The sequence below is a fragment of the Apium graveolens genome, chromosome 11 (assembly GCF_009905375.1).
Source record: "Apium graveolens cultivar Ventura chromosome 11, ASM990537v1, whole genome shotgun sequence".
NCBI lineage: Eukaryota > Viridiplantae > Streptophyta > Magnoliopsida > Apiales > Apiaceae > Apium > Apium graveolens.
The window spans coordinates 174344035-174416123 of record NC_133657.1 but is presented as its reverse complement, the minus strand read 5'-3'; the positions used below and the strand labels follow the sequence as shown (position 1 = coordinate 174416123).

Below are 72089 nucleotides of genomic sequence, written 5' to 3'. Positions count from 1 at the left end.
TATCAATTCAAATGCTTATAAGTTGCATAATACCTATGCTAGAGATAAGCAGTAGTTGCGTATACCCTTAGTATAGGGGACCCAAGGGTGAACATTTTTCTAAATAGGGAGTCGATGTTCCCGAGTATGGTATATATATATATTTATATATTATATAGTTTTCTATAACTACTAATCGGATAAGGTATATTCGATAGTTTTGAATAATAATCAAACTTATTTTCGATTATTCAAATAAAGATCGTACTTTCGTATAAGTATATCTTTTTTTATTTACTATTCATTTCAAGTATGAGTTTTAAAACTTCTACTTCAAATATTTTTTATAAAGATTATCCTTATGGGAATATTATTTAAATAATAATATTCAGATATTTCCTGATATATCGGGATTGATTTATTTTATTAAATCATCATTACTCTAAACATTCTTTAAAATGTTTTTGAGTCTTCAAAATGATATTAAAAGTTACAGCGGATCCCAAAACTCGTTTTCAAATTTAAGATCTTCCTTTCGAAGGGGATTTAAATACTCGCTTAAAAATCTAAGGGATCCGGCTCTGTGGTGTATTTTATATTCGCAACGAGGTTGCTGTTTTGATAAAAGAATTTGATTACTTTCTTAACGTTCGGGAAGTAAGTCCATCTAATTGAGTCGGCATAAGCGACAGGCCGGGGTACGGTCTATCAAAGTGTAAGTGGCTGGGTGGCAGTCCATCAACGCGTAAGAGGCCGGGTGGCGGTCCAGCACAAGGTCCTAATGCGGCCAGGGTGATGACCGGTGGGGGATTCATCCATCTACTGGTAGAAAAGGTTACATATTGGTATCTTTTCCTGATCAGCAAGATATCAGGTTTATGCCAAAATTCTCTTCTTTCCAAATTCATTGGATATGATAACTCTTTTTATACTTTTCGTGGTAGAGGTTTTCAGGGAATGTATGAGCGATGTATATAGGTATATATATATCGGGACTTAATGAAGTATCTCGTAACTTCATTTCTTTTTAATTAAATAATTCAAGGATTGTAATCTATTCAGGTCTTAAGTTGAGGTCCCATCTATGTGATGAACCTTTGAAAACTTATTATACTTTGAACAGTAATATTTCAAGTAGTTTTCTAAAATGATATTAGTATAGTGAAGTAATTGGTAACTTCATCTCCCTTTAAGATTATATCCAGTAAGTAACTATCTTAATAAGAATTTCCAGTAAGTTATCTAGTTAGATACATGCATTATTGATTACACTATATATTATCTTGCGAGCTATAATGCTCACTCTTGCTTCATTTTTTCATCACACAACAACAGTTAGGAAGGATGGTCAGACTCAAGCAGACCCAGCGCAAGAGCGTGGGAAGCGTCCCGCGTCTTCCCGTTGATATCGTAGCTGCTATAGCTGCAGAGGTAGATCTATTTGTAGATCAGGCATTCTACTTTTGGGAATCAATTATGTATAATTATAACTTGTGACAGATAATGGAAATTAACTGTAAACTTATCAAGTAATCATTTGGGTTGTAATAACTTTTAAATTGTGGATTCAAGGACTTGTACTTATTTCAATTTCATCTCTGAGACTATAACGTGTTGTGGTGTGTGTTAGTGTGGGGTCACAGCATGAGGTTATTTATTATTAATTAAGTTAAGTGATATTATGGAAAGAAAGACCGTGACGACCCGGATCTGGGGGTGTTACACTACACATCCAAGAAGATTAAGCACAACCATACTAGGAAATCAATAATTCTATCACACACTGAAAACTTTAGGCAATCAACTACTAAACTCCATAAATAAATCCGTTAGAATCCCACGATAACGATTAGTTCATAATCGAACGGCTCGTCATCATGGGTACCAATGAAAACATGATAGTAAAAAGGTTCTGAATACTACAAGATAATATTAAAGTATTAAGGTTTAAAAAACAAATCTGAAATGAGCATCCAAAGTATCGCCTAATTAGAAGAATACAAAAATAAGATGTAGAACTAGATCTTCTTCATCTTAGCCATCTTGTGCTCTCCACTTGTTGTTCTCCTTTCTTCCTTTTCTCCTCTTTTGATTCATATCTTCTAGTATTTATACTTCCGAATTACTTTGACCGCACGAAACTTCCAATCAGAATCAAAAAAGGAATTCTGTTTGCACAACCTAGCGCGGGCACGCCAGGATGGGGCGCGGGCACGCTTGCCTTCTGCCAAAAATTCTGTTTTTCTTTATTTTTCGTTCTGCTCCTATGGCAAACTTTCACCCTTTATTTCCTGATCTTATTCCATCATAGAAGGATAGAAAAGTCCATTCCTGCCTCTAGTTATAGCTCTGCAAAGACTCAACAAAAATGCATCAAAAATACCACATACTTGAGATCAAGTCATCAACTTAAGCCGATATGAAGCGTTCTAAATGGATATAAAATCTACTTATCACACCCCCAAACTTAAATCAATGCTTGTCTTCAAGCATAAACAGACTCGACAATACATGAATGAATGCAACTTAATGAATATGCAAAGATCCCCTCGGAATAACCATAATCAAATTAATAAGCCAATATCTCTAAGAATGCAATAACTCAAAACAGAGCTCAACTAAATCCCATGTACTAACTTACAAACACAGAAGCGTGAGTGTGTGCTTTGCTTATCAAATATACTCCCAACACTAGATCAAAACCATATCCTATTCTTCGCCAAAACAATCACAAGCTTATAAGTAGAATGAACGCTAAACACGTCATGACTCAAAACACCTCCATCATCACTGGAGTTAGACAAGGATTCATGCTACAACACTGAACACATCAACAAAAATGCTTATTTGACCATGGAATGAATGAGGATCCGAAAGACTTATGCAATAATACCCATGTAGCGAGCAGTTATGTTAGCGGATCCCAGACTTAACAAGCTTTAAATCACTAGGCACAAAGTCCCCTAGAACTTAATTGCTCAAGTATTAAAGAGCTCACCCGTGGTCAATTCTGCATAATCAAATACTAACACAATTTTTTTCTTTCTTTCTTTTTCTTTTCTCTTTTTCTTTTTTTTTTTTCTTTTTTTTTCTTTTTTTTGGAATATGAGCGCTACTAGTCTTTTGACGTCTAACTTTATTAACAACTAGCAACGAAATCCCTGGTTTTCCCCCAATTTATATTTTAGTGCTCCTTCGTCATCAAGGGAATAACAAACATTCTAAATGTAAACAAATGATTGAATTTCAACAACCAAACCAATATGGCCCTGATCTAGCCCAAAAGCAACTGTTGAGACTTGTGAAAAAACTTTGCTTCTAGACATGCAAGTCAATTCATAAGAACTTAATCATCCCTCTATTCATCATCACTACACTCAAATCAACACCGACCTACCAACCGGAAATAGCTCATCCTATGGGATCATGCTATATGCTATGCAAATGCAACTAAATGAACTCACTTAATATACATAAACAATTATGCAAACAATTATGGTCTATATGAATAACAATACAAGATTATGAATGAACTACCACTACACATGCAATATGATTCCTATACGAACACGACTCTACTACTACTAATCCTTAAATTACCACCCCCAAACTTAAAATATTCAATGACCCCATTCAAGGCAATAATAAGGATAACAAGAGCATACCTAACTGTCGGCAGGATCACCCTCTTCGGGTGGAGAATCAGGCGACAGATACACTGTGTTAGCACCAAAACCTGGCCACTCAACCTCTACACCAGTGGCTCGAAAAGCACTATCTAGAACCTGTGTCAAGTCCTCCGCATAACAGCGGTGGATGTCATGCATGGCATCAATATGCCGAGTCAACCGTCTATACTTAGCATCACCAAAACCAGACCTATCAACTGCCTGCTGTGCACGAGAAGGGTCCCTCTATAGGCACGAAAGGATCCGGGCAGCCACCCTCTGTATCATCATAAATATACCCTAACCCATTATCATAGGGCACATCGTCGTCCCATTCCTCCATCCTAGAAATCGTAGAGTGATCAATAGGGGTACTCGGCATCTGCAACTGCTTATCCTCGGACCACCTAACACCCACAGCTGTGCACAATTTAGTAACAATAGAGCCATGAGGAATCGCTCCTGTCGTCCCACCTCGCAGAAATCGAAGCATGCTCTGATGAATGACATAACCAAGATCAATGTACTCCTCATTCAGAATCCCCCATAAGAGTATGGCTCGGTCCACAATGACCTCATGCGAATGCGAAGAAGGCAGATTATTAGCACACAAAAACAAATTCCAGGCCCTCACATACCTGTTCATGACAGAAGTAGGAAAGGTGAGCGGCTCAGTTATTCCTGCCTTAAATTTCCATGTCGTACCCGGAACACATACCTCCCCTAAGATATAATCCAAATCCAAATCAGCCCGGGTCTTGCGTGCCCAATCTTCAGCACCCTTAGGCTTTGCAGGCTGATATAGAACACGGAGAATAGCAACATGCCAAGTAATCCACAGTTAATCCCCAAACCATAGAAAATCCATTCTTCTCAGCCTTAACATTGGCATAGAACTCCCGCACAATGCTTAATGGAACCGCGGATGGTGCCTCACAAAAGCTCTCCCAACCCATATTCGCAATCATCTCCACTAACTGCCCATCCAGAGCCGTAGGCAAGAATCCCCTCTCCTTAGCCACCGGTTTAGACATCAATCGAACAAATTCCGCTTGTGCCTCCGGTGAAGTGAATTTGTTATCACCATCACCCATACTAGAGTCCTCTTCAGAAGAGGGATGAGTGCAACTACTACCAGTAAATATTGCTCTCTTGGGTGTCATAATCAAGCAATTGGTTGTGAATTTGGTGCAAAGAGTGTATGTAGAGCAAGGGATTGTGTGTATATAAAGATGGGTGGGTATATAAGAAAGGTATATGTAGTAGAGATATGCAGGGAGGCTGTTGTAAAATATTAGGTAGAGCTAGGGTAAAAAATTCGGGTAAATATGTATAACAATTATTTTGTTTTTTTTTTGGTTTTCTGTTTTTTTTTAACAGCGGGCAGGCGTGGGCACGCAGGAAAGGGGCACGGGAGCGCCGAGCTTCTGTCAAACAGGCGCGGGCGCGCTGAAGAAGAGCGTGGGCGTGCTAAGCTACTGCCAGTTGTTTTTATAGCTACAATACTACAGAATCACGTGGGTTGCCTTCCACGAAGCGCATGTTTTATGTCCTTAGCTTGACGTGAAGCTTCTAAAATTAAGTCGTAGCAAGAACGGCGATCACCGCATCACGGTTCACCGTATCACCAAAGTAATGCTTCAACCTCTGACCATTAACCTTAAATGCTTGGTTCAGAAGCTTATCAAAAATTTCCACTGCACCATGCGGAAACATAATTTTGACTACGAATGGCCCTGACCACCTTGACTTAAGCTTTCCTGGAAAAAGTCTGAGTCGAGAATTGAAAAGTAGGACTTGTTGACCAGACACAAAGGACTTGTGTGCCAACCTCCTCTCATGCCATCTCTTAACCTTCTCCTTGTATAACTTGTTGTTCTTGTAAGCTTGTAGACGAAACTCATCGAGCTCATTAATTTGGAGCATTTTCCTTTCTCCAGCAGCCGACATGTTAAGATTCAGTTTCTTCAAAGCCTAGTACGCCTTATATTCTAACTCAGCAGGCAGATGACACGCCTTACCATACACCAACTGGAAATGAGACATCCCTAAATGTGTCTTGTATGATTGTTATGTAGGCCCAAACAGCTTCATCTAGCTTCAATGACCAATCCTTCCATGACAAACTCACCACCTTCTCCAAGATTCGCTTGATTTCTAGATTAGACACTTCAGCTTGCCCATTAGTCTGAGGATGATAGGTTGTGGCCACACGATGATTCACACTGATACCTTTCCATTAATGCAGTAAACTTGTGATTGCATAAATGCGTTCCCTTGTCACTAATTATTACTCGTGGAGTACCGAAACGTGTGAATATGTTCTTATGAAGAAAATTTATTACCACTTTAGCATCGTTGGTTGGAAAAGCCTTAACCTCAACCCATTTAGACACATAATCTACTGCCAGGAGAATATATTGATTATTACACGATGATATAAATGGTCTCATGAAGTATATTCCCCACACATCGAAAGTCTCAACTTCAAGAAGCACGTTAAGAGGCATCTCGTCCCACTTGGACATATTCCCAACCCGTTGACAGCGATCACATCTCAACACAAACTGATGAACATCTTTAAACAAGGTTGGCCATAAAAATCCCGCCTGAAGGATACGGGAAGAAGTCTTCTCTCCACCATAATGACCACCATACGCAGTGGCATGACAATCTCGCAAAATACCCTCTGTTTCACTATACGGAATGCACCTCCTGATTATCTGATCTGCCCCCTGTTTGAACAAGAATGGCTCATCCCATCGATACCACTTCACTTCATGTAAAAACTTCTTCCTTTGAGCATAAAAAAATTCCTAGGGAATCACATTACTCACAAGATAGTTCACAATATCTGCAAACCATGATTCTTCTTCTTGCACCCCTAAAAGTTGCTCATCGGGAAAAGATTTGTTGATTAATGTGTTATCTTGTGAAGCTTTACCATGATCTTCCAAACGTGATAGATGATCCGCTACCTGGTTTTCCGTACCTTTCTAGTCTTTGATTTCTAACTCAAATTCCTAAAGCAAGAGAATCCATCTAATCAATCGCGGTTTTGAGTCTTTCTTCGAGACCAAATATTTAATAGTTGCATGATCAGTGTAAACCGTCACTTTTATCCCAAGCAAGTAAAATATGAATTTCTCGAACCCGTAAACAACAACCAAAAGCTCCTTCTCCCTAGTCGTGTAATTCAGCTGAGCATCATTAAGGGTTTTACTAGCATAGTAAATCACATAGGAAAATATTATTCTTTCTCTGACTGAGAACAGCTCCAACTACAAAATCGTTAGCATCACACATCATCTCAAAAGGCTCACCCCAATCAGGTGCAGTAATAACATGTGCTGTAGTCTACTTATTTTTCAGAATCTCGAAAGCAGCTAAACATTCTTCATCAAATTTGAAGGGAACATCCGTCTCCAACAAATAGCACAAGGGTTTAGAAATTTTGGAGAAGTCTTTAATGAATCACCGATAAAAATCCGCATGACTAAAAAAAACTGTGGATTCCTTTAACAGAGATTGGTGGGGGAAGATTTTTGTTGGTCTCCTACTTTCACCTTATCCACTTCCAGCCCCTTTCAAGATACCTTGTGCCCAAGAATGATACCTTGTTGCACCATGAAGTGACATTTTTCCCAATTAAGCACCGGATTGGTCTCAACGCATCCTTTTCAGCACCAATTCTAGATTATGCAAGCACTCATCATACGAAGATCTAAAAACGGAAAAATCATCCATGAACACCTTCACATTTGAACCAATCATGTCAGAGAGTATGGCCATCATGCATCTCTAAAAAGTAGCAGCTGCACCACAGAGCCCGAAAGAAACTCGGCGGAAAGCGGAAAGTTCCAAAAGGACTAAGTAAAAGTGGTCTTCTCCTGATCTTCAGAGGTAATACAAATCTGATTATAACCTGAGTACCCATCTAGAAGGCAATAATACTCATGACCATCCAACCTATCAAGCATTTGATCGATGAATGGAAGCGGAAAATGATCTTTTCTGGTGGCTTTATTCAACTTCCAATAATCCATGCATACTTTCCACCCTGTTACTATCCGAGTATGGATAAGTTCATTCTTCGCATTAGCTACAACTGTAATGCCTACTTTCTTGGGCACACACTGCACTAGGCTCACCCACGAACTATCTGTAATAGGATAAATGATCCCTGCATCCAGCCATTTAAGAATTTCTTTCTTCACCACCTCTTTCATGATAGGATTGAGTCTGCTCTGATGTTCAACGGTAGGTTTACTTCCTTTCTCAAGCAGAATTTTATGCATACAATAAGAATGGTTGATTCCCTTGATATCTGCTATAATCCATCTGATTGCTAATTTGAACTCTCTCAGAGTTCATAAAAGCTTATCTTCATCACTACCTGATAGGTTAGACGCAATAATAACAGGTAATGTAGATGCATCACCTAAAAATGCATACCTCAAGTGATCCGGCAGTGGTTTGAGCTCAAGTGTGAGAGCTTCTTCGATAGATGGTTTAAGACGTTCCTGAGAATTTTTTAGCTCTGCTATTCCAAGAGATTCGAATGGCATATCCAACTTCCTCTTCCACGGATATGCATTCAACAATTGAAGTTGCGCTGCTCCTTCTTCGTCTTCAATCTCAGATTCCCCTGTTAAGGCTCTCTCTAAGGTATCTGACTGTTGCAGTTGCTCCATCTCTGAATTCACTATCGAATCAACCAGTTCTACTTAATAGCACTCATCTTCATTTGTTGGGAATTTTATTGCATTGAACATATTAAAAGTGACATCCTGATCTTGAACTCTCATTGTAAGCTCTTCTTTTTGCACATCGATCAAAGTTCGGGCTGTAGCTAAGAAAGGTCTTCCCAAGATAATAGGAATCTTCTTATCCTCCTCAAAGTCTAGAATGACAAAATCAGCAGGAAAGATGAGTTTATCCACCTTAACCAAGACATCTTCCACTATACCTCTCAGATAAGTGATGGACCGATCAGCCAGTTGTAAGGAAATATTTGTAGGTTTTGGATCAGGCAGCCCAAGTTGCATGAAGATAGATAATGGCATCAAATTGATACTAGCTCCCAAGTCGCACAAGCACTTGTCGAAAGACAACTTGCCAATAGTGCATGGTATCGTGAAACTTCCCAGATATTTGAGTTTAGGAGGCAAATTCTGTTACAACACCGCACTGCACTCTTCCGTTAGAGCAACGATTTCCAACTCCTCAAGTTTCAACTTCCGAGATATAATACCCTTCATGAACTTAGCATAGCTCGACATTTGTTCTAGAGCTTCTGCAAAAGGTATGTTAATATGCACTTTCTTGAAAACCTCCAGAAACTTGGCAAACTGCTTGTCGATCTTCTGAAGTCTTTCTGGATATGGAGGAGGTGGATAGACCTATTTGTTTCCTGTATTCTGCTCAGGAGTAGATTATTCAGCAGAATTTTTGTTCATTTCCGCTTTGCCTTCCTTTTGACCAGCTTTATCAAGACTTCCATTTTCTGGTTCAGGGGAGAGCGCGAGCCCGCTGAGAGGTAGCGCGGGTGCGCTGACCTTCTGCCCGTGCACTTCTTCATTTTGCTCAGCTACTGATTTTGATGGTTTACAACTTTTCCAGATCTCAAAGTAATTGCTTTCAATTGTTCTTTGACTTCCCTCTTGCCTAGGTTAGCCTCTATATCACTAGGAAGAGTTACTTATGGTCTATTCAGCAACGCATTAACAATTTTCCCTATTTGATTCTCCAAAGTTTTGATTGAAACTGCTTGGCATTTCACACATTACCCTCAATTCTTCCAATTCAGATTTTTCATTAACAGAATGACCAGCACTTCCATGAGCTTGTTGTTGCATTCCCCGTGGTTGAAATTGTTGCCTTGGTGCATATTGTTGTTGAAAACCAGGAGGGTTGAATGGCTTGGCTCCAAACTGCTGGTAAGGTTGTTGTGGATGTTGCATACCACTCTGATTATTGCTCTAGCTGAAATTAGGATGGTTTCGGTTATTAGGATGATAAGTGGCAGGAACTGGTTGATGTGGTCTCGGAAAATTGCTCACAAACTGTGCTGACTCACTAGTTATAGCACATTGATCCGTCGCTATGTGCACCTGCACACAGCTCACAAATACTTGTTATCTGATGAACTCCATAGTTGGCCGGAGAATCCACTTTCATAGTTAACGCCTTTAGCTGAGCCGCTATAACCGTAGTTATATCCACCTCTAGAATTTCTGTTACCTTGCCTTGTGGTAGTCTCTGAGTTGGGTTCTAATATTCATTAGTAGCCATCATTTCAATTAGCTCATAAGCTTCCTCATAGCTCTTAGGCCATAAGGCTCCACCTGATGCAACATCTAGCATGGGTCTCGACTGTGCTCCCAACCCATTGTAGAAGCAATTGATTACAATCCAATCATGCATTCCATGATGAGGACACTTCCTAAGCATCTCCTTGTAGTGCTCCCAAGCTTCACATAAAGATTCTCCCAATTACTGTGCAAATTGAGTAAGAGCATTCCAGATTGCAGCTGTTTTTGCCATAGGGAATAATTTAGTAAGAAATTTATGTGCAAGATCTTCCCATGTCGCAATAGAACCTGATGGTAGAGAGTGCAACCAGCTCTTTGCTTTATCCCTCAGAGAAAATGGGAAAAGTCTCGGTTTTACAGCATCTTCCGAAACACCGTTGAACTTGAAGGTGTCGCAAATCTCGATGAAATCCCTAATGTGCATATTGGGATCTACTGTTGGAGCACCCCCAAACTGGACTGAATTTTTTACCATTTGAATCGTGTCATGCTTGATTTCAAAGATATTAGTTGCAATGGCTGGTCTAAAAATGCTAGACTGAATGTCATTGATTTTCGGTTGAGAATAATCCTTCAATGCTTCCGCTTCTGCTGCTGGTTCTCCCATCGCAATGATCACTTCCGTTTCTACTTCTTCTGTTTTTGTGTTATTCCATTTCAGGCATCGGTTAAATGAAGAAAGGATATTTTCAAGGAAAATATGCTAAAAAAGAGTTAATAATTGGAAGCCTAGGCCATTCTCAAGTTGTAGAGAATCTCGTTAGCTTTGCGTGGGCAGTTGAATCGCCTAATTCTGACAAGTAGAACTCAAGATACGGCCAAAAGAAGAATCAACAGAAAAATTCAGAAGTCAGGCGCGGCCGCCCCCAAAACCGGCGCAGCTGCCCGAAAACCAGCGCAGCCGCCCCACCTTTCTGCCAAAAAAACAGCGTGCCCGCGCTGATTTGAGCGCGGCCGCCCCGCCCTTTTTGCCCCAGAATCCTGATTTTCGTAGAATTTGATGATTTTGAGGGTCCGGGTCCACTAGGGGCTTATATATAGTGATAAAAAGATGTTTTTAACAATAAGGAGACCAGAGAGAGCAATACGAAGACCTAGAGAGCACAAGACGGCTACGAAGAAGAAGACTTTCATATTCTTCAATATAGTTGATACTTTGGATGCTTGTTTTCGATTTGTCTTGAACCCTAGTACTCTCATATTGTTTATTATCAAGCTTTCATTGGAACCCATGGTGACGATGAGTTCGGTTATGAACTAATCGTTGTCGTGGGGCTCTAACGGATTTACTTATGGATTTATAAGTTAATTTTTTTCAATATCTTGGTGTGTGGTGATTGATTGATATCCTAGTATAGGTTGTGCTTATTCGTCTTATGGGCGTAGCTAATATATAAGATAGCGTGTTAATCTCTATTAAAGCGAAAGTGAATATAGAGGTTCAGAACTTGCCATGCTAGCATAGGTTCATGTATAATTGTTATGCATGATTCATAGGTAATTTTAACCATCTTACTTGCCATATGTAATCACGATAGATAACTTGTGCATTAAACCTTTATGTTTTCAAATTCTATAGAAATATAGGGTCTCAACATAATTGGTGTCTATTCAGCTTCTATCTCTTTTATGGATGTCTGGTAGTAGGGTATTTGTACAACGAAAGTTGGCGTTTACTAGATTCGTGTTATCTGATTAGTTGTCATCACCATTACATGCTAAGGTTAAGAACAATGACTTTGAATGAAGTATTTAATGAAGTTAAAATCCCATATTTGTCTCATATAGTTAATTCAATCACTTTTATTCTTAGTCAATTCCATTTTAGTTTAATCTTAGTTATAAACATCTCAACTTGTTATTGTCTTAGCATTGAGCGATATTCATACCATTATTGCATATGTGCATATTCTTAAGTTAACTAAAAGATTCTATGTGGTTACGAATCTGATTTATATCTTATACTACTTGCGAACGCTTATACTTGCGTGTAATTTTAGCGCGTGTTTTCGCCCTAACAATATCGACAAGTCAAATGAAGATGTAGAGAACTGGAGATATCGACAAGTCAATTCTGCATGTAGAGAACTCAGAGATGTTGACAAGTCAAAATGAAGATGTGAAGAATTGGAGATATCGACAAGTCAATTTCTCATTAGAGATCTCAGAGATATCGATAAGTCAATTCTAAATGTAGAGACTCCATTTACATTAGGATAAAATCCAATATTTATTTTATTTTTTATTCCTGTCAAAAAGGAACAATTTGAATAAATAGAAATACAAGGCCAAGCTCGGTTTTTTCTGAATCTTCGTGTTCTTAGAGAGTTCGAATAGAATAAGTAGTCATATGTAAGATAATTTCTAGAAATTTCCATCTCTTAGACATATCGACAAGTCAATTATACCTATGGAGAATCCAGAGATCTCAATAAGTTATTATACTTATCGAGATGTCACTTCTCTATAGAACAAATTGGAGATCTCGATATGCCTCTCAAATACAGAATGCAGACAAGTTAAATATTCAAGATTATTAATCAATAAACGATCTATTCACTAGATTGAAAAGTCTACAAAGTAGCTGAAAGAATACAAGATCAAGGGCCAAGATTAACTAGACGAAGGATGGTCACAGACTTGCAAGATTCTTCACAGATTTGCTAAGCTAGAAATGGTAAAAGTAACAGATTTCTTTAGAAGGTAGTTTAGTACATCTTAGTGCACATCGTGTAAACACGTGTTGCTAGTGTATAAAGCATGCACTGGTCCTTAGTCTAGTAGTAAGAAACATATTCATATTTTCTTTTATTCTCTCAAGGAAGAAGCCGAGTTCTTATATTTTTAAAACACAGAATTTGTAGCAAGAAAAACTTAATTAATACAAATTAAGTAAGTTTTGAAATATTGTTCTTGTTTTTTATTTCCGTGGAACATAATATATATGGAAATTAGAAACTGCTTTGTTCATCTAATATCCAACTGTTTCAAAAGGCTAAAATCCAAAGAAACACATTCACCCCCTCTGTGTTGTACTTAATATCTAACAAGGTTTAGCCATGAAACCCTCTTATTGAGACACTAGTATTCTCCTTTAGTTAGACCTTACTTCCTTTGTACCCTCACATAAAATCTCAATCTTCTTCCAAATTTGTTTGGCTGTGTCACAGTTGACAATATTATTGTACGTAACATTGTCAAGTGATTCTATCAGAATTAGTTACAGGCCACTATCCAGATAGACTTTTTGTTTTTCAGGTTCAGTTTATTTTGAGGGGTCTTTAGGGGCAAAGTGAGCTGGGATGACCATATCTCCATCAGTAGATTCATTAACCCTTTCCAAATCTGGATGTATATGGGATTGGCCATTCTTATAAACAACATCATCTTCTTTTTCCACAGTGTGTAGTTAGCTTTGTCAAAGGCTGGTATCTTGATGCTACTTAACCTTTGTGCACTCATACTTCCAAGATCTTGATAGACTAGTAGCACGGGTTTACAAGACTTGCACTAAAATATATTAAACTACTTTCTAAAGCAACCTTTTTTCTATTTCCATTTCTAGCTTAGTAAATTTGTGCTGAAAATCTTACAGGTCCGTGACCATCCTTTGTCCGGTTAATCTTGGCCCTTGATCTTGTATTCTTCCAGATACTTTGTAGACTTTTCAATCTAGTGAATAGATCGTTTGTGGAATGAAAATCTTGAATCTTGAACTTATATACATTCTTTAATTGAGAAGTATATCGGGATCTCCAGTTTGTTCTTATAGAGAAGTGACATCTCGATAAGTGTAATGACTTATCGAAATCTTTGAGTTCTCTATAGGTGTACTTGACTTATCGAGGTCTCTGAGTTCTCTACATGTGGAAATGAGTTGTCGATATGTTTAAGATCTCTACATGTAGAATTGACTTGTTGATATCTCAGAGTTCTCTACATACACATTTTTACTTATCGATATCTCCGAGATCTCTATATGAGAAATTGACTTGTCGATATCTCCAATCCTCCACATCTTCATTTGACTTATCGATATCTCTGAGTCTTCTACATGCAGAAATGACTTGTCGATATCTCCAGTTCTCTACATCTTCATTTGACCTGTCGATATCTCTGGTACTTCTTTATAAGCCATTTTGGACTTCTCGATAAGTCATTCTGAACTTCTCGAATGACTTCTCGATATAACTTGATATGTGACTTGTCGATATCTTGACTTAAAACATTTTTCCTGGAACAGTTTTTATTCAACTCCAAGCTTCTATACTTTTCTCTGAGGCATGATCATGGCTTGATCTTCTTCCAGAGTTTATTCCTTAGCTTGAATCTGTTCACAGAAAAATCCTCCAGTCTAATCTTCTAACTATTTTACAGACTCAAGTCATACAATACAGAATACAAAATTGATTATCAAACAACTAAATATTAGGGTTGTCAATGTGACTTAGTCTTGTTATTATGCATGCATGTCTTGCACCACAAACCATATTCGTAGTCCTATGAGCAAATAAGACTAACACTTTATCAAAGCATTTAATTAACTCAATACAATCCTCAATAATCAAATAAAAGTAAGTATTACCTCAATCACCATGAACATCATCCACTAAAAGCTTGGCGTCGCACTCAAATATGCACTTCATTCTCGTCCATCCTTTCATCAAAGTAAGTTCCTCCTTCAAGCTTATGGCCTCTGCTTCTCGCGGCTGAAAAAGCCCTTGTTTTATTTTACTTATAGCTCAAAGAAAAGTACCATTTTCATCTCAAATAACACAGCCAACTCCCACTTTATTTGATCTCGATATACATGATGCATTAGTATTAATTTTTATCCATCATGTATCTGGTTTGCACCACTTCCTCTCACTAATATTCTGTTGAACAGCTCTTGTGAGTTGCTCAGTCTTGAATTGGTTCCACCCTGCCAACATACTGCATGCATTAGAGTAAACTCCAAATGGTGACGAGTTCACATGGTTCCAAACCCATGTATTTTTTCTCTGCCAAAGGTTCCCGCATAGCAGCCCTACCATCAGAAGTTGTTCCTTAGTACCTATTCAGAACACTCGTTTCATCAACACTTAGACTGTATCATCCGTCTCGACTGTAACAAGGCTTCGAAGACTAGCCTTATGTCATGCTTCTTGAGCAAAACTGCAGCTAAACAAGGCATGCAAATCATCCTCTACGACCAATTGACACCAAGAACACATTGGATGTATATTCGCTTTTTGTGACTAAAACACTAGATGTGGGCAAACATCTACGACATGCTCTTCATAAAAGATTTAAAACTCTCCCATATAGCTTTAAACGTCATAAATTCTTCCAAAAAATACTGTCTGGGCACACACTCTCCCCTCCCAGCTTCCTATATCAACTTCTAACAGTAAAATCACCTTTATATCCAAGCATCCAAAACTATGAGTTTTTCTTGCTGCGTATGGAAATTAGAATATGTTGAATGAGGATTCTATCACGCTCATTACAAATATCTTGCGGTATATCATCATCCCAGCCACCCGTTTTTTCATCAAGCAAGGTACGCAATTTGCATCTCATAGCTCTACTAACGTTAGTCGAAAAAACCGTTATCTGGGCAAAGTAGCCATGGAACTTGCTAGACTTATGTGCTCAGGCTATCTTTTATTCGATGTCTACACCCCCTTCGAATAACATCCCGTGATTTCAAAATGTTACGGCACACATAACTCGGGTTTGAACCAACCGTTACATTCAGAAAATATGTATTTGGGAAGTAACATGCACGCATAATTTGTGTTAGTAGAGGGTTGGAATTATTTCTTAATCTCCATGCTTGCTTGTCAATCATTGCAATATTTAAACTTTCAAGCTTCTTAAATCTCATCCCAACATCCTCTTTAGTAGCACAAAGTCGATCCCACGATACCCTTTTAATTCCATTATTTGTTCCACCATTGCCCCACCAATATGCATTCATCACTTTCTCTATTCTATCACATACTTCTACATGTATTAAGAACATACTCATCCAAAAATTAGGAACAACATGTGCTGCTATTTTTAGTAAGAGAATATTTTCTACATTGGAGATTACTTGGTGCTGCCAGCCATGTAGCTTTTGTTGCACTCGTTCTAACAAAAAAAGAATGTTTCATTCTTATTTCGACCAATTACCATAGGCATTCCCAAATAATTTCCCGGTTTCCGAAGCTAATTTACCCCCAACTGATTATAAACATCCGCTCTACACACCTCTGTTGTGTTTGGAGAGAATGTAAGTGCTGACTTGGCATAATTAATTGTCTGACCAGAAATAGCCTCATACCTGCCAAGAATTCTCTTCAGACCCAGTAGTTTTGAAGAAAAAGTAGCAATCGTCCGCAAATAAGAGATGCGATATAGGAGGCACCCCATGGAAAAAGCACAACCATGTAACAAACCTGCATCTTCATTATGTTTAAGAATATAAATTAATCCATCTGCACATATAATATATATATGTATGGTGAAATTGGATTCCCTAGACGAATTACTCGATGTGGCACAATATCTCCAAACATAAGACATTTTGCAAAAAACTATATGACATTGTCTATACTAGCTCCATTACTCTACTATTCCAAGTCTTATTGAACCAAAACGTTTAAGACGGTAAGTTTATTCAAAGAGAAAGTAGAAGTTTTAAGGAATATTATGATGGTAAGTAGATTATAAAAATATTAATGAAAGATGTTGTAAAACTTTAGGAAAATATTACGAATGCTGATAATATATTTAGGAGAATATAGGGTAATTGTTTATTAACTCAAAAAATTAAGAAAATCAGAATAATAGAATGAAAGAATAATAGAATGAAAGGAAATAAAAGGCTCCACCTTACTCCAATGAGTCACTCTTTCATTATTCACAAATCTAATATCATAAAATTATATTATTTATTAGTCAATAATTAATATAATTAATTTTTTTCTATTTAATAATATAAAATAGAATTAAACATGTAAATGTTATTTAAATTGTCTATATTCTACAACATTTTGCATAGTACAGACAATAACCATAGAAATTTGACAGAAACCATGCCGTTAAATTTAGAAGTAAAAAATAACAAACATGTCCCAGAAAATGTTGGATTAAAACTAAATCTCAAATATAATGCATAGATATTATAATATTATGTACACAAAATGTCCTCTTTTGATATTTAGAATTTCCGTGACAAACTCCTCAAAATTTTAACATATGCACAATCCGGGAGAACACGTCTTCCAACTTCTAGATGCTTTATAAGTAACTCGATACCGACATTAGTAAGAAGAATGGTTCTAACCCGAGTAGGCTTGCGGAATAGCCTTCGTGGTTCCCTCCAACTTCCTTCCATAAAAATACGCTTCATTTACACTTAAACCAACCTCAACACCTACCTACACACAAACTGTATATAGAATTTCGAAACTTAATCAACCAATAAACACCATATTTCACATTTTTTCTAACAACCCAAAAATTCTTAAAATTCATTCCACCCTCAAAATAATTTATTGTTGACTGTACCACAATTCAAGAACACACTTTTAAATATATACATACAGAATCATACATAATATAATAAGTTATAGGTTACCGGTGGATTTGGGTTTAAAGTAGTTAGAAATAGGGGAAGGCCAAATGAACCAAATACAACATGGTAATGGTTGGAACTTTTATCAAACATGTACGCTGCATAATAAAAATCAAACACATAATTTAATTACTATATAATTTGTTTGAACAAAAGATAAGGCTATAAAATTAACATGAAGTTCTGTGCATAATAAATATACCCGGTTTATCTATATATTTGTTTGAACAAAAGATGAGGCTATACGATTAGTCTCATATAACAGACTACATCGTTTAGTCCTGATAACATACAAATTCACACCAAAAAAGAGACATCACATCAGACATGAAAAATGAAATACAATGATTTGAATGCATATTTAAAAATAGTAGTTACCATTGTTAGCGTTCTATTGCAACAAATCCTATTCTTGCAAATGAGGGGATGTATTAAAAAAAAATTCCACTATGATCGGCTTTAGCATGATCCAATGACCTACACACTGAATGAAGAACAACTGATCAAATATTTTTTTTTTTTAAAAATCACAGAAACTCATCATCGAATTACAATGGTTCGGCAAGTAATCATTCAAACAAAGACAATGCAATCATATTGTTAGTTCGGAGAAGATTTGAGATCGTAGAGTTCACCAGGAGAGAAGAAAAAAATAAGTTTTTTGAATTTGAAAATTTGTTAGCGAGGTATATGGATCGTAATTGGTATGATATGCAATTTCTTTATTTTGTTTAGTATTTTTAAATAAAAGAAAATGCCTTATATGTATAAAAACTAAATTTTTAATTAGTTTAAAATAGTTAAACGGGTCGACCCGTGGCTAATTTTTAATTTGTATGACTCAGTCTTTAGCATACATTAAGAATATATAGATATGGGTCTGTTCAAATAGAAACTGCCTTAAAATAAAAACTAGAAATTTATGCTCAACCCATCAAAATTTAGCTCAACATCCGGCGTCTTCTCTTTTGTTAACCCAATATTCTCATTTATCAGTAGTCATGACGTAATACATACAACATATACACATAAAACTAATATGCTCCTCCTCCACAGCGATTCATCATAATTAAATGCAAAATCACTAAAAGTTTATTATAAATTGTTGATTTACACAAATTGTTCACCAATCATTCTGAGATTAAATTGAAATCACTATTTAATATTACATAAATTACTGAAATATCGAGTAAATGCTAAAATTACTAATTTATCTTACTGAAATTACTAATATGTGCTATAAAAATCCTTAATTTATATTGTAAAAATCATTAAAAATTGACACAGAGTTATTACATATTAAACACAGTCATTATAACACTACCGTTTATCTCATCATCATCACCGTGACTGTGTAACAACCATAATATCAAACAAATATCACTAACTTTAACTATTAATACAGTGATTAACATGTGTAAAAAAAGGTGGAAAAAAGAGAAAGGTTATCAAAAAGGAGAAAAGTTTAGAGAACATGAATGGAAGAATATATGAGATAAATGGAGAGTTACGGGCATCGATGGCGGTGGAAATGAGGGGGTGATGGTAATGGTGGAGCCGTGGAGGTGATGGCGGTGGTAGGGGTGATGGTGGTTGTATATCCTCCAACGATCAATATGCATACCATATGTGTCATATTTCGGCGATAAATCACTATTTATACTTACGGGAATCACTTAAACGTAGGAAGTTCTGAAATAATAGTAATTTCGGTTTAGTGATCTCGATAAGTATAAATAGTGATTTATCGCTGAAATATATCAAATATGGTATGAAAATTGATTGTTGAGATACGGAGAAAAATATAGTGAATTCGGATTTAAAAAAACATCAATTAACGAAAAAATTAAATTAGAAATGAATCAAATAATACATATATGTACATAAGCACATGCTCAAATAGAAACTAAAATTAAAATAGAAATTAGAAACTAATCTAAGCATTATCTAATCTAATGGCCCCCCTAAAAGCACCACACCCAACTAATCTGCACCCTCCCACACACAATCTCAACTTTTCCCTTCTGTTTTTAATTTGATTTTTCTCATCAAACGGTTAGATTTTTTTTTAAATCCGACTTCATTGTATTTTTCTCCATCTCTCAACAATCGATTTGCATACAATATATGATATATTTCGAAGTATTTTTTTTTAAAATATTATTTGGTTTCTAGTTTCTATTCTAAAATTGATTTATATTAGAGTAGCCTCTATGTACATATACGTGGGGTGACATGGTGGATTTGAGGAGAGAAGAGGGGGTCTTGATAAGATTTGTGTAGTGGATATCTATACTATCTATGCTATAATAATCAGAATGTGGTATAATTTGGTATAACTTTTTTTTGGTTGGTTTAGTTATCCATATTTATTATCGTCAGATCTTTTTAATCAAGTATTCAGGACCGTTAGATTTAAATACTAAAAGAATATATACTACTCAAGCTCACAGGTTCGAACACCGCCAACATCAAATATTTATATTATTATCTATACACTACTAAAACTCTCAGGTTCGAACCCCTCCAATAACAAATATTTATATTATTATTTATATACTACACAAGATTCAGATTCGAATCCCGCCAACAATAAATATTTATATTATTATTTATAAATATACTATTAAGGTATGATCCAAATTTTTTTATTATAATTTTAAATCATATTAATGAAACCCGTGCATTGCGATTATAAAGGCAGTTTAGTTAAAGTTAAAAAATGAATGGTTATCTTTAGTTTTTATTTTTTTTAGAATAAAGTTGGTTTTTATTTAATTATGTGCATATATATATATATTACCATTTACCCCCTAAATTATATTTCGGATTTTTAGATGGAAAGGCTACCTTGGTTTGGACCGGGCCTTTTTCTCGTAACTAATTCACTGGAAAAACATCGTAAACGTCGTCTTTATTTCCTATCCATTTTCTTTTATATTTTACCTACTATTGTCTGCAGCTGCTTACAGTAATGGCTGAAGAAGCTATATTAGGGTTTCTACATGAAAACCACGAAATTGCTGATTCCGGTAAATTCGCTACTCAATCAGGCATCTCTCACGATGACATCGTCAATGTCGTTAAGAGCCTCAGCGCTTTTCACTTTGTCGAAGCTCAGGTTTCGATTTTCTTCATTAAGTTTATTATTTTTAGTTTTTCTTTACCGTTTTTACGAAGTTATGTTTTCGTGTAATTGATTTGACTATTGTATTGATTTATAATGTGTAGATGTATTTGGCAACTCAAATGTATGTTTAATTGATGTTTATGCCAGTATATTTTGTTACAAGGTAAATTAGTTGAATTATGTGCTTCTCCGTAGTATAATTGGATATAAATTATTCCGGAGGTAGCCTGCGTTTTTTAGTTTGAGTAATGTGCTTTGGTTTTATTGTGGGGATTGATGTTTACTTCGGGGATTATACATTGGTAATTATTTGGAAATGTGAATTCTGATAATGATTATCTGATTTTGAGACTTTAAAGTTTGATTTTCGGGTTTAATATTATATATAGAATTATAGATGTTCCGATAAAATAAGTTGTATGTTGTGCCTAGCATGGTTGTCAACTCAGGTTAGTCGACTAGTCGCGACCAAAAAATATATAATTATAATTAAATATAATGTAAAATATATGTATATATTATATAATTTAGGCTTCTAAATTACAAGTTTCTAAGAGCATCTCGAATGCTCCAAGACCACTTTCCTCTTTTAATGGGCTCCATATATGCCACCTCACTGAGAAATGGGTAATGGCTAAGTTCATATAATATGCAGGAGACCATTTAGTAGTATATAAAATATTAAAAACAAAAAGGAAAGTACGTTAGTGGGGGAGAAAATCAATTAAACTTTATTAAAATATTAGTAGGAAACTAAATGGGCAGTGGCCACCGAAGTGGGCTTGCCCAATTTTATCAGATATCATCCAATGCTATTTTTGTTGAAAACAGGTGGCCAAGTCACTTTGGCAGTCCCAAGTCCCAAGGCAGGGAAATGGGCTCCCACTGGAGCTGTTCTAACATCTACCAAAATATTGTATTTCAGGTCCTTGTATTTTATATCCAAAAATGAGAACTTGTTACAATTTACAAGTTACAACTTTGTTATTTATTATTACTTAAGGTTAAAACTTAGTCTTCGTGATAAACAAGTGATGAAAAGCTTACAATTACATATATATATACATAATACATATATGTATATATACGTACAAATTCGTATGTATTTACCTACCTATAATATATATGTATAGTTGTAAAATTATACCATATTATACTTATAGTATTATAAATATATTTATATGTATGTAACTTTATATATACATATGAAAGAGGAAGAAGAAGAAGCTTACTGTGAAATAGGGTTGAAGAAGATATGGAAGGTGGAAAAGCTCATAAACGTATTTGTTAGGGCTGAATTATCTGTTAAACTGGATTTGAACCGAGTTTGACTGGGTTTTGAATGGGTTTGGGTCTTTAAAAATAAACCAGTCGAGGTAGTTGACCTGACTAGTCACCCAGTCTACTAGTCGCTCGAAATATTCATTTTTCTCCAATCGACAAGTTCAGTCGACTTCTCAATCTCGACTACTCGACTAGGCGCTCGACTAGTCGCCGTGACATGCCTAGGATTTTTTGAATGTGAGTTTGATATAGGGCGATCATCAAATTGCACATACCGCCCCGCACCACCCCGCAAAATGCGGTTTTTAATTTTTTATGGTGCCGTTGTGGTTTGAGTTTTTGACAAATCGCGCGGTGCGGTACGGTTTGCGGTTTGACAATTTAGCATTGCGGTTCGAACCTCACCGCAATTTAATATATATATTTATATTATAGATTCATTTCTTGTTTACTCTAGTTTTGTATTATAAATACAAACTTACATATTACAAATTTCCGACAAATTTTTATTTTTAATAAAAAACATATATTTTTAGCTTTCTTTTCTTATTAGCTAACTTTTTATTATATTTGTATGTAAATATTAATTTTTTTGAATAAATAAACTCCACAAATCGCACAGCATTTTCGTGGTGCGGTTTATGGGGTTTTTGAGGTTACGCAGTGCGGTTTGGAAATTTGATCAAATCGCATGTGCGGTTTGAGCAAAAAACCAACCGAGCAAAAACCGTACCGCCCGCACCGCTATCACCCCTGGTTTGATATAATATTTCATGTATGTTGTGTTGTCAACCTTTTAATCTAGCATTAAACTGATATCATTGTGATGTACGAAGAGATCGGATATATTTAATTAGATACCGATTAAAAGTTCCGAATATTGTGCGAGTAACTTTTGAAGTACTTGTGTAAAGGAGTGGACTAGAATGCTCAATTTAGTGGTCTTTTTCATTTGATCTCTCGTCTTCTTTTATGAGATTTTCAACATATGTAGTTAATAGATAAATCCTTCATGAATTGGGTTAACTCTTGTGTAAATTTGTAAATTTAACTCTTCAAGGCTGGTAATGTCATGTGAAACACAGATTTAAAAGGTCGGACGAATGGAAGAATTGTGAGTAATAATCTAAGGTTGCTAAAACTAACTCACCAAATTGCAGGACATTAAACGAGATAGTTTGGTACTCACTGAAGAGGGAAGGGCATATGCTGCCGCAGGGTCTCCAGAAGTCCAATTGGTCAATGCTATCCCGCCAGAGGGTATCACACTAAAGGAGTTGGAGGTAAAATAGTTTGGAGGATTCTCTCTCCCCCAACCCTTATACATATATGTATTTATTTTTTAAAACAACTCTCATTTGGTTAGATTTGCAGAGCACTTTGAGTTGCTTATCTCTTAAAACCAAAACATATCTTACATGGGTGGATTTCATATGAAGTTAAAAGTATATATATGGTCGAGTCACATGTCAGAAGCATTTTATTTATTTGTTATGCACAAAATAACTCAACAAGCATCTGAATCTGCTTTATAAACAAACTCAATACATGTAATATCATAATATTATTTCTTGTGTACTTATATCATCTAATCTAGCAATAACTTTAAATGGTTAACCAACGACAGTGTTCTGATTGTGAATTTTCTTTTTTGATGCAGAACAAGGTGGGCTCTGATATTTTCAGCATAGGGCGTTCATATGCCATGAAAAATAAATGGGTGGAGATGGATAAATCAAAAGTAGTGACTAGGAAGGTAAGTTGGCAAAGAATAAAATAGATCAATATTATATAGTGAATCCTTACTAGTTTCTTATTAGCAGATAAATATAACTTGACAAATAATGAAAATAACGACACTGCAAACCACCGCCCTGGTTTTACTTGTAGCTGTAAACTCTAGTTTTGTAAAATATCGAGTAGACTGTTTCTGCGAGTACCTTTTTGCAGTAGTTATAATCTCTGCTGCTGTTTTACTTTCTTGGTAGACAATACTAAAATTTTCAACCCTCTGTCTTCTGTACTAGTTCGTCGCTAAGCTACTGAGTTGTTCGTACCTTAAAAGATCATAATTTTCATTTTAGAATTCTTGCGAGTTCAACCCTTCGCATGAATGACACAAGCAACGCCTGTTCTTTCTTGGGGTATTTGTATGAAATATTGCTCATTTTCAACTACAATACATATTAACACAATAGTCATAAACAATTTGTTAAAAACTGTAACTTGTGGGCGAAATAGAAAATAGTGTTCTGTCTTCTCCACTAAATCGCTATAGTGATTGTAAATAAAAATTCCAAAATAAATGTTGTTTGGATCATTCTAAGATGTTGTCTAGTGAAATAGCTAAGAATTTAGTATGCTTTTAAATTTATTGATTTCCGAATAAGTTCAATTTCTTTGAGCTACATTTCGGATGTGGTTTGATACCAGCTAGGTAGCTACTAAGGTTGTTGACATAATATATGTTAATTGTTTTTTTGATTAGTTCTTATTCTTGCCAACTATGTAGTTTGACACTGTTGATGACAAAGTTAAAGAAATGCTAGTGCAGATACAAGAGGGGAAGGTGCGTGAATACATACTCATACTTGGAAACGTTTAGTTGTTTTTTTATTATCTCTCATTTAGAAACATTTGAAATTAGTGGCACGTTTAGTCATGCTAGTGTAGCACCTGGTATAATTGGGAATGTTTGTCTCCTTTTGTGCTAATAATGCATTACACATTATGATTTCAAGATGGAACTATTAATACAATTGATACTTCGATTTCATACTTGTTCTCTCAGGGATGCAGTGGTATATAGTAATTGCTTACTTGAACACGTTTTTTCTTACAATGCTTTTATTCTGCTGTAACAATGCATAGCAAATTATTCCAGGTCACGAACACCGAGGATGCGGCCTTCATTAATCTCAAAAAAAGGAAACTGGTTGCTTCACAGTAAGTATCCTTTTTCTCTTTTTTCTTTTTTTTTTAATTGATCTATCTTGTGGTAACTATGTTTTCTCGTGGTCGTGTTTTAAGAGATTAGTTGCGGAGTCTATTGTATCATATTATGAATTTCTAAGTTGAAAGTATATTCTTATCGCCTTTGATTGCTAATGTTTCTCCGACTTGTGCTCTACAGGATATGGAAAGGTTACTCAGTGAAGAAGGGTCCCAAATATGCTCGTGAAAGGAGAAAGCAAGCTACTGATTTAACTAGAGATAATCTGCAAAGGTATATTACGTAAAACATGCATGCTTTAATACAGGGAGCAAACTCAAAAATAAAATGAATAAGTTACATTTGATGATGGTGATTGAATGTCCTTAAGGATTTTATATTGTGTAAAATAGTAAAAGCATAATGTTGCAATCTTTAGCTATAGGTATGTGGGGAAATATTTTATATGTATCTATTGGTATGTAGAAAAAAAAGTTGAAGATTTCTTTTTAATGTTTAATTTATGTTGTTGCATTTATACCATTCGTAATTAGCTCGGAACACCAAGTACTTTTCAGTTTTCATTTATTTGCTCTCTCTCTCTCTCTGTGCCCTCTCTCTCTCCCTCTCTCCCTCACTCCCCCTCTTCCGCTCTCACTTACACTCTCACTCTACTACAAATAAATAAATCAAAAGGAAATACTTGTAGTACAGGAAAAAGTTTTCAGCTCCATGCTGGACGAACTTTGAGCAAAATTCTAGACATCCTCTTATAGCCAGAAAGTGAAAAATTGGATGATCCTTTATGTAGTTAAATCCTTTATGTACTGGCTTGCAATATTTTTTTCGTCTCTTGCTAATATCTGTACTTTTTGTGTTTTTGTATGTGCTGGTTCATTTATGTTCTGATATATGTAATATTGTAGCCTTTGCCCTTTGGTGTTAGAGGAAGGCGCCAAATGGAGCTTATAGTATATTCTAACACCAGTTGGGGCCGCCTTCCTGTAACATTTGTATTCATAGCTGAATTATAAAGAACCTCATTTTTTGGTTACTTTAGGTATATAAGTAGTCCTAAATATTACTAGATGGATTACTCAACTGAAAACATGCTACTTTTTTCCTAATTCTTTTTCTTTTAAGGGATGAATGGAAGAATCTGGAGTTTAAAGAATATAATTTCAAAGCTAAGGGTTTCCCCGTTGAGGGTGGTCATCTTCATCCACTGTTGAAGGCAAGAATCATAAACCTTCTTTCCGTTCTCTTTCTTTAAAATTTCCTATATTTAATATTAAAATGAATACCAAACACCTGATATAAAAAACCAAGTACAGAGTTGTATGATATAATGATATATTTACTTGTTGATGCATTTTGTATGTCAGAAATGGATATTGCTTATCAGCATGCTGTTAAATCCGTGTCCACTGGTATATTAAATAAATTTGTTTTCTTATAGGTACGAAAACAAATGCAGATGATTTTTCTCCAAATGGGGTATGTTGTGTCCCTTGTTATGTGTATAATTGTCGGAAATTTAGTTATGCAGAAGTAATCAATCTTCCATCCTAAATCGAGGATTGATGTTCTTGTCTTGTAACCTGTTTACCCATTCCACAGGTTTGAAGAAATGCCAACAAACAATTATGTTGAAAGCAGGTAGTTGTCCTTTCTTTTAAATGCCATTTGCAAATTGATTAAAATACTTGGGAACCTTGTTTTTACAAATGAAGGAAAAACTCTAGAGCTGGCAGGAAATGGACTATTGCAAATGTCATAATCGAACGAAAGTTACTCTTAGCATCTGCTTCTTTGTTATTTAACTCCTAAAAATATATTGAATGATAGCCATTGAGATGTAGATTTAGCATGTTGGTTGGTTGAATCATAAACATACACAAAGTTATTTAACATTATCTCAAACCATATTGATTGAAGCTGCATTAACAAATAAAATATTGTTTAAGATCTTTTAATGTACCAGTACAGGAACCGTTTCCAGCTAGTAGAACAGTTCACTAGAGTATTCGCATACCATTATTTTTCTTCAGATATTGCAACATAATCATATGTGCCCTGAACAAAGCCTAAAAACAGCCATATTACCTTTCTAGAGTGTGTTACAAATATTGAAATATACAGTTATCTCCTTGACTTGTTTGTTAGATCACAGAGTTCTAATTCATATTAGGACATACATAATTTCTTCTTACCAGTGCCTGATCTAAGAACCCACAGGAAAAATGAAATAAGCGTGGTATAATTTAATTATAGAAGAATTTCTTGTCTAGTGTAATTGAATGATGGAAACAATAACAATAAGCCTCTGAGATGCATGATGAAAAAGTTTGCTGATCTTAAAGTCACAATGATCCAGTTTTATAAAATTAACTATCAAGGTGCAGTTACCTTTTTCCTTTTAAATTGCTAACAGAAATCAAGTGAATTTTATACCGCAATCTTACCTTGTTTGTTATTTCTAAATTTTGGTACCCTCCAAGGGTTAGTTGTAATTTTGTTGCAGTACAAAATAATATGCTAATACAATTCTGTTGGCCTGCAGCTTCTGGAATTTTGATGCCCTTTTTCAACCACAACAACATCCTGCTCGCGATTCACATGACACTTTCTTTTTGAAAGGTCCGTTTCACTTGATTTGTGTCTTTATCCTTCGGAGTGCGGTGTCCATCCGATCCTAAGATGTTTATTATAATTATAGAACCTTCCACCACAAAGATACTCCCTGAGGATTACGTTTCACGTGTAAAGCAAGTTCATGAATCTGGCGGCCATGGTTCCAGAGGGTAAGCTTATATGTAGATATATATGATGTAAAGGTGCTACACCTTTTGCAGGCACCAGTACAGTTTTTTGTTATTATTATTTCACTACCCATGATATGATTTGCATCAGAAATATGTTACCTCTGTTTACAAGCAGATTACCCTGTTCAGCAATGTGAATTTTAAAATTACATTTATCCTTTTGAAATACCAAGTATTTTTCATCTACTGAAGTTCTACTTATTTGCATTTTTAATACAGGTTCACATATATACATAATACATTTAGAAAACTGAATTATATGAAACACATTTTTAATTTTTCTTTATCCAAAAGTTACGAGAGGTATGGAACATTTTTTTATGATTTTCAACTGTTTTTGAAGAAAATGAAAATTTAGAGAAGTTATGAAAATCAGAAAATAGAAAAATGGAAAAGTATTCCACAACAGCACCGAAGTCTTTAGTTTTCTATGGTCCATCTGTTTGCACCAAAACTTTAGCTCATTCCGTATGTAGTTACATTTTATTTTCTTAAACTGAAAGGGATATCTTCAAATCTTGGCACGCGGAAGAGATTTCAAATTCTGAGAGCTTTTAAACGCATTTAAACTTGACTTTTAGATGATCACCATAACTTTAATCCTGCCCATTTGTAATTCTGTGTGGTTAATAGTAATACTTGGAGTGTGCAAGTTCTCTTTCAGGACGGACATATTTGTATATGCTGCCCTGTTTTGATGCAAGAAACATGATAACCTGAAGTCGCCTCGTTGAGGCATTCTTATGAGTGCTCAGAAGGGATATTCTATTATATTTGTTGTTTTGATGTCGTCATATATATATATATATATATATATATATATATATATATATAGGGGAATGATCAAATAGAAATTAAAATTAAAATAGAAACTAGAAACTAATCTAAGCTATTAGATCAATCTAATCTAATGGTCCCTAAAAACACCACACCCAACTAAATCTGCACCCTGCCACACACAATTTGAGCTTTTCTCCTTCGTTTTTAATTTGATTTTTCCCGTCAAATGATAATTTTTCTTTAAAATCCGACTTACTGTATTTTTCTCCACCTCTCAACTATCGATTTGCATACCATATGTGTTATATTTCAAAGAAATTTTAAAAAAAAATATTTGGTTTCTAATTTCTATTCTAATATTGGTTTCTACTAGAGTAACCCCCTATAGATATATTTAATATTTAGCTCATTATCTCCTCTTTTAGATATGGATATGATTGGAAAAGAGAGGAGGCAAATAAGAACCTTTTGCGAACTCATACAACTGCTGTTTCCTCGAGGATGCTATACTCACTTGCACAGGTTTGGGTCACCTTCTAGTTTAAGTAGAAAGTAATGTATGATTCCAAAGTCTTTATCAAACCAACCATAATTATATATCTTGTTAGTATCTACAAAGCATAATTTATTTTTATTTTTGGTTGAAACCTATATTGTTTTGGACTACCTCTTATTTTTACTTCATAGTGTAAAGTGCTTCTAGGATATCGAATTGAAAATTATTCGTGTTGTATTTGACTTTTTGGAGTTCTTTCCTTCAATGTTCAAAACATTCGAGTTTGATTTTTAAAATTAAAACTGTAAAGGCGTTATTGTCTTGACCAGAAGTTAGGATTCTTTTGTCCATGTGAGGCAGAAGTAGGACTACTATTTTATGTTGAGAAGTTATGTTAAACTGATTGAACATATTTTGATTTTCTATACAATTTCTGAGTTTATAAAATATCTCTCTTCGTGGCATGGAGAATTTGGTCATATTGGCGCGGAAGGAGGATGGGGTCATGCAACCCTTGTTAAAAACTTTATTTTTTTCCCTGTTTATTGTATGTTGTGATAATTGCTATACATTCTCATAATTAATTACCAAGCACTGCTGTGGTTAGAAACCGTTTGCTGGCCAAAGATACTATTCAATCGATCGTGTTTTCCGAAATGAAGCTGTTGATCGTACACATCTTGCAGAGTTCCATCAGATAGAAGGTGTTTTACTCTTTCACTTCATATCCTTTTTTTAAACTTATTTTACAACAGCCCTTGTGATTATCTGAGCTACACAATCAAAGTAGCCTTGTTTCTCAATTTGCTAGTCTATAGAAATATGTTCTTCAAAGAATATTACTCTATGTATTATTGTTTCTCCTAATTACAGAGGTGGGTAATAAATTTAGTTTTGCAAGCTGGTCCTTGCTGATTTACACGTTTACACATGATTACATTTTCAATGTCAAAGTTGCAATATGCTAAATGTAAATGTATAGTTGAAGAAACTTTAGGCAACAGACTATTAAATTTAGTTACAGAAACTCTAGAGTAGTGATATTGCAATGTTCCAAATTCTCTACATCTCTGATTCAAATATCTTTACTGACAAAACTGCTAAATCTTTGGAACACTTTTAATTAATGTGTACCATTTCCTGGGGTATGATTTAAGACAAACATGTTTAAATTCTTCGGAACAATTTTTCACAGTTATGCATTATATGCTGGGGGATAACTATTTCGCAGAACTGTAGTTCGGTATATTCCCAAACTGTGATAAATGATAGTAGCTTGCACAATGTGATCATCATGCATTTATGTAGCATCATGATCAAATTAGAACGATGGCCGCGTTAGAACTTGACTCATATTTATATTTTATGCTGCAGTCATAATGTAATGTGTTCTGTTCTGCTGCAACACAATTTGTTTTTTTTTTAATTCTAGAAAATGGCATTCTTGTTCAGAACACAATGTTTTTATTTTAAAAACATAATAGTTTTTAAAACATTAAATTTTTTTCCAGCATAACAAAATCTCTTTCTCATTCTTGTAAAAGAAAAAATTAATATTTTATGCAAAATATATAGGTACTAATAAAATATCATAATTATGTTCTGACTTCTGCAGAAAATACATTAATTGTTACTAAGTTTTTAAGAATAAGATGGTTCCGTGCGAAACCTGAGCCTGTGTAAAAATAATATTTTTAGATTAATCTTCTTGTCTTAGTATATATGTATATTAGTATATTAAACTCTCCGAAGGCGCCTCATTAATGTTTGTCAAATTAATAAAAATCTGATGTAAAGCACTCATCTATTAACCATTAATGACTTATTAGTCAAGCCTCATGTAACTAATATATCTGAAAATTTTTCGAGGATATATTTATATGGTGTAAGAAATTTTTATTTAGAAGAAACTGACATAATTTTTATTCGAAAAACCAAATTATAAAATTTTCTGGTATCTTAGTGATTTAGCTTGTAAGTTTCGGTGCATTCTATTGTAAATCATGGCTTCATGTCACCTTGGAACATGGTATTAAATTGGTCCCGATGCCTTGGTCTACAATATTTTTAAAAAGCTACTTGTCTTCTATGTGTGTACCTAGTCTTTTTTGTCGTCACTATGTATCTTTTTTCGGGCCTGATAATTGATCATGTACCTGGTTTATCATCAATATTTAATATACATCTGTTTGTAGGCCTAATATGTGATCGGGGCCTTACCCTTGGGGACCTACAAGGTGTTCTGCAAGACTTCTTCTCACGTCTAGGTATATCATATCTTTTTTAATCTTATAGTCTATGTCCCTTTAGTGCCAACTAATTTCCAACTCCTTTTTTACTTTAAAAAAATACTAATATCGAGATACTGTGTTTTGTAGAATAGTTATTCTTGATAATATCTTTAAAAAGTGCGTAGTCAATATGTTTGCTGTTTGCATTCTCTTTACCAGGAATGTCCAAGCTGCGCTTTAAGCCTGCTTACAATCCTTACACTGAACCAAGCATGGAAATTTTTGGGTAATATATAATTACCGTACCTTGTATATGAATTTATCAAATATGATGTGAATTTCCTGCATAAAGAAAGTCATGATATTGTGTTTTATGCTAGTTACCACGAAGGATTTAAGAAATGGGTCGAAATCGGAAATTCGGGAATGTTCAGACCTGAAATGCTGCTTCCTATGGGACTCCCGGAAGATGTTCGTGTGATTGCCTGGGGCCTCTCCCTTGAAAGGTAAGCATGTTAAAAGAAGTTTAAAGCACAAAGTCTGCAAACTTTTGAATTTTAACATATGAATGTACATGATTTACTAAATATCTGTTCACCTAAATATTTCAATCTAAAATTTGGTTTGCAATATAGAAAACAATTTTGATTAAAGTACATAATTTATTTGTTAAAAATACAAATTCTATTCTCTTGTGTGTAGATCTGTAGAGTGTAGGCTAAAAGTGTTTGTATTTAAACAAGAGCCTGTTTATATGTGTTTGTGTATATATTATATCGTTTGTAAAGTTTACATTACTTGGAAGACAAAAAAAATGTTGCTTCATTTTCTTTGGTAACTTGTAACTTTGATGGTTCATGTAAAAATATTGAGAACAATATATTTCGTTATAGGCGAGCCAAATAGGAATGGGCTAACTTTGGTGATTCATGTAAATATAGTGTTATTGGCGATCCCGGTAGTAATGGGCACGACCACATATGTATGAAGTAGTTTAGTTGGAGAAAAATAAAGAGGGAACAATTCAGATGAAAGTGAAATATATGTTGTTTATACCAAATGCTCTTAAAGTGCCTTCTCTTCCTTGCATTTTCTACCCTACAGTTTAAATGAGATTCAGTGGTGTCTATTAAATGCCTTCTGGCATTTTTACCAAACAGTTAGCAACTTTGAAAAGGAAGGAGCCCCAAAAGCTTTACTTCAGATAATGTTTCTCCTAGATTGATATACGGGCATGGATTTTACTTGGGAGCTGTGTTACAGGGATCAACTCCTGTCTCCCTGTATCTGGTCAAACAAAGAGATAGCTAGCCCTAAATTAATGATCTATAAGAATTGCACTCTTTACATATAAGAGATATTCTCTTTTTGCACACGTTAAAGAACCTATGTTCTCAATTCCTCATGAAGTAACCTCATTTCTTTGGTTTGCAACTTGATTCCCTTTGTCTTTAGCAGAAAGGAAAAAAAAGTAACTTCCGTTGAGTATAAATTCGTAAAACACAGAAAAACTTATGGTGGTTGGATGAAATAGCTGGAAGAAATGAACACCATGTTATTCCTAGACAAGTAAAATGGTAATCAATTCATTGTAGATAAGCTGCAAAAGGAATAGGTTTTCCATTATTCTTCCACATTATTGGACATTAAGCCATGTCAACCATTTAATGATTTGAGAGCTTGTATTTATGTATTAATAGCCTGACTATATATTGCTATCTTATATCATATGCTTTTGGGGTTGCAAATCTCATAATTACCTTCTGGTTGTTTCTCTTTGAAACAGGCCAACTATGATACTCTATGGAATTGATAACATTAGGGATCTCTTTGGGCACAAGGTATGGCTTCCGATGGGTATGAATTGGACAATTATATTGATGATCATTGTAATTAATTTTTTCCTCTTGGTTTTTGCTTCTGTGCAGGTGGATCTTGGTCTTATCAAGAGTAACCCGATATGTCGTATAGGTATCAAGTAGAATTTGCATTAAAACCCAAATTTTCACATGTATTTTTTTGATAACACAGTAACATGAGGTTTGAGATTTTTTAGTTTCCTAGAAGGAAGATCATTATAGGTGAATTGTATATTATCTTTATTGATATAACACACAAGGTTGATCAAGGCAGTCTGTAAAACTATTATTTAGCTCTGAAATTATACACCGTTGAATCACAAGTGAATTGTGTTAATATTATGGAGTTCTTAATTGTAAACAAATTGATATGATATTGCAATAAGATTGTTTGCCAATATCTGAATAGTCCACACTAATTGCAGCGAAGTTGATGTTATGCCAGAAAACAAGGTCATTCAGTGCATGCCCTTGTTTTTAGAACTTCCTCTAAAACACAAAGCGGTTTTGGATTTGTTACAAAATTAACTAACAAATAACAATCCGGCATTGATATGGAGCGAATCTATGTTATACATCTTATTTGAAAGAACACTTTCCGAAAAGTATTACAAGAGAAATTGGGAAAATAAACAACAAACTTGGTTATCAGTTGAGAACGAAATACTATGAAACAACAAGATTCTCGTCTAAGAAATAATTCAGTTAATATACCTAAAAGCTATATGCATAAAACCCAGAACTAATTAGCTGCAATGGAAGTCCTGGCCCTTTTGCTTCCAATGGCAACAACAATTTTCTCGTTGTTGTGGAGCAATAATTTGGATTCATCTTCATCTTGGGACATCAAGGACTGAAACGCATTGTTGTAGAAAACAGACTTGACTTCCAGCTGTTTCTGCATCAACCTCACCAAATTATCCTTGGCCTTAAGCTGCAACTCCAGAATCTTCTTACTCTTTTCCAGCTCTTTGTTCTTTTTCTCAAGCTCCTCCACAGCCTTCTCCATTGATTTTACAACTATTCTCTCTCTGAAACACTAGATATCTGTTATATCTTAGTTCGTGCTTTTTGCTATGTTTTGAATGAGGCTAAAGGCCCTTATTTATAGATTTTATGCTGCAGTAAAAAAAAACAGAAATATACTGGGAATCGGAACATAATAAGACAATTAATTAATCGGAACAGAAATCCCACGCTGGAGAGGATTTTGATTTATGTCCTCGCCGACCTACACATATTGGCATGGGACATGGGTTGATTCCAAAGTAACTATTTTTTTTTGTTTAAATTTCATACACTTGCTCTGACTTGAGCAAAATACATTGCACGACTCCATAGGATTTTTGAAATTAAATACTCCCTCATTTTTTAAATAATTATCATTATTTCTTTAGATATTTTGACCACCTAATATTGAATTACTACTATTTTTTTTTAAAAATAGTAACTTTAATTATGGGTCAAGCCCCCTAAAATGTGCCGACAGATATTCAAACGTCAAATATTTAATAATAGAAAATGTGTTAGCTTAATGATCGAATTATTTAGGGACAATTTCTGGCTCCGTTAAATTGTTTTCTGACAATCCGAATTATTTCAAAAATAATTACAATCGGCTTAGAGATACGAAGTTTAGTAATTGTTTACTGGCTTTCAGGTTCTAAAGTTAACTTCAGATATAAAGTAGTAAATTTTCAATACAAATTAAGATTTTATTTTTATAAATTTAGGGAGTTATTTTTATTAGAGTATAAAAAATTCTAAAGTTAAGTGAAATTTGTATATAAAATTAAGGCTATTTTTTATAAGTGCATGTTAATACTACTAGCTTTTCAACCAGTATGATGCATGGGTCTTTATTAATAATTTTATATTATTTAAAAATTATAATAAATTTTTTAGTTAATATTAAATAGTACATAATTGATGAGATTTGGACCATCAACCTTATTAGTATATTTATAAATAATAATATTAATATTTTTATTGGCGGGATTCGAACCTGAAATTTGGATAGAATATAAATAATAATATAGAAATTTGTTGTTGGCGGAGTTCGAATCTGAGATTTAAGTAGTGTAAAATAATAATATAAATATTTGTTGTTGGCTTGATCGAACCTAAAAACTTGATTAGTGTATATTACTTTATTATTTGGATTTAACGATACTGATCACTTAATTAAAAAGATCTGTCGGTCATAAATTGAGATAACTAAACCAACAAAAAAAACATACTAAAATATACCTTATTCCGGTTATTATAATATAATATAGATTATTACAAATTTGCCATTTAACTTTTATATGCAAAATTCTTATAGATTTAGATAAATATCTAAAGTTAACTTTAGAACCCTTTTTTTATATTCCTATTATTAAAAAAACTAGTTATAGCCCCACGATTTTCTAAAATTTACTTGTTTAACTTCATGTGTTGTTGGGCTCTCCTCTAACCCGATGACTTTTAATCTCATCAAGCATAGCATCTCTTTCCATGAGTTGTTCCTCCAGCGAGGCCACAACAATGTTGCCCAACTCGAAACAAATAAGAGCAGGTGGCTCACGCCCATAAACAGCTTTCAAAGGGGAATATCGAATGACAACATGGTACGAGGTATTATATCAGTATTCCAACCAACACAACCGACGAAACCAAGTATGGGGCTGACCATTACTGAAACAACGCAAGTATGTTTCCAGATATTTGTTGGTCACCTCTGTTTGCCCGTCCTATAGGGGGGGATAAGCAGAACTACGATTAAGCCGGGTGCCCTGAAGTTTGAATAGCTCCTTCCAAAATAGACTCAGAAATATTTTATCTCTATCAGACACTATAGTACCTGGTAACCCATGATGTTTTACCACTTCTTGTATGAATTTTTGTGCTACTGTGACGGCTGAAAAAGGGTGTTTAAGGCCAATAAAATGGCTACATTTAGAGAGTCGATCTACTACCACCAACACTGTATCATAGCCTTGAGATTTTGGAAGTCCCTCGACGAAGTCCATTGAAACATCTTCCCAAATTCGTGTAGGTATAGGCAGAGGTTGCAGTAATCCGGCTGGACTTAAGGATGAAACCTTCCGCTGTTGGCAAGTCGGACAGGCTAATACATATTGCCTGTACTCTTCTGCGCATACCTGGACAGAACCACTCTCTAGCTAACCTTTGGTAGGTTTTAAAATCTCCCGCATGTCCTCCAAGAGGGGAGTCGTGATACTCTTGTAATAGTTTATTGACTAGGGGCAGTGGGTGGGAATAACTAAACGACCCTTGAATCTAAGAATTCCCTGATTAATAGTGTACCCTTTTGGGTGCGTGTTCCCTGCTTCAATATCAGCCTTAAGCTTAATGATAAAAGGGTCTTGATCTATTTGGGTTTGAATGTCTGCCCATTGTACCCCGCAAGTCGTAATTATAATACTGATACTAGCCTGGCCAGCAAACTCACGCAATAAAGCATCTGCTACCTTGTTGGAGGATCCAGGTTTATATTGTATCTCGATATCAAACCCTATGATTTTCCACAGCCACCTCCGGTACTCGGTTCCAACCTCTCTCTGCGTGAACAAAAATCTCAGGCTCTGTTGGTCCGTGCGGACCACAAAATGTCTCCCTAACAAAAAATGCCGCCACTTCTGAATTGCCAAAACGATTGCCATTAATTCTTTTTCGTATATGGATTTTAGACGGGTTTTTGGTCCCAACACTTTACTGAAATATGCTAAGGGATGGCTATTTTGAAGTAGTTAGCTCCCAGCCCATAGTCAGAAGCGTCCGTTTCCAGGATAAACGGCTCGTTAAAATCTGGCATAGCCAAAATGGGAGCCCTGGTCATTGCTTGTTGTAGCTTCCTGAATGCTTGAGTTGTTGCATCATTCCAGCAGAAACAATCTTTTTTAAGTTGATCAGTGAGTGGTTGAGCCAACGTAGCGTAATTCTTAACAAACTTTCGATAATAGCCTGTGAGGCTCAAGAAACCCCGTAATTCTCGAATATTCTGAGGCAGTGGCCACTCTAACATCACATTCACCATTTTCGGCATCGACAGACAACCCAACAACAGATATGACATGGCCCAAATACGTAATACTACTTTTCCCAAACTCACATTTTTTTATTGACATACAATTGCTGCTGCTGTAGAATCTCCAGTACCATACGAACATGTTTCACATGATCCTGTTGGTTAGGGCTGTAGACCAAAATGTCGTCAAAAAAGACGAGAACGAATTTTCTCAAATATGGATTTAAAATGTCGTTCATGAGCGATTGAAAAGTTGCTGGTCTATTGGTCAATCCAAAAGGAAGTACTCGAAATTCATAGTGTCCTTCGTGAGTACGAAAAGCTGTTTTTGCTACATCTGCTGGTTTCATTCGGACTTGGTGGTAACCTGATTTTAAATCAAGTTTAGTAAACACCACTGCTCCATGTAGCTCGTCGAGGAGCTCTTCTATGACTGGAATAGGGTATTTGTCCGTTACTCGATTCAGGGCTCTATAATCAACACAGAAACGCTAAGAACCATCCTTCTTTTTAACTAACAGTACATGACTTGAGAAAGGGCTGTTTGAGGGCTGAATTATACCTGCTGCCAGCATATCTTTCACCATTTTTTCTATCTCGTCTTTCTGCACTTGGGGATAACGATATGGTCAGACGCTAACTGGGTCACTACCTTCTTTAAGAGTGATGTCATGTTCATGCTTCCGCTCCGGTGGCAGCCCTATGGGCATTTCAAATACACTGGTGTACTTCATTAAAAGTGGTGACATGTATTCAGGAATCAATGTGTTTCGTGTTTTTTCCTCCACTTCACTACTCAAATTATTCAACTCAATCCAGACTCCTCCACCCTCTTTCTGCAAATTTCTAATCATTGCTTTTAATGATATTCCAGTCCTTCCCAAACTCGGGTCACCTTATAATGTAACCCCTTCTCAACCTACCTTGAATTCTATAGTTTGGGTTTTCCAGTTCGTTGTCATAGTTCCCAACTTCTCGAGCCACTAAATACCTAATATAATATTTGAATTTCCTAACGGTAATGGTAAGAAATCTTTCGTGATAGTAATCCCATGTAATTCGAGCCTTACTGACTTAAACTTCCCTGCCTCTTGAACATTATCTCCAGTTCCCAACGACACTCCAAAAACCTTAGAATTCGTCAAAGGTAAACCTAATTTATGAGCAGCTTCGTTTGATACGAAGTTGTGTATAGCCCCTGGGTCGAGCATCACGACTACCTCATGGTCTCCCACTTTACCTAACAACTTCATGGTACGAGAGCTAGTAAGTCCCATGACAGTGTTCAATGAAATTTCTGAATGTACAGGTTCAGAGTATACCTCTAACGGTGTTTCCGAAGTGATACTGCTAGGACTAAGTTCAGCCTCGTCCTCCTTTTCATCCTGAGTCAGCAATATACTTAATTCCTTACGTATACAACAATGTCCCACGCTCCATTTATCGTCACATCTGAAACACAATCCTTTCTCACCCTTGTTCTGAAATTCCTTGTCACTAAGTCGTCGAACTTCCCCGGTAGTCCTTGCTGCAGATATGGTACTTCCCGTCCCAGAATTTGACGAAAGAGTTGAACTTATAATCGAACGCGGGGAGACAGAATTTCCCCTTTGAGAATATGACATTTGCTTTTTCGAGTACCCCGAATAAGGTTGTGAGATGGTGTTATTTGCTGCAAAACCCTCCCAACTACGAGTCTCCATTCTCCTCCCAGATCCCACTCTCAATTTCTCCTCCACCATGATCCATGGCATGCCTAAGATCTTTTGGGCCTAATGATCGAACCTCCACTCTAATCTCTTCTTTCAGCCCATTTACAAACTGCCCCATGGCAATCTCTACTGGAATCCTCTCTAACGAAGCAACTAACTCAATTAACTTTCGACAATATTCCGTGACCCTCCCAGTCTTCTCGTGAGCCGGCCACTGTTCATGTAATGTCCCCACACCCATCGACCTGAATTGCCTCCTTAACATAGTTTTCATCTCCTCCCAGTTCAGGATAGGATGCCTGCGATTTTCCCACTGAAACCAAACAAGGCATCACCATCTAAGGTCACCACTCTAATATCCGGGATATATCGTGTAATAATTTTTGCTAGTAAATAATTAATATATGTGTTCAGTATCTATTCTGTAAATTAATTGTTAAGTGTTAAATGTGTTTGGATGTTTAAAAATATTATTAATTGAGTATTTTAATTTATATATGTCCAAAATAAAATATAGATAATTGTCATATCTTCCTAATTATTTTTATGTTGATTTATCAATTTGTAAGGATCATATGAAATTTATAAAATCTTTTTCCCAGTATTTAAAATCTATTTTATAAAAACGGGAACCAACCGACGTCATCCGTTGTTACGTTTTTGGAACCCGAAACTCTTCCGAGAACTCCTTCCTAACCTAATTGTAATATTCCAAGCATATTCCATGTTTCGACTTTTTTGATCCGGCGTACGGTTTGTCCTACGCGGGTCCCGGCGCAACATTTTCGATACAATATTCGTTTCGGTAAATCAATAAAACTCGTATTTTCGATAAACGGAAGCTTTTTATTAAACTATCCCAATTATCACCTCGTAGTACGTGTAACCAGGCGCTGAGACCAAGACCGCAGTACAAATTGTACTGGTTTGGATAACTGTCCCGAAAACCGATACCGTTTGGATCATTTTTTACAAATAAACGTACCGTTTTATATTCGGAATGATCCAACGGGATACTAATTTTCCGTAATTATAAATAGCCTTTACCGTATTTTATTTGGTATCAAAAATCATTTGCAGTAAGTAATTATATAAATTTCCAGAGAAAATTTATATATTCATAAACCATTCTGATAATCAAACCAACAATCGGAGGTGTTACCGGAGTCCGTTTGGAAAGCTCGAGTACTCAATCCAAAGGTCTTGAGGTATTCTATCAGATTATGTGTTCCAAATCACTACAGAAATCAAGGTTTATTTTCTGAAAAATTATTTATTTTCGAATTAATTTTATTAAAAATATGAATTTTTGTTCGAATGACTGTTCGTATGATTTGATGCTTGCATGTTGTAGAGCTTGTTTTCCTGATGATTTTCATATGTCATACGTCTGATTTGGAGTTCAATAACATGCTCACAAGTGGGTTTAATTCTCGAATTTTAAAATTAGGGTTTATAACCCGTATGAATGTTTTCAATTGGAATTTGGGCCTTTTTGATTTAGGGGTTATTAGCTGTTGATTTATATTGGATTATGTTCCTTATGAAATTTGCAATCGATTGGTATATAGCTCGTTAACACAGGATGTCTGAATCGAAGGGAGTTGTGTTTTGAAAATTTCCGAAGTTCGCCGGAAACCGGCGATGTTCTTGGCCAATTTCAGGCCAAATCTGGGGTTATTTGAATGATTTGATTGCATGAATAAGTTCCTGGTTGTCTGTAGATGTGATCAGGAGCTTGTGGTGAGGCGAGGGTGCCGGAATCGTGTTCTCCGGCCACCCCTGTATTTTCCGGCGACGGGGGTTGTAAAATTGTAGTTTGGTACCTTATCTTTTGGGGAAGAAACAGTTAGGTCCCTGAGGTTTCCAGAACTTGCAAATTTTGGATTCCTGTTTTAAAAATATTTAAAAATCATATTTCCTATTTATTTTAATTATAAAAATTCGATTTTAATTTCTGAAAATTCCAAAAATTATTATTTTAATTCCGAATATTATTTTTAATTCAAAAATAAATTTGAATTAATTAGTTAATTAATTTCAGTTAATTTTTAAATTGATTAATTGGTCAATTAATTCGAAAATTGATTGATTAATTGATTTAATTAATTATTAATTGATTTTAATTAATTATTTAATTAGATTTAATTATTTAAAAATGATTTAAAAATTCCGAAAAATAGTTTCGAGCTTTAAAATATTATTTTAAATTGTTTTCAAGTCTCGTTCATTATTATGAAATTGTTTTGAAGCCAGAATTGGCCAACCGAACCCTATTTATTACTTCGAAATTGATTCAACGATCTGTTTTAATTCCGAAAAATGTTTTAAAAATCATTTTGAATATCTAGAAAGCCTATTTATGACCCGAGACTTCTTTATAAATGATATATCATTGAATATGTGACGTGTTATGTGTTATATGTGACTTGTTGGTTAACTGTCGGTCTATATATTCGATGTTTACTTGTTTATTGCATAACTTTCAATCCGTTAATCGGATTTGGGTGAAACGAAGGGTAGATAGAAGTATGTGTCGAATAGAATCGTATGAGTTAAATATTGATAGATGCTTATGATATGTGAGCAGAAGAGGCAAGGCGTAGGAAAGGGAAACAGATAGTCAAGGAGTAAAACAGTGGTGATTGAGAGCAAGTGCAGTGTAGTAAGCTAGTACCAGGCAAGTGTTCTGAACTTTCTCGAGATATTGTAGTGATTGATATTCCTATTTTATATTGCAAGTGCTTTGAAGCACTGAACCCTAAACCTTGATTCTAGTTATTGATCTTGAGTCGTAAACCTGATTCTTTCCAGACTATTGATTGTTGTGTACCTAAATACAAACCTCAAATATACGATACTACTCCACAAATACATACAAACTAAATATTAAACACTGAACCAAATTGCTTACACATTCAAACCATTGTATCTTATGCTTTGAAAGACCAAATCCTTAGAACCCTGAAATATTGATTCCTTTATTATCCAATTCTTTCATTACCTAACAGCCAAACTTTGGAAATGCCATATTGATCTTTATACAGATTGAAACCATTTTCATTTATTGAACGTCCAATATTGTTAATGATCCTGTTTATTGTTTATTACTGCTTATTCTGTTATTATGGTAGAATTGGATTGTTTTTATAAAATTGTGGACCAGATTCGTGGTCAGACCATATAATGGTCAAGTAGGCCAATGTGTGCCTCGGATCCAGTAGTTAGAGCAGTGCTGTGTACTTTGCTCGGGGTTAGTGCGTGACTGATCAGCAGCCTAACCTTGGTTTTTAAAAATGAAAATATAATATCTAATTCTAAATCATAATCCATTGTTCACTTGATATCATAATCATATTTCCCTGATGATCATTATTCTCAGTTTTGTCATTTTGACTTGCTGAGCTAGTTAGCTCATTTGTGCGATGTTGTTTATGTTCTTTTCCAGTTAAGAAGGAACCGGTTGATACCGAGGATCCCCAGTCCAACGCGAGAGCTAGGGGTTCAGGTTGATCGAGTTGAGCTAGTAGGCTTCTTTTGGAATAATTTAAGTTTGTAAAAAGTTTGTAATAATGTTTAATACTCAGTTCTGAGTTGGATAGTTGGGATTTGAACGGTTTGTAATATAAGTAAGTGTGGTTGGCTTGTGTGCATACTTTAACCTGTTGCGATCCGTGGTAGTTGATAAGTAGGGTCACTGCATATTATTATTATCTTTATTATTGTTATAAGCAGGTTATAAATAAGGTGTATGTGTATGGACCCCAAACTTCTGACCCGGGTTTGGAGAGCGCCACAACCACTGCCACCTCTACCTTATCCTCTTCCCCAATTTGGAGGAAATTAGAATACATTTCTGCATGAATTATCCACCCATAAGGATTCTGGCCATCAAACACTAGGAGATCTAATTTTTTATACCTCCAATTCGTCTTCGCGTCTCTATAACCACCCCCCGGACCCCCACCAGAGCCGCCACCATCTCCATAGCCATAACCATTATCTCCAAACTCCGAATCGCTATAACTTATTTCCTTCTGACTCTTGTGTACCACCTTCGATTTCCCTGCCTCATTACTCTTCGTGGACTTCGTGGATTGTTGGGCTAGTGACATTTGAATCTCCGTGAGAGAAGATTTAACCTCTGCCTGAAATTTGACTTGCTATTCTCGCAACACTCCCATTAAACTCTCACGTGCTTCACGAGATCTTGTGATTCATCCCTCAAAATGTTCTCCTAGACTCTTCATCTTTCCTCTTTGCCTCCCTGTGCTTTGCTCAATTGCAGTGGCAAGTTCCTCCGTTAGGGTTTGCTTCAAAACTAACATCGCACTTTCCACCGCTGCCGAGATCCGTTCAGATAGACCGGTGTTGAGATTTCTGAGCTGTTCTTCCAGTTGTTCCAAGTGGGTGGCCTTTGTGTGTGGTGCCATAACTCGACTTGCTCTGATACCAGGTTTGCTATGAATCAAACTTGACAAACTTCAATTACTGTAATAATATAAGATAGAGTACCTAATCAGATTTGCTAAATGCTAGGTACATAGATAAATTCTACAGTTCAAGCAGTGGAGACCTCCTAAGTAAACAAATGTCTAAATTTTTTTCATAACCCTAATTCCTCAGCCTCTTTTCTCTTCTTAACGTTACTAATCTATGCTTTTCCCCTTTTTCCCCTGCACATGTGAGTTTCCTATCTTGCCCCTGCCCTTTTTTCTAGCATATGTGATTAATGAATATGGGCTTTTCTGTAGGCCTAGTTGATTCCTTGCAAAGTGTTTGCCTATCTTAAAAGACTAAGAACTTTCCTGAATTGGAAGAAAGTCGAAGAGTTTTCGAAGATTTGAATGTATATGACTGAGCCACTTCTCATGATCAAACCGATCTCAGCAGGAGCAGTGCTCTTCCTTTACTTAGGGTGAATGAAACAATAATGAGTTCGTGCGGTAGGAAAAATATCATGCACAACTATTTACAGATGAATCAACATGCACTTGTAGATTCAATTAACTACATAGTTGTATAATCCAGTAATAATGTTGAGCGATTCAGTTTACCAATCCCCCTGTATTAGTTAGGTTCAAATTAATTTATTATTATTTGGATATTGCCTCATTAATTGCAAAAACTGATCTTATGGCATAAATATTTCCTAGAATAAATTCAGCACTGATTTTATGCTAGTTATTATTTTTTCCATTTAAGTATGCTTTTCAGTTTTGATTTGTAGCCTATATAAAGGCCTGATTATGTTAAAGTTATACATGAAGTTTTCAGCTCATTCTCTTATCTCATATTCTCTTTAAATGTTGATGTTTTTATAATCTTTTAAACCAACAAATTGGTATCAGAGCCCCTCTTCTTAAGGGACATGTGACTGAATAAAAAGAACCCTCATACACCTTACATCTATTTTCTCTATGGATCTTGAGAAACCATTCACATCTCTGGCACCACCGGTGTTTAATGGTGAAAATTACCAACTCTGAGCAACAAGAATGGAAGCACATCTAGAGGCAAATGATCTCTGGGAAGCTGTTGAAGAGGACTACGAAGTTCCTCAGTTAACAGCCAATCCTACCATAGCTCAGATTAGGAATCAAAAAGAGATGAAATCAAAGATGTCAAGGGCAAGAGGTACGTTACTTGCAGCTATCTCTGCAGAAATCTTTACACAGATCATGACCAAAAAAACAGCATTTGAGATCTGGAATTTCCTCAAATCTGAATATGAAGGAGATACAAGAATCATAGGAATGCAAGTTCTGAATTTGGTCAGAGAATTCGAGATGCAGAAAATGAACGATTCAGAAACAATAAAGGAGTACACGGGTAAACTTCTTAGAATAGCCAATAAGATAAGGTTGCTTGACTCTGATTTTTCTGATTTTAGAATAATACAAAAATACTTGTTATTCTTCCCGAACGGTTTGATGCTACTATTTCATCTTTGGAGAATACTAAAGATCTACCAACAATCACATTGGCAGAGATAAGTAACGCTTTGCAGGCTCAAGAACAGAGAAGATTGATGAGGGATAAAAGCTCTATGGAAGGAGCACTTCAAGCCAAATTACATATTAATCGTGGAGAAAAAGATAGAAAGAAGAAATTCCAGAAAAAGCATTTCCATCCACGAGACTCTGCTAAAAATGCAAGCAACATCAAAGGGGAAAGATACAAAGAATATCCTCCATGTAAACATTGCTGAAAAAAGGCCATCCTCCTTTCAAATGTTGGAAAATACTTGATGTGAAATGTGGAAAGTGCAATAAAATAGGGCATGATGAAAAATATGCAAAGGTGAGTACTTTCATAAGGAGAATGTTCAGATTGCAAACGAATAAGAAGAAGAGCAGTTGTTCATTGCATCTTGTTTTGCAAGCAGCAGCTCAAGCGATTGTTGGCTAATAGATAGTGTTGTACAAGTCACATGACTGGAGATGAAGAAATTTTCAGAGAGCTGGACATATCACAAGTATCGAAGGTTAGAATTGGAAACGGTGCACATATTGCCATAAATGGAAAGGGAATAGTCGCTATTGAAAGCTGTAGAGGTACGAAATTAATTTCTGAAGTGTTGTTTGTTCCTGAAATTGATCAAAATCTTTTAAGTGTTGGACAATTGACTGAGATAGGTTTTAAAGTTATATTTGAGAATAAACAATGCTCGATCAAAGATGGAAATAACAATGATGTTTTTAAAGTTAAAATGAAAGGAAAGAGTTTTTTGCTTGATCCAATAAAGGAGGATCAAGCTGCATATTCAGCTATCACAACTAGTGCAGAATTGTGGCATAAAAGGATGGGCCATTTTCATCATACAGTGATACTGAATATGTAAAGAAAAGATTTGGCCATTGGTTTGCCGCACATAGAGTCTGAATTTCCAGATTGCAACTCATGTCAATATGGCAAACAAGCGAGACTTCCTTTCCAATAAGCAGCATGGAGAGCTACTGAAAAGCCGCAACTTGTTCACACTGATTTATGTGGACCTCAAAGAACTCCTTCTATGAATTTATTACATTGTCTTTATTGACGATTTCACCATAAAATTAATTTATTGTTGTTTGAATATTGCCTCAGTAATTGTAAAAACTGATCTTATGGCATACATCTTTCCTAGAATAAATTCAACACTGATTTTATGCTATTTATTATCTTTTCCATTTAAGTATTCATTTCAGTTTTGATTTGTAGCCTATATAAAGGCCTAATTATGTTAGAATTATACATGAAGTTTTCAGCTCATTCTCTTATCTCATATTCTCTCTAAATGTTGATGTTTTTATAACCTTTTAAACCAACAATTGTCTTATGTACAAGGTACATAATATTAACAATAATATTCTCCAACAAAAGATCTCCTAGAATCACAGGGAAACTTCCAAAAGAGTAGCAGGCAACCGAATTTATAAAACTAATTGGTACAAAAAATAAGGTTGCTTATTCAGAACGTGAGTCAGGTGAAATACAGCTGTTACGCCCAGATCTTCTTCAGACTGAATGAACGGTCTTCGGCCACTCAGGAACTGCCTTCGGTGGCTACCTGAAAGGGAAGAGAATGGGAATGATTGTCCCCCGATTCACCTCTGGTGTGAGAATAAGAATATGGATGTAGAGTGAGTTTAAGGAATACAAGAAAGTAGAGACTATTTGAGAGAGTGAGTGTGTAATTGTCTATTTCTTACTTTTCCAGAGGTTTTATACCCGATTTCCCCATCAATGCTTCGTCGTTACACCTTCATGATGAAGAGTAGTGAAAATGGAGCGTTATGACTGTGTAATCCCAACGGTTGGTGTAGAAGTGGGCCTCAATCTGCTGAGCTAACTGGGCCTTCGGTTTATGGACCTGTTGGGCCTTCGTCCCGATAGTATAACTGTCTAATGGGCCTTCGTTCGGTGGGCCTTATTGGGCACATAGCCAACATGTCCCTGTCCTTCGGCTGGGCCTTCGGGCGGGCCGATGGACATCAGTCTAGCCCCATCTTGGGATGAGGAAACCCTAGGATGACTGCTTCGGTCTTACCTCGATTTCTGTTCGTACACGGGGCCACGTCATGGGTGCATTAGTGTGACAGCTGTATGTCACGTCATTTCATAGCTCAATCTCTGCCGTTGAATTTCAACTGTTTCCATCATGGCCGTCCATTTTAAAAGATCCCCAAACTGTCGCCTTTTTTGGCACCCAAACTCATTTAGGCATCTATATAAAGTGTCACTGTGCACCCTTGTATTTCTTTTATCTTTTTCTTGCAACCAAACACTCACGACAATAAAAACTCTCCAAGTTATTTCAATCACGGGAAGTTGCAACTCTTCCTTTCCCAATTACCCCATTTTCGTCAAGCAACATCTCCAAATTTGTAAGTGTTTCTAGCATTTATTTTCCTTTTATGTGCAGGTTATCTATTTTTGCATGTGAGTTGTTTGGGGTATCAACTGGACTCTAGGTTTAGGGTTTTTGCTGTTTTTTGTACGGGGTGTGTTTTCTGGGTAGGTTGTATGTTTTTTTTCTGGGTTTCTGTCTTTTTAGGGGCACCCAATGGGTTTAAAGAGGGCATGCGAGTTGTTTCCAGACAAGAACTCTCTTCAAGGGGGTTCTTGGTTATGGAACAACCTCGGGAGCCGACCCAGGGTGTTTGAATTTTTCCTTCTTCTCTTCCTGTTGAGTTTAAAGATAGCATGCGAAGGGTTCTGGGGGCAAGAACTTCCTTCGAGAGCACTTATCTGTAGAACATCCTTCAAAAGATGACTTTAGGCATTCTCTTGTTCGCTTGGTTCCAGGACATGTGTTAGTCGCTAAACACGCGCTAATAGTACAAGCAAGTATACGAGTTCACAAGTAGTACAGAATCTTTTCTAGTTCGTTCCCACAGAGACTGTATTGGTTAACTAATTAATTCATACACTTAAGCAACAATGTATGGTTATTATTCAATGCTAAGATGATAACTAATTGAGGTTATTTATAACTAAGAATTAAACTAATAATTATAACTACGAGAATAAGATTGATTAAATTAGTAATTATGACAAACATGGGATTCTAACTTCATTAAATACTTCATCCGATAGCCTTATTGATCTTAACCTTAGCATGTAATGGTGATGACACTAATCAGATGACACGAAACTGATAAACACCAACTTTCGTTGCGCGAGGACCATACTACCAGACATCCACAAAAGAGATAGAAGCTGAATAGACACCAATTATATTGAGACCCTATATGTCTATAGAATTTGACAACATAACGGTTAAGTTATCTATCTTGATTACATAGGGCAAGTAAGATGGTTAAAATTACCTACGAATCATGCATAACAAATACATGAACCTATGCTAGCATGGCAAGTTCTAAATCCTTAAATTCACTTTCACTTCATTAAGAATTAACACACTATCTTATAAGTTCGCGATGCTCATAAGACGAATACGCACAACCAATGCTAGGATATCATACAATCACCACATACTAAGACATCAATCAATTTAACTAAAGAAATCCATAAATAAATCCTGTTAGAAACCCACGATATGAAGGAATTTACGGATGAATGGAAGCGAGATATAACATTTATTCCGTAAAAACAATATACCGCACATATAGAAAAATGTATAGAAAGGAAAAACTGAGGAATCGTAACCATACCTTGTGAATCGAAGCTTTATAAAAATGGAGTGCTAGCAGTTGCTCCTCAGTGTGTGAAGCACTCTACCGGTATCCACCAAGAACGATCCTCTTCGATGAACCTTTTTTATAAAACCGAGCTTTTATAAAAATGGAGGTTTTTGGGAGAGAGAGAGAGAGAGAGAGAGAGAGAGAGAGAGAGAGAGGAAGAAGATGGAGGCTAGGGTTTTTCACAAAACCAAGTATGTCAAAAGAATGAGCCATCTCATTCAATTTATAGGGCTCTCCTCGGGTTTTATAATATATCTTTATATATATATATATATTAACCCCCACATTTTATCTTTATAAAATGTTTTAATAATAATTAAAACTATTTTAATCATTATTTCTTTTTCTAAACTATTTAGAAAATAATTCTCTCTCTCATTATTTCATCAAAGAAAATATTCTTTTATGGTGTGACCCTGTAGGTTCAATATTATGCCGGTAGTAGAAATAAATAATAATAAAACTTTATTAATTATTTACATGAATAATAAAATTTACTAAATATAATTAACTGATTAATTATATTTATTCTACATCGTGAGTGATGCTTCTCAACATATCACGATTTTTCGGATAATATGAATTCACTGCTTAGAATACCAAGAACCTGTCAGTGACTAGTTACCGTACAATGAATTCCTTCTACCCTTATAATATCCCGATTAAATACAAGGCATCGATCTTGTGTCAGGCCTATCAAATTTAATCATATGATTTCTTATTCATAATGCAAAACTCATATTAATGCAAATTAGAAACTCCTTTCTAATTTCATACACTCTGGCCAGAGATTCCAGAACTCGCATACTAAGAACATAGGATATTCTCTTCCTATACTGGAAGGGGTAGATCCTCTATTGACGTTAACTATCTCTATACACAAATCCCTATGCCCAAAATAGACCTAATGGATGTCCTTGAGACTAAGGACTAAACCAAAGCACAGTTCATTATATATAAGATAACTTTAACGATCTCAAGTCTAAGGACACTTGTACAACTATCACTTAGTGAACCACTATTGACACGTGAGTAATCTCCATTAGTTGTTCAACTTATCGAGTCATGTTCAGTGAACTTATTCCCTAATAAGCACCTACATACTAGCTATAGTGTCACCACACAAATGCCTATGAGTATAAACATCCTCCTGTAGGGAGCAATCATAGTATGTACCAATCTTTGCGGATCCACTAACATCCGATTAGTTATCCTATGATCAGGAACTGTTTAAGTCTAGGGTTATCATCTTCTAGATCTCACTATTATAATTCTAGAAGCTTTACTCTAAACTATGGAACATCTTATTTAAAACACTTTAAATAGATAAAGCCCATAATAAAAATATAACAAGTCTTTTATTAATATCAATGAAATCAAATAGGAATACAAGAAAGTTCTTCCTAACTCATTACACAATGATTGGATTTAGGACAAATACTTTCAATCTCCCACTTGAACTAAAGCCAATCACCCTGGTATCTAATACCCATCTTCTCTTTATGACGATCAAAGTGAATCTGAGATAATGACTTTGTGAGTGGGTCTACTACATTGTTATGTGTGTCAACTCTCTCAATCTTGACTTCTCCTCTTTCAATGATTTCCCTAATCAAATGAAAGCGTCACAAAATATGTTTGGAATTTTTATGAGACCTAGGTTCCTTGGCTTATGCTTTTGCTGTATTGTTATCGCAATACAACACAATAGGCTCCTCAATGCTAGGAACAACTCCCAACTCAGAAACAAATTTCCTCATCCAAACGGCTTCTTTTGCAGCCTCACTTGCAGCTTTATATTCTGCTTCCGCTGTGGAGTCAGCCGTTGTAGACTGTTTGGAACTCTTCCAACTAATCGCACCACTATTCAGAGTAAACACGTACCCTGACATGGATTTGCTATCATCACTTTCTGATTGAAAACTAGAGTCAATATAGCCCTCTATTTTCAACTCAGATCCTCCACCAAAAACAAGAAAAATATCCTTAGTCCTTCGCAAGTACTTAAGGATGTTCTTCACTGCTTTCTAGTGGTCTTCACCTGGATTGGACTGATATCTGCTCGTCACACTGATTGAATAAGTGACATCAGGCCTAGTACATAACATCGCGTACATGATAGATCCTATTGCTGAAGCATAAGGAATCTTATTCATACGCTCTCTTTCCTCAGGTGTCTTAGGAGACATCTTTTCGGAAAGGGACACTCCATGGCTCATCGGTATGAGACCTCTTTTGGAGTTTTCCATGCTAAACCTTTTAAGCACTTTCTGGATGTATGTACCCTGAGAAAGATCTATCATTCTTCTAGATCTATCTCTATAGATCTTCATACCGAGAATATAGGATGCTTCTCCCAAGTCCTTCATAGTGAAGTTCTTCGATAGCCACACTTTGACTGATTGCAGCATCGGTATATCATTTCCTATAAGAAGTATGTCATCCACATACAATACAAGAAATGTTACCGTGCTCTCACTAACCTTCTTGTAGACACATGGTTCATCTATGTTTTTGATAAAACCAAACTCTTTGATTGTCTTATCAAAACGGATGTTCCATCTACGAGAACTTGCTTTATACCATATATGGTTCACAACAGCTTACACACTAGGTGTTCATTTCCCTTGAAAAGAAAACCCTCTGGCTGTGTCATATACACTTCCTCTTCAAGTTTCCCATTGAGGAAGGCCGTTTTCACGTCCATTTGCCAGATCTCATAGTCGTAGTAAACAGCAATCGCAAGCAAAATCCGAATTGATTTTAACAGGGCTACAGGCGAAAAAGTTTCATCAAAGTCAATCCCTTGCCTTTGTCTGAATCCTTTTGCCACGAGCCTGGCCTTATAGGTCTCCACCTGGCCATCTGCTCCAATCTTTCTTTTGTATAACCATTTGCACTCAATAGGCTTCACACCCTCAGGTGTTTCAACCAAAGTCCATACTTGGTTGGTATACATAGATTCCATTTCGGATTTCATGGCACTTTGCCAATTCTCTGAGTCAACACTACTCATAGCCTCATTATAGGTCATAGGGTTGTCATCATCAATGATTGACAACTCATTGTCATTCTCAATGACAAAGCCATAATACCTCTCAAGGTTGGTGAGACACTCTCCCTGACCTACGAATGGGCTGTTCCACAGAAGGTTGTTCAGTCTGAACATGTGTTTCCACTTGAACCGTAGTAGTTTGTGCTTCTTGAACTTCATCAAGTTCAATTTTGCTCCCACTGTTTCCTTCAAGGATAAACTGCTTTTCCAAGAAGGTAGCATGTCTGGAGACAAACACCCTATGATCGGTGTAAAAGTAATACCCTAAAGTCTCTTTAGGATATCCCACAAAACTACATTTTACGGATCGAGATTCAAGCTTATCTGGGTCAACTTTCTTGACATAAGCTGGACATCCCCAAATCTTAACGTGTTTAAGACTCGGTTTCCTTTATTTTCATATCTCATATGGAGTTTGAGGAACATATTTAGAAGGCACCTTATTCGGTAAATATGCTGAGGTTTCCAATGCATAACCCCACATGAATACTGGAAGATTCACATAGCTCATCATGGACCGAACCATATCTAAAAAAGTTTGATTTCTCCTTTCAGATACCCCATTCAACTGTGGAGTATATGGAGGAGTCCACTGGGAGACTATACCATTTTTTTGAGATAATCTAGAAACTCTCGATTCAAGTATTCACCACCTCGATCTGATCGAAGAGTTATAATACTATGTTTGGTTTGTTTCTCTACTTCATGTTATATTCTTTGAACTTTTCAAAGGCTTCAGACTGGTGTTTCATCAAATATACATATCCGAATCTAGATCGATCATCTATGAAAGTAATGAAGTATGAAAATCCACCCATGGCTTGCGTAGACATTGGTCCATATACATCTGTGTGTACCAATCCTAGCAAATCTGCAACCCTCTCTCCATGTCCACTAAATGGAGATTTGGTCTTTTTACCCAATATACAAGACTCACATGTAGGATATGATTCAAAATCAAAGGGGTCAAGTAACCCTTCCTTATGCAATGTCCGCATTCTATTTTCACTAATATGACCAAGTCTGCAGTACCACAAAAAGGTGAGATTTTCATCATCCCTTTTTCTTTTATTAGTATGTTCAATTTGTAGTAAATCATGCTCTACGTTATCTCTAAGAATTGAACAGTTATTATTCTAAATAACAAACAAAAATCCAGCCAAGTCTAAGATGGGAATAGAAATAATATTCCTCACAATCGAGGGAACAAAATAACAATTATTTAAAACAATAGTCTTGCCCGTAGGCATATGTAAATGAAATGATCCTACAGCTTCAGCAGCAACTCTTGCTCCATTTCCATCCGTAGAATAACCTCCTCTTCCTCAAGAGTCCTACTTCTCCTTAGTCCCTGCAACGAATTGCAAATATGAGAACCACAGGTGGTATCTAATACCCAAGTAGAAATTTGATTTAATGACATATTCACTTCAATCATGAACATACCTGAAGCAGAAGCCGTAGTCTCACTACCCTTCTTCTTCTTTAATTCTGCAAGGTAAACCTTGCAGTTCCTCTTCCAGTGCCCCACCTTGTTACAGTGGAAGCAAACAGCTTTGCTCTTGGGGTCTTCAGCTTTTGGTGGAACAGGCTTTTTCTCACCTACTTTCTTCTTCTTGGAGGGTTCTTCTTCCTTTTTTTAGGATTAGAACCTTCACCAATTAGAAGAATAGAGCTCTTCTTAGGGGGGAAATTCGATTCCGCAGTCTTCAACATGTTGTGGAGTTCAGCCAGGCTGACATCCAGCTTATTCATGTGAAAGTTCATAACAAACTGCGAAAACGAACCCGAAAGTGATTGCAAGACCAAGTCTTGGCTCAACTCCCCATCCATGTAAAAAACCAAGTTGTCCAAGACGTTCAATCAAATTGATCATCTTAAGTACATGGTCATTCACATATGATCCCTCAGACATCCTACAACTGAACAGCTCATTCGATATCTCATATCGAGCTGTCCTCTCTGCCACATCATACAACTCTTGTAGATGCATAAGGATAGTGTGAGTATCCATATGCTCATGCTGCTTCTATAGCTCAATGTTCATGGAAGCTAGCATGATGTATTGAGCAACATTTGCATCATCTATTCACTTACGATACACAACATGTTCATCATTATGTGCATCGTTAGCAGGTTCAGTAGGCTTAGGTGAGTCAAACACATATTCCAGCTTCTCCACCCTGAGAATAATTCTCAAGTTTCGAAGCCAGTCAGCAAAATTAGGACCAGTCAACTTGTGAGCATCTAGTATACTCCGGTGTGATAGTGCAGAAGATATAACGTATATAGTAAATCTGTAAATGATGAACACATAACAACACTTAACAAATATTCAATTTCATTTCAAAACACTATATGAATCGGGTCTTTATTCATAAGTGGCTCCCACTAGTTTATCTAATTTATACAACCCCCTAAGTGAAAAATTAAGCATTCATAATGCTAGTGGGAATAGGGATCCTACATTCCATCACACAACCTCGGTTGTAGCACGAAATGTCATGTGATGTTCAATAGGCAGACAACTCTTGTCATTTACATCTTATGTTATTCCCTAATAAAACTTTAGCCTCTTGAATAATTGAGTCACGGCTGTAGCACGACAGACTCAATATTCTAAGTCAAGTCTAACCTAACATTTTGTACAATTGAATCAGTCTCCAACGGCCCACGGCTGCAGCACGTAACGACTTTAGATTCTAATTCAATGTACACATCTCTATGTAATAGACAAGTATTTCTTATTTCGAAATCAAAACCCTCGGCTTAGTACGAAATGACAATGATTTAAAAATAAGAACTACTTTCTACCATGTTGGAATGCTATGACCGACACAAGCTCGTTGTGTCATTGGCCAATTACTACTTGATATTATTTAATTTTAGAGGGATTATATTATGTTACAATCATAATCATATTATAAAGAGATTCTTCCTTTTAAATTAAATATTTCAAATCAATAATCGATAATCAGATGATTCCCAGATCGGGGGAGCATTGTCAAGAGGCGTCACTTAATACCCCTTTCTTACAGATCGAAATCTGCTTTTGACAGAATCATCATTTCTCTCAAAATTGAAAATTCATATTTAATTACGTGTTTCATAAACACAAGAATCTCTCGATTGTATTCATAATATTATTGTTAAGGCAAGAAACGATTCTGATTCTAGATTTTCTAGAGCACGCCTTATTTTGATTTAAGTTCACCTAAATCTATCATCGCATGGTAAACATAGGCATATATCTCATATATAAAAATAAATAAACAAGTAAGCATGCAATTAATATCATGTCACACATTGATATAATGATGTATGGATTTATTATAGCATTTAAAAGCAATTAAAATAATTAAAACATGCTTTAAAACACTTTCGGGAATATAAACAGTTCAAAACTTTTTTATAAAAAATATTTGACCATTCCATTATACCCGTCTTGGAAAAATGAATCCAACGATATATTACACGCCCAAAACGGAGTTACGAAACTCCCAAAAAATCAAATTTAATGTGGACAGTCGGGCTGTAACGCTTTACAGGAACGCGTTACAAGGGCTGTAACGCATTCCGATAATGCGTTACAATACTTTTGAGCCTTTAATGCGTGTAACGCATTCCGTAAATGCGCAACACTGTGTAACGTATTCACGGAATGCGCGACACCCCCCCCCCCCCCGGCGACTGCGCTTCACGCGCCCCGCACAGTAGATCGTTGATTTTTTATTTTTTTTGTACTTTCCTGCCGTTGCCTGTTTGTCTTTCTACTGTTACAAAAAAAGAAGTAATACCCCCCTTTCCTTTACTCCCATATTAATAATTCTTTATTAATATGTTATTATTTTAATTTTAGTTATTAATAAATTAATTAATATTTAATTAATAAATTAATAAAAAATCAAAATAATATAATTTCTTAAATCAGGGAGTAGCGGAAAATTATCAAATCAGCCATGGGTCCTTGTGCAAATTTTAATCAGAATTATTCACATGCATAATTATTTCATGAATTTTAATTAAAACAATTTTAAAAAATTCATAACAAATAATCTACACATCACAAAATTATGAAAAAAATACCTAGACGATCTACAACACTTGTAGAACCCAGATCAGTAGTCAAAATCTTATGTAAAAATTATTTCGAATTAAGTCATAATTAAATCTAAATAAACTTGCAAATATCATAATAAATCCATACATGCATTAAAAAATCTGAATTTTTTTATATGAATCTCTATATGTAGAACCTAGCTCTGATGCCAATGAAGGAATTTACGGATGAGCGGAAGCGAGATATAACATTTATTTCGTAAAAACCATATACCGCACATATAGAAAAACGTATAGAAAGGAAAAATTGAGGAATCGTAACCATACCTTGTGAATCGAAGCTTTATAAAAATGGAGTGCTAGCAGTTGCTCCTCAGTGTGTGAAGTACTCTACCGGTATCAACCAAGAACGATCCTCTTTGATGAACCTTTTTATAAAACCGAGCTTTTATAAAAATGGAGGTTTTTGGGAGAGAGATAGAGAGAGGAAGAAGATGGAGACTAGGGTTTTCACAAAACCAAGTATGTCAATAGAATGAGCCATCTCATTCTATTTATAGGGCTCTCCTAGGGTGTTATTATATATCTTTATATATATATATATTAAACCCCACATTTTATCTTTATAAAATGCTTTAATAATAATTAAAACTATTTTAATCATTATTTCTTTTTTTAAACTATTTAGAAAATAATTCTCTCTCTCATTATTTCATCAAAAAAAATATTCTTTTATGGTGTGACCCTGTAGGTTCAATATTATGCCGGTAGTAGAAATAAATAATAATAAACTTTTATTAATTATTTACATGAATAATAAAATTCACTAAATATAATTAACTATTAATTATATTTATTCTACATCGTGAGTGATGCTTCTCAACATATCGCGATTATCAGGATAATATGAATTCACTGCTTAGAATACCAAGAACCTGTCAGTGACTAGTTACCGTACAATGAATTCCTTCTACCCTTATAATATCCCAATTAAATACAAGCCATGGATCTTGTGTCAGGCCTATCAAATTTAATCATATGATTTCTTATTCATAATGCAAAGCTCATATTAATGCAAATTAGAAACTCCTTTCTAATTTCATACACTCTGCCAGAGATTCCAGAACTCGCATACTAAGAATAACATAGGATATTCTCTTCCTATACTGGAAGGGGTAGATCCTCTATTGATGTTAACTATCTCTATACACAAATCCCTATGCCCAGAATAGACCTAATGGATGTCCTTGAGACTAAGGACTAAACCAAAGCACAGTTCATTATATATAAGATAACTTTAACGATCTCAAGTCTAAGGACACTTGTACAACTATCACTTAGTGAACCACTATTGACACGTGAGTAATCTCCATTAGTTGTTCAACTTATCGAGTCATGTTCAGTGAACTTATTCCCTAATAAGCACCTACATACTAGCTATAGTGTCACTACACAAATGCCTATGAGTACATACATCCTCCTGTAGGGAGCAATCATAGTATGTACCAATCTTTGCGGATCCACTAACATCCGATTAGTTATCCTATGATCAGGAACTGTTTAAGTCTAGGGTTATCATCTTCTAGATCTCACTATTATAATCTCATTATAATTCTAGAAGCTTTACTCTAAACTATGGAACATCTTATTTAAAACACTTTAAATAGATAAAGCCCATAATAAAAATATAACAAGTCTTTTATTAATATCAATGAAATCAAATAGGAATACAAGAAAGTTCTTCCTAACTCATCATACATGATTGGATTTAGGACAAACATTTTCACGATAATGATTAGCCCATAATCGGACTCATCATCAATGTGGGTTCCGATGAAAGCATGGTATATAAAACGTAGTCTTTATAACGAATAAATAAAACCAAGTACAAACAAGAGTATAGGTTCAACAAAACAAGAAACGAGCATCCAAGATTACAAATCAAAACAAAGATTCACAAGAATAAACTAGATCGTCTTCGCCTTTGTTGAATTGTGCTATAGGTCTTTTGTCGTCTTCTCCTTATGCTCTGGTAAGTCTCTTTATAAAAAAACAATCTGGAGTTATCAATATATAGCAGTCCAAAGAGCCCAAGAGTCCAGAAAACATAATTATAATAGAATCAGGATTTTATTATCCTGACATGGCGCGACCGTACGCTTCATCAGCGCGGGCGCGCTGGCTTCCTGTAATTCGACGCGGCCGCACGCTTCATCAGTGCAGGCGCGTTGGCCTTCTGCCAAAATTGACTTCTTCCATTTTTTCTTGCAGATTCGAGCCGGTCTTCGCGAGCTTTTATTCCAACACCACCTAGACACTATATTAGCATCAAAACAATGCCAATTCACCTGATTACCTATATAATGCCTGAAATGTAAAAACACTAGAAAACACGTTAAAACACTTAACAACTTGAGTACAAATGCACCAATCCAAAGCTTATTAGGGCATTATAAAGTATCATAAATTCCACTCAACATACCCCCAAACTTGAAGCGATGTTTGTCCTCAAGCATAAACAGACTCAAAGAATAAGAAATAAAAATGCATGAATGCAACTAATATGAATGCAATGATCCGCATAGAGTAACTAAACCAACCAATAAGCAACACCTCAGCAAATGCAATTATTCGCATAAAGATCACTCAAATCTCTCAAATCAACCTACAAACCAGAGACGTGCGTGTGTGCAAATGCTTATAGATATACTATTGCTACTAGATCGGCAATCATGACTCACTACTTATCAAAACAATAGCAAGTTTATAAATAGAATGAAAGTTAGACAAAAAATAACTTATAACATTCAATTCTTATATCAGAGTTTTTATGGATTCATGCTTTTATTCACAATAACACAACACAAGTATGCTTATTTGATCGTGCAATGAGTGAGGTCCACAAAAGATTTATACAATAGTACCTATGTAGCGAGCGTTAGGTTAGCAATTCCCAGACTATAAAAGCCTTAGGTCACTAGGCACAAAGTCCCCTAAGAACTTAATAACTCGAGTACTAAAGAGCCCACTCATGATCAATTATACATAACTCTTATTCTTTTATTTTTCTTTAATTTTTTTTTCACAAATTTCTGAACGAGTGCGTTTTGCTCCATCTCATTCAACCCTAGACTACTCATATAAATATGAGCCGGCTACTAGCCATTTGACGCCTAGCCTTATTCACAACTAGCAATGAAATCTAATTTCTCCAATTTTTAAATATTCATGTCTTTTATTATTAAGAGAATTCCCTAAATTCCAAATATAAACAAGCGATTAAACCTCAACAATCAAACAAATCATGACTATGATCTAGCACTCTAGCAACCTATAAGACTTAGTAAAGTACAAGTGTCTCTAGCATGAAAATCAATCTAAAAAGACTCAATATCACCAAACACGACATCACTACACTAGCATCAATATCGCAAATCAATTGGAAAATTATTTAAGGGATCATGTTATAATGCAAATGCATGAAACTAAATGAACAAAATATCATAAAACTACCAAAAATAATAAAAAAAGCAAAAAAAATACATGGCAAAATATGCAACTATATGAAATAAAACTATCATGAATATGCAAACTATATGAGACTCACACTAACTATATTCCTTCAACTACTACCCCAAACTTAAAATATTCATTGTCCTCGGTGAAGGTAATAGTAAGGAATCAGGAATACCTACTGTGAATCAGAATCCTCACCCTCAATGGGTGGAGTGTCAGGCGTGTCTATAGGCGGATACACTGAATCCTCACCAAAAACTAGCCACTGGATGTCAACACCGGTGGCTCTAAAAGCTATCCCAAGTGCCTGAGTGAGATCGTGTGCAAACCGACTATGGATGTCGTGCATCGCATCCATCCTCCTCGTGAGACGCCTATACTGCGTCCAACTTAAACTAGCTCCCAAATCTGCTCCTGCTGCCTCCTGCTGCTGCTACTGCTGCGATGAACCAGCCTCCTCTCCATATTGAGCTCTCCAAGCTGCTCTACGGGCATGATGAGAACCTCCTGCTGTAGCTGCTTCCATAGGCACACCACCTAGCAAATGATCATTTGAATAACCAAGCCCATTAGGATCGGGCTTCCCTCCATACCACTCTTGCATGCTCTGCAGCGTAGCAATATCAATAGGAGCACTGGGAAGCTGGAGCCGCTCATGTGCTGGCCAATGAACTCCAACCGCCACGCACAACTTCGTCATAACTGACGCGTACGGAATAACACCTATAGTACCTTTCCTCAAGAATCTCAAAATCCCCTGATGTATCACCATCCCCAAGTCAATGTAATCACCCTGCAGAATACCCCACAGCAGACGAGCACGCACTACAGTAATCTCATGCACATGCGAAGATGGCATGATATTAGCACAAATAAAAGAGTTCCAAGCCCGTGCAAACCTGTTCATGCACGACGCCGGGAATGTGGAGTAATCAGTAGTGTCCCTCTTGAACTTCCAATGAGTCTTAGGCACACAGAGAGTAGAAATGATGAGATCCAAATTAAAGTCCTCCGGAGTCTTATCGTTCCACGTGTCCTGACCCACCTTCCTTACGGGCTGGTCAACCACTGCCCTGATAGCATCAACACTGTACTCGACAGTCCTCTCCCTCACCACCGTGAACCCATTCTTCTCCGCCTTAACGTTTGCATAGAACTCCCGCACAACACTCATGGGCACAGCAGCGGGAGCCTCACAGAAAGGTACCCAGCCCATCTCGAGAATCATCTCTAACAACTTATCATCCTTCCCTGATGGCAGAAAACCTCGCTCCTTAGCAATAGGCTTCGAGAGAAGCCTCGTGTACTTCTCCTCAGCCCCAGACATAGAAAACTTGGGCCTCACACCACCCGCAGATGAAGAATCGGTGGTGCTGCTGTCAACTTGTGTTCTTTGTCTCTTGGGTGCCATCGGGATTGAAGAAGAAAGAATAAAAGCTTAAGTGTTTAGAGAGAATTTGTGTTTGAGAGTTTGTGAATTGGTGGAGAAGTTGTATGTAAGTGTATGTATTTATAGGTGGAGATGTGTGAATTCTATAAGGAATAGAACTGGGAATTGATTATGGGAATCGTGGGAATAATGGAATTGATTAGGAGAGGGAATTATGGGATGTGGAAGAGTAAAAATTGGGTTGGAATTGATTTTGGAGTAAAAGTCCCGATTTTACCTTAATAAACTGCTGAAATATTTTTTTTTTGAACAGGACCCGGCGCGGCCGCGCGCTAGGATAGTGCGGGCGTGCTCACCTTCTGGAAAACGGGCAATGGTGCGGGCGCGCGCTTGTTTAGCGGGGGCGCGCCCAGCTTCTGTAGTTGTCCCTGAATTTTTTCCTTTTTCTATTTTTTTGTGTTTTTCTCTTTTCTTCTTACTTCTTCTACCTACTAATGTACAACATACTTGGGTTGCCTCCCAAGAAGCGCTTCTTTTACGTCGCTAGCTCGATATAGACTCTTGTGATCAAATGGACAATAAAACGACACTAACCACCTCGCGGTTTTCCGTGTCACCATAATAATGCTTCAACCTCTGACCATTTATCTTGAATGCTTGGGCCGAATCATTTTCAAAAATTTCCACCGCTCCATGTGGAAACACAGTTTTGACAATAAACGGCCCTAACCATCTTGACTTCAACTTACCAGGAAAAAGACGGAGACGAGAGTTGAATAAAAGAACTTGTTGCCCCGGCACAAATGACTTGAGCACTAGACCCCTATCTTGCCACCTCTTGACCTTCTCCTTATACTTTTTGTTGTTCCCATAAGCTTGCAGTCAGAATTCATCAAGTTCATTCAATTGAAGCATCCTCTTCTTTCCAGCCGCATCCAAGTCCAGATTCAACTTCTTCAAAGCCCAATATGCCTTATGCTCGAGCTCCACAGGCAAATGACACCCCTTACCATAGATAACTAAAACGGCGACATTCCCAACGGAGTCTTATATGCTGTTCTATATGCCCAAATAGCTTCATCAAGCTTCAAAGACCAATCCTTCCTTGATGGACACACCACTTTCTCCAAAATGCGTTTGATCTCTCTGTTAGATACCTCAGCTGGACCATTCGTCTGAGGATGATAAGTCATAGCAATGCGATGATTCACATTATACCTTTTCATCATAGCTGTGAACTTGCGATTACAAAAATGCGACCCCTCATCACTGATTATGACTCTTGGAGTTCCAAACCTTGTGAATATCTACTTGTAAAGAAAATTAAGTACCACTTTCGCATCGGTCGTTGGCAACGCCTTAACCTCAACCCATTTCGACACGTAATCAACCGTCAACAAGATATAATGACTGTTACAAGATGAGACAAATGGCCCCATGAAGTCAATTCCCCAAACATTGAAGACCTCAACCTCGAGAAGCATATTAAGAGGCATCTCATCCCTCTTAGACATATTACCCACACGTTGACATTAATCACATTTCAAAACAAACTGATGAGCATCTTTAAATAACGTCGGCCAAAAGAAACCTGCTTGAAGAACATGAGCTGCTGTCTTTTCTCCACCATAATGTCCTCCATAAGACGTTAAGTGATAATCTCGCAAGATCCCCCCCGTTTCACTGTAGGGAATAAATCTCCTGATGATTTGGTCAGCTCCTTGGCGAAAGAGAAACGGCTCATCCCACATATACCACTTCACCTCATGTAGAAACTTCTTCCTCTGAGCATAAGATAAGTCGGGAGGCATGGCATTACTTACAAGGTAGTTCACAATATCTGCAAACCACGGTTCTTCTTCACTCCAAATAGTTGCTCGTCGGGAAAAAACTCATTTATCAATGTCTTATCCAATGAAGTAGCATTAGTATTTTCTAAACGCGAGAGATGATCAATGACTTGATTTTCTGTTCTTTTTCTGTCCTTGATCTCTAGTTCAAATTCTTGGAGCAAAAGAACCCATCTAATCAATCTAGGCTTCGAGTCCTTCTTTGAGACGAGATATCAAATTGCGGCGTGATTAGTGAAAACTGTCACCTTAGTCCCAAGTAGATAAGATCGAAATTTCTCAAAACCCTAGACAATAGCCAAAAGCTCTTTCTCCGTAGTAGTATAATTCAGTTGGGCACCATTTGGGGTCTTACTAGCATAGTAGACCACATGAAATATGTTGTTCTTCCTTTGCCCAATAACTGCTCTGACTGCATAGTCACTTGCATCACACATCATCTCAAAAGGCTCATTCCAATCAGGTGCAGTTATGACCGGTTCTGTGATTAAACTCTTCTTCAATGTCTCAAAAGATGCAAGGCACTCGTCATCAAAATTGAAAGGAACATCTTTCTCTAACAGACTGCACAAAGGCTTTAAAATTTTTGAGAAGTCCTTGATGAAACGCCTGTAGAAACCCGCATGACCAAGAAAACTGCGAATTTCCTTAACAGAAATAGTTGGAGGAAGATTCTCAATGACCCCCACCTTGGTCTTGTCCACCTCTAGACCTTTACTAGAAACCTTGTGCCCGAGAGTAATGCCCTGGCGCACCATAAAGTGACATTTCTCCCAATTGAGAACCAGATTGGTCTCAACACACCTTTTGAGAACATGTCCAAGATTTTGCAAGCATTCATCAAAAGAATTGCCAAAGACTTGTCCATGAACACCTCCATATTCTGGCCAATCATGTCAGAAAAGATGGCCATCATACATCTCTGAAATGTGGCTGGAGCACCACACAGACCAAAAGAAACTCGTCTGAAGGCGAAAGTACCAAATGGACAAGTGAAGGTAGTTTTCTCCTGATCTTCTGGAGCGATACAAATCTGATTGTAACCCGAATATCCATCCAGAAGACAATAGTACTCATGACCGGCCAACCTGTCGAGCATCTGATCAATGAAGGGCAAAGGAAAGTGATCCTTCCTAGTGGCCTTATTTAGCTTCCTGTAGTCCATGCAAACTCTCCACCCCGTGACTATCCTTGTAGGAATAAGCTCATTCTTCTCATTTGCTACCACAGTAATTCCTCCTTTCTTCGACACACATTGAACCGGGCTTACCTATGAACTGTCAAAGATAGGGTAGATGATCCCTACATCTAACCACTTAAGAATTTCTTTCTTCACTACTTCCTTCATGATGTGATTAAGTCTTCTTTGTTGCTCGATTGTAGGTTTGCTACCTTCCTCTAGCAGAATTTTATGCATACAGTAAGAAGGGCTGATTCCCTTGATATATGCTATAGTCCATCCGATTGCAGACTTGAACTCTCTCAGAATCCTCAAAAGCTTTTCCTCATCACTACCTAAATGGTCAGATGCAATAATAACAGGTAAAGTAGATGCATCACCTAAAAATGCATACCTCAAATGTTCAGGTAAAAGCTTAAGCTCAAGAGTGGCAGCTTCCTCAGTAGAAGGCTTGAGGCGTTTAGGAGCTTTGTTCAATTCCTCCATTCCAAGAGATTCAAAAGGCATATCAATTTTCCTTTTCCAGGGAGAAGCATTCAAATATTGCAATTGTTCTTCCCCTTCGTCATCTTCACTATCTGAATTCCCCAATAAGGTTTTTTCTAAGGCATCAGACCTTAGCAATTGATCAAGTTCCGATGTGACCACCGAATCGACCAACTTCACTTTTAAGCACTCCTCATTATTAGTAGGGAATTTCATAACATTGAACACATTAAAAGTAACATCCTGATCCAACACTCACATGGTGAGCTCACCCTTTTGCACATCTATCAAGGTTCGACCAGTCGCTAAGAAAGGTCTTCCCAAGATTATGGGAATTTTCATATCCTTCTCGAAATCAAGAATTACGAAATCAGCAGAAAAGATGAGTTTATCAACCTTGACCAAGACATCCTCCACAATACCTCACAGATATGTAATAGAACGGTCGGCCAACTGCAAAGTTATATAAGTCGGTTTGGGATCAGATAGATTAAACTGCTTGAAAATTGATAAAGGCATCAGATTGATGCTAGCTCCCAAGTCACATAAGCATCTGTCAAAAGACACTTTTCCAATAGTACATGGAATAGTGAAGCTTCCTAGATCTTTAAGCTTCGGAGGCAACTTTTGTTGCAGCACAGCACTGCATTCCTCCGTGAGAGCGACTATCTCTAAATCATCTAGCTTCACCTTCCGAGATAGAATACCTTTCATAAACTTTGCATAACTAGGCATCTGCTCGAGAGCCTCGGTGAAAGGTATGTTGATATGAAGTTTCTTGCACACCTCCAGAAACTTCTCAAATTGCTTGTCCATCTTTTTCTTCTGCAGCCGCTTGGGAAAAGGCGATGGAGGATAGATCTGTTTCTCCTCTGTATTACCCTCAGGAGGAGTGTGCTCAATAGTCGTCTTCCTTGGTTCCACTTCTTTGTCCTGCTGTACTACTTCTTTCTCAGCCCCAACTTCTTCAGTCAACTCTTGAGTTTGTTCGGGATTCGCAACCTTTCCAGACCTTAAAGTGAATGCCTTTACCTGCTCCTTGGCTTCCCTCTTTCCTGGCACTTCAGTGTCACTAGGTAATGTACCAGGCTGATGATTTAGCAAGGCATTGGCAATTTGACCAATTTAATTTTCCAAGGTCTTGATAGAAATAGCTTGACTCTTACACATAAGCTTCAACTCCTCTAATTCAGATTTTTCATTAGCTTGTTGCAGCTGGAGTTGCTATCTAGGTGTATATTGTGGTTGCTGAAAACCAGGGTGGTTATACTGTTTAGCTGGATACTGCTGATAAGGTTGTTGAACCGCATTCTGAGCATTGCATCAACTAAAATTAGGATGATTGCGGTTGTTGGGATGATAGGTGGCTAGTGCTGGTTGCTGCGATCGCTGGAAGTTGCTCACGAACTGAGCTGATTCACTAGAAATTGTGCACTGATCAGTCTCATGGGCACCAACACAAAGCTCACAGACACTTGCGATTTGATTTACTCCATAATTGTCCAAAGTGTCCACCTTCATCGTCAAAGATTTAAGCTGGGCAGCGATAGCAGTAGCTGCGTCCAACTCCAGAATTCCTGTGACTTTTCCCTGAGTCAGTCTTTGGGAATGATTCTGGTACTCATTAGCATCCATCAATTCAATAAGTTCACAAGCTTCATCGTAGCTCTTAGCCCACAAGGCTCCTCCTGATGCTGTATCAAGCATGGGTCTAGAAGTAACACCCAATCCATTGTAGAAATAATTAATAATCATCTAATCAGGTATGCCATGGTGTGGGCACTTCCTTAGCATCTCCTTATATCGATCCCAAGCCTCACACAGAGATTCCCCTGTTTGCTGAGCAAACTGGGTAAGAGCAAACTGGGTAAGAGCATTCCTGATTACAGCAGTCTTCGCCATGGGGAATAATTTAGTGAGAAAATTTTGCACAAGATCATCCCAAGTGGTGATAGATCCTACTGGCAGAGAGTGTAACCAGCACTTAGCCTTGTCCCTCAGAGAGAATGGGAACAGGCGTAGCTTGATAGCGTCTTCAGTCACATCATTGAATTTGAAAGTGTCGCAGATCTCGATGAAATCCCTGATGTGCATGTTGGGGTCTTCAGTAGGAGAACCCCCAAACTGAACTGAGTTCTGTATCATCTGAATCGTGCTTGACTTGATCTCAAAAGTGTTAGCCCTGATGGCCAGTCTGATGATGCTTGACTGAATGTCATTAATCTTAGGCTGAGAATAGTCCATCACAGCCTTCGAATTTTCTGCTTGATCTCCCATCGCTACTACAACTGGTTCTTCGACTTTCTCTTTTTCTTCTACCTTCTTTTCTTCCTAAAAAACTTCCTTCCGAACTACCACAACTTCTTCCTCGGCTTTATCCAGTGTTCTCTTACGAGTACGCGAACGCGTATGCATACACCCTCGCTAGAGTAAGACAAGGAAACAGATAAGTAACAATGTCCGAGTCAATGAACTTTAACGACCACTGATGAAAAGCACATAAACTATCAATTAACACTGCAGTCCCCGGCAGCGGCGCCAAAAACTTGTTAGTCGCTAAACACGCGCTAATAATACACACAAGTATATGAGTTCGCAAGTAGTATAGAATCTTTTCTAGTTCGTTCCCACAGAGACTATATTGGTTAACTAATTAATTCACACACTTAAGCAACAATGTATGGTTATTATTCAATGCTAAGACGATAACTAATTGAGGTTGTTTATAACTAAGAATTAAACTAATAATTATAACTACGAGAATAAGATTGATTGAATTAGTAATTATGACAAACATGGGATTCTAACTTCATTAAATACTTCATCCGATAGCCTTATTGATTTTAACCTTAGCATGCAATGGTGATGACACTAATCAGATTATACGAAACTGATAAATGCCAACTTTCGTTGCGCGAGTACCATACTACCAGACATCCACAAAAGAGATAGAAGCTGAATAGACACCAATTATATTGAGACCCTATATGTCTATAGAATTTGACAACATAACGGTTTAAGCACAAGTTATTTATCTTGATTACATAGGGCAAGTAAGATGGTTAAAATTACCTACAAATCATGCATAACAAATACATGAACCTATGCTAGCATGTCAAGTTCTAAATCCTTAAATTCACTTTCGCTTCATTAAGAATTAACACACTATCTTATAAGTTCGAGACACTCATAAGACGAATACGCACAACCAATACTAGGATATCATACAATCACCACATACTAAGACATCAATCAATTTAACTAAAGAAATCCATAAATAAATCCGTTAGAACCCCACGATAATGATTAGCCCATAATCGGACTCATCATCTGAAAGGAATATGTCCTAAGTCCAATCATGTATTAGGATTTAGGAATAACTTTTTATGTAATCTGTTTTGATTTCATTGATATTAATAAAAGACTTGTTTTGTTTTTATTACGGGATCTATCTATTTAAGTGTTTAAATAAGATATACCATAGTTTAGAGTAAAGTTTTTTATGGATTATGATGAGATCATAATAGTGAGACCTAAAAAGATGATAACTCTAAACTTAAATAGTTCCTGGTCATAGGATTACTAACTGGTAATTAATAATCCGCAAAGATCGGTATATACTATGCTTGCTTCATTATGAAGGATGTCTGTTCTCATAGACATTTGTGTGGTGACACTATAGCTAGTATGTAGGTGCTTATTATGGAATAAGTTCACTGAACATGACTCGCACAGCTGAACAACTGATGGAGTTCACTCACGTGTCAGCAGTTGTTCACATAGTGATAGTTGTACAAGTATCCTTAGACTTGAGGTCATCATAGTCATCTTGTGTACACTGAACTATGCTTTGGTTTAGTTCTTAGTCTCCAAGGACAATTATTAGGGCTCTACTGGGTATAGGAATTTGTACACGAAGATAGTGTATGATCAATAAAGGATCTACCCCTTCCAGTGAAGGAAGCGAATGTTCAAGGCTGATCCACTTATGCTAGTTCAGGAATCTCTGGCCAGAGTAAATGAAATTAGAAAGGAGTTTTTAATTTGCATAGAACTACGCATAGTAAATGGTAAGCAAGTGATTGAATTAGATAGGCTTGACACGAGATCCATGCCTTGTATTTAATCGGGACATTGTAGGGTAGAAGGAGTTTATTGTACGGTAACTATTCACTGAATAGGTTCTTGGTATTCTAAGCAGTGAATTCATATTATCCGGATAGTCGCGATATGCTGAGAAGTATCCCTCATGATGTAGAATAAATGTGATTAATTAATTAATCATATTTAATAAATTAGAGAATTTATATAAATAATGATAAAATAGTTTTATTATTATTTATTTCTACTACCGGCTTAATATTGAACCTACAGGGTCACACCATAAAAAGAGAATGATTTAATGGTGGAGGAATTAATTAATAATGGCTGATAATTATTTAATTATGAAATAAATAATTAATTGGCAAATTTAATAATTGATTAAATGAGATTTAATTGATTATAAATTAATTAAGAAAAGTTCTTAATATTATTAATTAAGGATTTAATTTTTGGAAATTAAATCAAGAGAGATAATTATTTCTAAAGTGTTTAGAAAAAGGATTAATAATTAAAAGGTGTTTTAATTATTAATGAGAATAATAAATGGGATAATTATAATATTATTTATGGGAAAATTTCAGCTGAAAATTTTGCCTATAAATACACTATTATAAACCCTATTTTTATTCCAACCCGTGAACCACAAAAAACCCAAAAAGTTTGGAAAACCCAATTCTCTCCACCTCCTTCCTCCTCCTTAACATCGTTTTCTTGGTGGATACCGGTGGAGTGCTTCACACTTGAGGAGCAACTGCTAAGGATCTCTGATCGTTGTCTCCGAATTATTTTAAAGGTTAGATTCGATCCCTATGTTTTTACCACGATTTATATGCTTTTATTTGGATTTTATATATGTAAAAGTATTTTGCCATGCCCCTCTGCGATTAAAAATCCAACAATGGTATCAGAGCATAGGTTGTATGCATATAGATCTGTGGTAAAAATTTCAGAATTTTATGTGCTTGTATGAATTTAATATGATTTTTACAAGTTATATCATGGTTTAATTTTGTCTGATGAGAAATCATTTCTCAGAATAATTTTGAATGTTGATCTGGGTTCTACAAGTGTTGTAGATCGTCTGGGTATTTTTTTCATAATTTTATGATGTATAGATTTTTTATTATGAATTTTTGAAGTTCTTATAATTAAATTCGTAATTAAATAAGTATATATATATGATATTGTAAGTATGTATATATATATATATATCTATTTTGCTGCTTGTCTGTCTGATTGCACGGGAAGCAAAGCAAGGAACACATCAGGTACGGCTGCACGGAAAAGAACCACACAGATGTCAGGCGACGGCAACTGTGAACAGGCGCGTGCAGAGCACGCAGAAGGGGGGGTGTCGCGCATTTCGGGAATGCGTTACACCCTGTAGCGCATTCACGGAATGCGTTACACCTTTTAATGGCTTAAAAGGGCTGTAACGCATTACCGGAATGCGTTACAGGGCTTGTAACGCGTTCCTGTAATGCGTTACAGCCCGACTGTTTACATTAAAATTGATTTTCTGGGAGTTTCGTAACTCCGTTTTAGGCGTGCAATATACCGTTGGATTTGTTTTTCCGAGACGGATCTAATGGAGTGATCAATTTTAATTTATATAAAAGTTTTGAACTGTTTATATTTCCGAAAGTATTTTAAAGCTGTTTTTAACTGTTTTTAATTGCTTTTAAATGCTTCATGTGATACATAGAGATGTATATTGCTTAGACTAATGTGCTAGATGATGTAACATGCCTACCTTGATGTTTATTCATGTTTATATATGTGATATATGCTTAGTTTATCATGCGATGATAGATTTAGGTGAACTTAAATGAACATAAGGCGTGTGTTAGACAACCTAGTATAGTGAAATTGTTTCATAACCTTAATAATAATATTATCAATACAATCATGAGATTCATGTGTTTATGAAACACGAAATTGAATATGAATTTTCGATATGAGAGAAAGGATGATTCTGTCAACAACAGATTTCTATCTGTAAGAAAGGGTTATTAAGTGACGCCTCTTGACAATGCTCCACCCGATCTGGGAATCATCTGATTATTGATTATTGATTTGAAATATTTAATTTAAAAGGAAGAATTTCTTTATAATATGATTATAATTGTAACGTAATATAATCCCTCTAAAATTAAATAATATCAAGTAGTAATTGGCCAATGATACAACGGGCTTGTGTCGGTCATAGCCTTCCAACATGATAGAAAGTAGTTCTTATTTTTGAATCATTGTCGGTTCGTGCTACAGCCGAGGGCTTTGATTTCGAAATAAGAAATACTTGTCTATTACATAGAGATGTGTACATTGAATAAGAATCTAAAGGTCGGTACGTGCTACAGCCGTGGGCCTTTGGGGACTGATTCAACTGTACGGAATGTTGGGTTAGACTTGACTTAGAATATTGAGTTTGTCGTGCCACAGTCGAGACTCAATTATTCAAGAGGCTAAAGTTTGATTAGGGAATAACATAAGATGTAATTGACAAGAGTTGTCTGCCTATTGAACATTACATGGCGGTTCGTGCTACAGCCGGGGTTGTGTAATGGAATGTAGGATCCCTATTCCCACTAGCATTATGAATGCTTAATTTTTCACGTAGGGGGTTGAATAAATTAGGTACACTAGTGGGAGCCACTTATGAATAAAGACCCGATTCATATAGTGTTTTAGAATGAAATCAAATATTTGCTAAGTGTTGTTATGTGTTTATCATTTACAGATTTACTTTGTACGTTATGTCTTCTGCACTATCACTCAGGAGCATACTAGATGCTCACAAATTGACTGGTCCTAATTATGCTGACTGGCTTCGAAACTTGAGAATTGTTCTCAGGATTGAGAAGCTGGAATGCGTGATTGACTCACCTAAGCCTACTGAACCTGCTAGTGATGCACATAATGATGAACATGTTGTGTATCGTAGGTGGATAGATGATGCAAATGTTGCCCAATGCATCATGCTAGCTTTCATGAACATTGAGCTACAGAAGCAACATGAGCATATGGATGCTCACACTATCCTCATGCATCTACAAGAGTTGTATGATGTGGCGGGGATGACAGCTCGATATGAGATATCGAAGGAGCTATTCGGTTGTAGGATGTCTGAGGGATCATCTGTGAATGACCATGTACTTAAGATGATCAATTTGATTGAACGTCTTGGACAACTTGGTTTTGCCATGGATGGGGAGCTGAGCCAAGACTTGGTCTTGCAATTGCTTCCGAGTTCGTTCTCGCAGTTTGTTGTGAACTTTCACATGAATAAGTTGGATGTCAGCCTGCCTGAACTCCACAACATATTGAAGACTGCGGAATCGAATTTTTCCCCTAAGAAGAGTTCTGTTCTTCTAATTGGTGAAGGTTCCAATCCTAAGAAAAGGAAGAGGAACTCTTCCAAGAAGAAGAAAGTAGGTGAAGAAAAGCCGGTTCCACCAAAAGCTGAAGACCCCAAGAGCAAAGTTGTTTGCTTTCACTGTAACAAGGTGGGGCACTGGAAGAGGAATTGCAAGGTTTACCTTACAGAATTGAAGAAGAAGAAGGGTAGTGAGACTACCGCTTCTGATTCAGGTATGTTCATGATAGAAGTGAATATGTCATTAAATCAAATTTCTACTTGGGTATTAGATACCGCCTGTGGTTCTCAAATCTGCAATTTGTTGCAGGGACCAAGGAGAAGTAGGACTCTTGAGGAAGAGGAGGTGATTCTACTGATGGGAAATGGAGCAAGAGTTGCTGCTGAAGATGTAGAATTATTTCATTTACATATGCCTACGGGCAAGACTATTATTTTAAATAATTATTATTTTGTTCCCTCGATTGTGAGGAATATTATTCCCATGTTAGACTTGGATGGATTTTCATTTATTATTGAGAATAATGAATGT

The 72089-nt window shown here is 36.2% G+C and overlaps 3 protein-coding genes and 2 non-coding genes across 6 annotated transcripts; 4 read left to right on the top strand and 1 right to left on the bottom strand.

The window, feature by feature from the left end:
- Nucleotides 1–5225: 5225 nt before the first annotated feature.
- On the bottom strand, nucleotides 5226–5597 carry LOC141696152 (uncharacterized). The gene has a single exon (XM_074500335.1). It carries the CDS (start codon nucleotides 5595–5597, stop codon nucleotides 5226–5228), a length of 372 nt encoding a protein of 123 aa, XP_074356436.1.
- Nucleotides 5598–10071: 4474 nt separating this feature from the next.
- On the top strand, nucleotides 10072–10176 carry LOC141699392 (small nucleolar RNA R71). The gene has a single exon (XR_012565859.1). It is a non-coding gene; the product is annotated as a small nucleolar RNA R71 (small nucleolar RNA).
- Nucleotides 10177–20443: 10267 nt separating this feature from the next.
- LOC141697679 (phenylalanine--tRNA ligase alpha subunit, cytoplasmic-like) lies at nucleotides 20444–33507 on the top strand. Of its 2 annotated transcripts, XM_074502171.1 has the most exons (18): nucleotides 20445–20691; nucleotides 23145–23267; nucleotides 23645–23740; nucleotides 24497–24553; nucleotides 24869–24930; nucleotides 25118–25210; nucleotides 26060–26150; nucleotides 26376–26413; nucleotides 26537–26575; nucleotides 27480–27556; nucleotides 27636–27720; nucleotides 28947–29043; nucleotides 29625–29721; nucleotides 31213–31284; nucleotides 31468–31534; nucleotides 31629–31754; nucleotides 33035–33089; nucleotides 33177–33507. In XM_074502171.1, the coding sequence occupies exons 1-18, from the start codon at nucleotides 20545–20547 to the stop codon at nucleotides 33228–33230; spliced, it is 1476 nt and encodes a 491-aa protein (XP_074358272.1). In that variant the 5' UTR covers nucleotides 20445–20544; the 3' UTR covers nucleotides 33231–33507. The 2 variants fall into 2 exon arrangements, with proteins under 2 accessions (XP_074358273.1, XP_074358272.1); XM_074502172.1 differs by lacking the exon at nucleotides 24497–24553 and having other exon boundaries at nucleotides 20444–20691.
- An 11778-nt stretch (nucleotides 33508–45285) lies between these two features.
- LOC141696151 (uncharacterized) lies at nucleotides 45286–45696 on the top strand. Its single transcript, XM_074500334.1, has one exon. It carries the CDS (start codon nucleotides 45286–45288, stop codon nucleotides 45694–45696), a length of 411 nt encoding a protein of 136 aa, XP_074356435.1.
- A 20146-nt stretch (nucleotides 45697–65842) lies between these two features.
- On the top strand, nucleotides 65843–65948 carry LOC141699014 (small nucleolar RNA R71). The gene has a single exon (XR_012565506.1). It is a non-coding gene; the product is annotated as a small nucleolar RNA R71 (small nucleolar RNA).
- Nucleotides 65949–72089: the final 6141 nt, after the last annotated feature.

What these genes read in the sequence shown, in the direction of transcription:
- LOC141696152 (XM_074500335.1), bottom strand. Translation starts at nt 5,597, where the DNA reads ATGTCGGCTGCTGGAGAAAGGAAAATGCTCCAAATTAATGAGCTCGAT.
- LOC141697679 (XM_074502171.1), top strand. Translation starts at nt 20,545, where the DNA reads ATGGCTGAAGAAGCTATATTAGGGTTTCTACATGAAAACCACGAAATT. An exon ending in GGCGGCCATGGTTCCAGAGG is followed by an intron (nt 27,721 to 28,946) that starts GTAAGCTTATAT and finishes CTCCTCTTTTAG; the next exon opens with ATATGGATATGATTGGAAAA. An exon ending in AGACTTCTTCTCACGTCTAG is followed by an intron (nt 31,285 to 31,467) that starts GTATATCATATC and finishes TCTCTTTACCAG; the next exon opens with GAATGTCCAAGCTGCGCTTT.
- LOC141696151 (XM_074500334.1), top strand. Translation starts at nt 45,286, where the DNA reads ATGACTGGAGATGAAGAAATTTTCAGAGAGCTGGACATATCACAAGTA.